Source organism: Triticum aestivum, chromosome 6B (assembly GCF_018294505.1).
Source record: "Triticum aestivum cultivar Chinese Spring chromosome 6B, IWGSC CS RefSeq v2.1, whole genome shotgun sequence".
NCBI lineage: Eukaryota > Viridiplantae > Streptophyta > Magnoliopsida > Poales > Poaceae > Triticum > Triticum aestivum.
The window spans coordinates 730,512,836-730,584,924 of record NC_057810.1 but is presented as its reverse complement, the minus strand read 5'-3'; the positions used below and the strand labels follow the sequence as shown (position 1 = coordinate 730,584,924).

Here is a 72,089-nt window from a genome sequence, read left to right as displayed (position 1 = left end):
GATCCCCGGACTCCGATCCAGCAAAGTGTCAGGGATGAGTTCCGTCAGCACGACGGTGTGGTGACGATGATGATGTTCTACCGGTGCAGGGCTTCGCCTAAGCTTCGCGACGATATGACCGAGGTGGAATATGGTGGAGGGGGCACCGCACACGGCTAAGGAACGATCACGTAGATCAACTTGTGTCTTCTAGGGTGCCCCCCTGCCCCGTATATAAAGGAGGGAGGGGAGGTGCGGCCGGCCCCCAAGGGGTGCGCCTGGAGGAGTCCTACTCCCATCGGGAGTAGGACTCCCCCCTCTTGCCTTGGTGGAGAAGGAAAGGGGGGCGGGGAAAGAGGAAAGGCCCCCCCCCTTGTCCTATTTGGACTAGGGGGAGTGGGGGCGCACGGCCTGCCCTAGCCGGCCCTCCTCTTCTCCCTCATGGCCCATCTAGGCCCAATAATCCGCGGGGGGGTTCCGGTAACCCCCCGGTACTCCGGAAAAATCCCGGTTTCTCCGGGAACGTTTCCGATATCCAAATATAGGCTTCCAATATATCAATCTTTATGTCTCGACCATTTCAAGACTCCTTGTCATGTCCCGGATCACATCCGGGACTCCGAACAACCTTCGGTACATCAAAATATATAAACTCATAATAAAACTGTCATCGTACGTTAAGCGTGCGGACCCTACGGGTTCGAGAACTATGTAGACATGACCTAGAACTATTCTCGGTCAATAACCAATAGCGGAACCTGGATGCTCATATTGGCTCCTACATATTCTACGAAGATCTTTATCGGTCAAACCGCATAACAGCATACGTTGTTCCCTTTGTCATCGGTATGTTACCTGCCCGAGATTCGATCGTCGGTATCTAATACCTAGTTCAATCTCGTTACCGGCAAGTCTCTTTACTCGTTACGTAATGCATCATTCCGTAACTAACACATTAGCTACATTGCTTGCAAGGCTTATAGTGATGTGCATTACCGAGAGGGCCCAGAGATACCTCTCCGACAATCGGAGTGACAAAACCTAATCTCGAAATACGCCAACCCAACATGTACCTTTGGAGACACCTGTAGTACTCCTTTATAATCACCCAGTTACGTTGTAACGTTTGGTAGCACCCAAAGTGTTCCTCCGGTAAACGGGAGTTGCATAATCTCATAGTTACAGGAACATGTATAAGTCAAGTGCTAGGCTAACGGAATGTGTCAAGTCAATCACATCATTCTCCTAATGATGTGATCCCATTAATCAAATGGCAACACATGTCTATGGTTAGGAAACATAACCATCTTTGATTAATGAGCTAGTCAAGTAGAGGCATACTAGTGACTATACGTTTGTCTATGTATTCACACATGTATTATGTTTCCGGTTAATACAATTCTAGCATGAATAATAAACATTTATCATGATATGAGGAAATAGATAATAACTTTATTATTGCCTCTAGGGCATATTTCCTTCAGTCTCCCACTTGCACTAGAGTCAATAATCTAGTTCACATCGCCATGTGATTTAACACCAATATTCACATCTGTATGTGATTAATACCCATAGTTCACATCGTCATGTGATCAACACCCAAAGGGTTTACTAGAGTCAATAATCTAGTTCACATCGCTATGTGATTAACACCCAAAAGAGTACTAAGGTATGATCATGTTTTGCTTGTGAGAGAAGTTTAGTCAATGGGTCTGTCACATTCAGAGCCGTATGTATTTTGCAAATATTCTATGTCTACAATGCTCTGCATGGAGCTACTCTAGCTAATTGCTCCCACTTTCAATATGTATCCAGATTGAGACTTAGAGTCATCTGGATCGGTGTAAAAGTTTGCACCGATGTAACTCTTTACGACGGGCTCTTTTATCACCTCCATAATCGAGAAGTATTTCCTTAGTCCTTGCTAAGGATATTCTTGTCCGCTGTCTAGTGATCTACTATTAGATCAAAATTGTATTCCTTTGCCAAACACAGAGCAAGGTATACAATAGGTCTGGTTCACAGCATAGCATACTTTATAGAACCTATGACTGAGGCATAGGGAATGACTTTTCATTCTCTTTCTATCTTCTGCCATGGTCAGGCTTTGAGTCTTACTCAATTTCACACCTTGCAGCACAGGCAAGAACTCTTTCTTTGACTGTTCCATTTTGAACTACTTCAAATTTTTTTATCAAGGTATGTACTCACTGAAAAACTTATCAAGCGTCTTGATCTATCTATATAGATCTTGATGCTCAATGTGTAAGTAGCTTCACCGCGGTCTTTCTTTGAAAAAATCCTTTCAAACACTCCTTTATGCTTTCCAGAAAATTCTACATCATTTCCAATTAATAATATGTCATTCACATATACTTAACAGAAATGCTGTAGTGCTCCCACTCACTTTCTTGTAAATACAGGTCTTTCCAAAAGTCTGTATAAAACCATATGCTTTGATCAACTCATCAAAGCGTATATTCCAACTCCGATATGCTTGCACCAGTCCATTGATGGATTGCTGGAGCTTGCACACTTTGTTAGCATCTTTAGGATTGACAAAAACTTTCTGGTTGCATCATATACAACTCTTCTTTAATAAATCCATTAAGGAATGCAATTTTGACATCCATTTGCCAGATTTCATAAAATGTGGCAATTGCTAACATGATTCAGACAGACTTAAGCTTCGATATGAGTTAGAAAATCTCATCGTATTCAACACCTTGAACTTGTTGAAAACATTTCGCAACAAGTCGAGCTTAGTAGATAGTAACACTACTATCAGTGTCCGTCTTCCTCTTGAAGATCCATTTATTTAACATGGCTTGCTGATCATCGAGCAAGTCAATCAAAGTCCATACTTTGTTCTCATACATGGATCATATCTCAGATTTTATGGCCTCAAGCCATTTCGTGGAATCTGGGCTCATCATCGCTTCCTCATAGTTCGTATGTTCATCATGGTCTAGTAACATGACTTCCAGAACATGATTACTGTACCACTCTGGTGCGAATCTTACTCTGGAAGACCTACGAGGTTTGGTAGTAACTTGATCTGAAGTTTCATGATCATCATCATTAACTTCCTCACTAATTGGTGTAGGAATCACTGGAACTGATTTTTGTGATGAACTACTTTCCAATAAGGGAGAAGGTACAATTACCTCATCAAGTTCTACTTTCCTCCCACTCACTTCTTTCGAGAGAAACTCCTTCTCTAGAAAGGATCCATTCTTAGCAACGAATGTTTTGCCTTTGGATCTATGATAGAAGGAATATCCAACAGTTTCCTTTGGGTATTCTATGAAGACGCACTTCTCCAATTTAGGTTCGAGCTTATCAGGTTGAAAAGCTTTTTCATATAAGCATCGCAACTCCAAACTTTAAGAAATGACAGCTTAGGTTTACTGCTAAACCATAGTTCATACGGTGCCGTCTCAACGGATTTAGATGGTGCCCTATTAAACGTGAATGCAGCTGTCTCTAATGCATAACCCCAAAACGATAGTGGTAAACTGATAAGAGACATCATAGATCGCACCATATCTAGTAAAGTACGATTACGACATTCGGACACACCATTACATTGTGGTGTTCCAGGTGGCGTGAGTTTGTGAAACTATTCCATATTGTTTTAATTGAAGACCAAACTCGTAACTCAAATATTTGTCTTTGCGATCAAATCGCAGAAACTTCATTTTCTTGTTACGATGATTCTCCACTTCACTCTGAAATTCTTTGAACTTTTCAAATGTTTCAGACTTGTGCTTCATTAAGTAGATATACCCATATCTGCTCAAATCATCTGTGAAGGTCAGAAAATAACGATACTTGCCACGAGCATCAACACTCATTGGATCTCATACATCAGTATGTATTATTTCCAACAAATCTGTTGCTCGCTCCATTGTTCCAGAGAACGGAGTCTTAGTCATCTTGCCCATGAGGCATGGTTCGCAAGCATCAAGTGATTCATAATTGTCACGCCCAATATGCGACCCTATCCAAAAGGAACTTGAAGGTCCCACCAAGGATAGACCCGCATATTGAAACGCTTTTGCAAGGTGGATATCATTACATTAACATTACATAATAGATGGGGATACATACAAGAGGCATACAATGCCACATGAATACAGCATCACAATACATAGGAGCATCATCCGACTACGGATGAAACACAAACAGAAACTCAAACGACATCCACCCTGCTAGCCCAGGCTGCCGACCTGGAACCTATCCCCTGATCGAAGAAGAAGCAGAAGAACTCCAACGCAATCAAGCATCGCTCTCGCGTCATGATCATCGCACAACCTGTACCTGCAACTGGCAACGCTGTAAGAGGGGCTGAGCAAAAGCGGTAACATAGCCAAACAATGGTTTGCATAGGAAAGGTGTCAAAGGTTAGAGGTTCATGGCAATATGGGAAGGCTTGAAAAACAGGTGATAGGTAACGCAGCATAGCGATAGAATGAAGCAACTAGCATAGCAATGATAGTAGTGAGATCCAGGGTAGCGGTCATCTTGCCTGAAATCCCACAAGGAAGAAGAACGAGTCCATGAAGAAGATGAATGGATGAAGCCGAACCAAGCGTAGACGAACGAATCCTCACGATCGCAACGAAATAGGAACTATCGAAAAGAAGCACACAACATAGTAAGCACACCACACATGAACAAGACATGATGCACAACAAGCATGATGCATGACAAGGCTACAAGAAGCTACTCATGGCAAGAGATGATGCAAACAAGAACAACAGATCAAGGCAAGTTTAAATGAGGCCGGGAACAACATATAACAATTCCGGTAAGTCCTCATATGCATACTTCGAAATTGGTCCAGATCTGAACAAACCTTATGTTCAAGTTGTTAAACAGCAAGTTAAGATGCACAAAGATGATCTACACGAGATTCTAGTCAAGTTACATATAAAGTTCATTTAGTTCGGAGCTACGGACTAGAAGATATGAGCAAAACAAGTTAAACATGGCATTGATGCAAAATGCACCCAAACATCAAGCAAACACACCAAAACAAGGATGCAACATAATAATATGAAACTACATGCAATTCTAAGCAAGTTTCACATATGGCACACTCAAAACGGAGCAACGGTTCAACACATGCACACTATACAAGTTATAAGGACAAGCTGTCCAAAACAGCAACTAGGCATATTGCAAGCATCAAAACAATAGGCTACAGCATCTCAACATGAAAACAAAATACATGGGCATGATGTACAGGTAAAGCACAACAAAACATGAACACTGAGCTATCTCTAGAAATCACTAGAACATGCTCAAACACACATGGTAAGATTGCAAGTTATAACAATTCAGACTTTGCAGAAAAAAACATCACGATGCAATGTTTAGAGCTATCAAACAACATGTTACAGGAACTTATAATGGCAAAAAAAGGCATGGCATGAATCTACTAATTGCATAGATCAAAAGTCCCTTAGTGACCATAAGCCAAAAAGGATCAGAAAATATGATGGCACCCACGTAAACATAACAAGTTATATTACAGATTCAAACATGGCAGGAACATAATTACGAAGGCATGTAGATGAGCTTGTGCAACTCACTACAGATCATACATGGCATGGCAAGGCACCCAACAGTAAGAATACATGTTTGTGAAGCTAAGCATGGCAATAGCAAGTTTATAGGGTGCATGGATCACTAGCAAAACACATGGGAACAAGTGAACTTAATGTTAACAGGCTGACAGCAATATTATGAAGCAACTTTGGAGCAAGATATGAACAAGCTACAACAACCTATAAATGCAACCAGGGGCATGAATGGATAGAGGATGACATGTAAATCAAAACACGTTTATAGAACATCTCCAGATTATGCATAGAATGATTAGTAGCAACATGTTTATATAGCATCACGAAATAACAGATTCAGCCTAGCAAAACAGCAACATCATGAACCCTACTTAACAAGCTCGATACACTCACCACAAGTCATTGCATGACAAGATAAGCATAGCATCATCAAGAAGACATGTTTGTGAAACAAACCAAGTCAAGAACAAGTCCATAGCATGCAAGGATCAACTATAGCAACCTTGGCCAAATTGAATAACATGTAAACAATCTGCCAGGAAATATTTTGAAGCAAAAGTAGAGCACGAAAATTACATGCTAGAATACTCCATAATTGCAACAAAGGGCATGAATGGATAGAGCATAACCATATGTTCAAAACACCCTTACTGAAGTATCTCTAAATATGCATGGATCTCTCTGTAGCAACATGTTTACATGGCATCAAAATAACAGCAAAACAGGGACTAAAATCAGCAATATCACGATGCCTAGTTTGCATGCTTGTGCTAGTCATCGCATTGATCACAAAAATACATAGCAAGCACCACTGTAAAGAAGACATGGCATAGTTCAAAACACATGAGACATCAACCTCATAGGATGCACACATCAATCATGGCAAAAATGACAAAAGAGCTCATTCTGTTAACAGACAGCAGAAAACATTATGAAGCACTCTTACAACGATGATTCAGGCATCTAGATGACCTCAAATGAATATGATGCAATGGAATGAAATGATGTACTCATCGAGATGAACAATTTGACATATTACACGCACAAAATGGAGCTACGGATGCAGAGATACGATGGCATGAAATTTACAAAAATCTGGGACTTAGAGAAATTTTACCTCTGGGAAAAGTCAACCCGGGACGGAGGCATTCCGGGACGGAGCGGATCGGGACGTGGGGACGCGTTTGGTTCGGGGGACGGGTGGATCTCATCCACCTTCTCGAACCTCGCCGGAGATCTCGCCGGAATTGCGGGGAACGGCAGCCGGAGCTAAGGAAGATGGCGGCCGGAGCGAGGAGGAGGCCGGCGGGCGTCGGGGCGGCGCGGCGCCGCGGCGGAGAAGCGGCGGCGAGCCGGCGAACGGGCGGCGGTGGCGGACTCAGGTCGGCCACCAGGGACGCGGGCACCGGGAGGCGCGGGGAGGCGCGGGCGGCCGGGCGAGGTCGCCGGCGCCGGGGCGAGGCGCGACGGGCGGAGCCTAGGGCGGCGGGCGGCGGTCGGCAGAGGCGGCGAAGGGCGGCGACGGGCACAACGGCGGCATGGTCGAGCACGGGAGGCGGGCGCGGACGGACGGCCGAGCGGCGGCGGCGGGGCGCTCGGGCCCGCGCGGGCCCCGGATGGGCTCCGCGGGCCGCGGCGGCGGGAAGGAGAGAGAGAGGCGTGGGCCGGGTGAGGTGGCGGCGTGGGAGTGGCTGGCGGCGGCGGCGGGCGATGTGGCGGCCTGTGGTTGGTCCGGGCGACGTGGCCGGCAGACGTGTCCGGCGCGGGCGGACGCGTCCGGCGGCGCGAGGAGGAAAACTGCTAGGGTTTGGAGGGTTTCATCCGCGAATTTCGGGGGAGGAGACTTATTTATAGGTAGAGGGAGCTAGGAGAGTCCAAATGAGGAGCGGTTTTCGGCCACGCGATCGTGATCGAACGACCGAGAGCATGGAGGGGAATTAGGTGGATTTTGGGCCAGTTTGGAGGGGGTGTTGGGCTGCAAAGAGAAAGAGGCTTTTGCGGTTACCCGGTTAACCGTTGGAGTACCAAACGAACTCCAAATGGCACGAAACTTGACAGACGGTCTACCGGTGGTGTACCAAGGCCACTTGGCAAGCCTCGGGCCATTCCGAGAAAGTTTAACACCCGCTCACAACGAGAGACGAAAGGGGAACGCCGGGGGGCATAGGAGCGTCAGATTGCAAAACGGGCAACGGGGAAAAGGCTCGGATGCATGAGACGAACACGTATGCAAAATGAGATGCACATGATGACATGATAAAATGCAACACGCAAGCAAATGACATGGTAATGACGGCAAATAACTGGCAGACACCTGGCGCATCGGATCTGGGGCGTTACAATAATCAAGTGATTCCAAAAGCCCATCAGCATGGAGTTTCTTCATGCGCTTTACACCAATATGACCTAAACGGCAGTGCCACAAATAAGTTGCACTAAAATTATTAACTTTACATCTTTTGGCTTCAATATTATGAATATGTGTATCACACGATCCAGATCCAACAAACCATTTTCATTGGGTGTATGACCATAGAAGGTTTTATTCATGTAAACAGAACAACAATTATTCTCTAACTTACATGAATAACCGTATTGCAATAAATATGATCAAATCACATTCATGCTCAACGCAAACACCAAATAACATTTATTTAGGTTCAACACTAATCCCGAAAGTATAGGGAGTGTGAGATGATTATCATATCAATCTTGGAACTACTTCCAACACACATCGTCACCTCACCCTCAACCAGTTTCTGTTTATTCTGCAACTCCCGTTTCGAGTTACTACTCTAAGCAACTGAACTAGTATCAAATACCAAGGGGTTGCTATAAACACTAGTAAAGTATACATCAATAACATGTATATCAAATATACCTATGTTCACTTTGCCATCCTTCTTATCCGCCAAATACTTGGGGTAGTTCCACTTCCAGTGACCTGTCCCTTTGCAGTAGAATCACTTAGTCTTAGGCTTAGGTCCAGACTTGGGCTTCTTCACTTGAGCAGCAACTTGCTTACTGTTCTTCTTGAAGTTCCCCTTCTTCCCTTTGCCCTTTTCTTGAAACTAGTGATCTTGTCCTTTATCAACACTTTGATGTTTTTCTTTGATTTCTACCTTCACCGATTTTTGCATCGCGAAGAGCTTGGGAATTGTTTTCATCATCCCTTGTATATTATAGTTCATCACGAAGTTCTACTAACTTGGTGATGGTGACTAGAGAACTCTGTCAATCACTATCTTATCTGGAAGATTAACTCCCACTTGATTCAAGCGATTGTAGTACCCAGACAATCTGAGCACATGCTCACTAGTTGAGCGATTCTCCTCCATCTTTTAGCCATAGAACTTGTTGGAGACTTCATATCTCTCAACTCGGGTATTTGCTTGAAATATTAACTTCAACTCCTGGAACATCTCATATGGTCCATGACGTTCAATACGTCTTTGAAGTCCCGATTCTAAGCCGTTAAGCATGGTGCACTAAACTATCAAGTAGTCATCATATTGAGCTAGCCAAACATTCATAATGTCTGCATCTGCTCCTGCAATAGGTCTATCACCTAGCGGTGCATTAAGGACATAATTCTTCTGTGCAGCAATGAGGATAAACCTCAGATCACGGATCCAATCCGCATCATTGCTACTAACATCTTTCAATACAATTTTTCTCTAGGAACATATCAAAATAAACATATGAAAGAACTCCCACTTAGATAGACATCCCTCTAATCCTCTAAGTGATTACGTGATCCATATCAACTATACCATGTCCGATCATCACGTGAGATGGAGTAGTTTCAATGGTGAACATCAATATGTTGATCATATCTACTATATGATTCACGCTCGACCTTTCGGTCTCCGTGTTCCGAGGCCATATCTGTTATATGCTAGGCTCGTCAAGTCTAACCTGAATATTCCGCGTGCGCAACTGTTTTGCACCCGTTGTATTTGAACGTAGAGCCTATCACACCCGATCATCACGTGGTGTCTCAGCACGAAGAACTTTCACAACGGTGCATACTCAGGGAGAACACTTCTTGATAATTTAGTAAGAGATCATCTTAAAATGCTACCGTCAATCAAAGCAAGATAAGATGCATAAAGGATAAACATCAGATGCAATCAATATAAGTGATATGATATGGCCATCATCATCTTGTGCTTGTTATCTCCATCTTTGAAGCACCGTCGTGATCACCATCGTCACCGGCGCGACACCTTGATCTCCATCGTAGCATCGTTGTCGCTACGCCATCTATTGCTTCTACGACTATCGCTACCGCTTAGTGATAAAGTAAAGCAATTACAGGGCGTTTGCATTTCATACAGTAAAGCGACAACCATATGGCTCCTGCCAGTTGCCGATAACTTTGGTTACAAAACATGATCATCTCATACAATAAAATATAGCATCATGTCTTGACCATATCACATCACAACATGCCCTGCAAAAACAAGTTAGACGTATTCTACTTTGTTGTTGCAAATTTTGCATGGCTGCTACGGGCTTAGCAAGAACCGTTCTTACCTACGCATCAAAACCACAACGATAGTTCATCAAGTTAGTGCTATTTTAACCTTCTCAAGGACCGGGCGTAGCCACACTCGGTTCAGCTAAAGTGAGAGAGACAGACACCCGCCAGTCACCTTTAAGCACGAGTGCTCGTAACGGTGAAACCAGTCTCGCGTAAGCGTACGTGTAATGTCGGTCCGGGCCGCTTCATCTCACAATACCGCTGAGCCAAAGTATGACATGCTGGTAAGCAGTATGACTTGTATCACCCACAACTCACTTGTGTTCTACTCGTGCATATGACATCTATGCATAAAACCAGGCTCGGATGCCACTGTTGGGGAACATAGTAATTTCAAAAAAATTCCTATGCACACGCAAGATCATGGTGATGCATAGCAACGAGAGGGGAGAGTAATGTCCATGTACCCTCGTAGACCGTAAGCGGAAGCGTTATGACAACGCGGTTGATGTAGTCGTACGTCTTCACGACCCGACCGATCCAAGTATCGAACGTACGGCACCTCCGAGTTCAGCACATGTTCAGCTCGATGACGATCCCCGGACTCCGATCCAGCAAAGTGTCGGGGATGAGTTCCGTCAGCACGACGGTGTGGTGACGATGATGATGTTCTACCGGCGCAGGGCTTTGCCTAAGCTTCGCGACGATATGACCGAGGTGGAATATGGTGGAGGGGGGCACCGCACACGGCTAAGGAACGATCACGTAGATCAACTTGTGTCTTCTAGGGTGCCCCCCTGCCCCCGTATATAAAGAAGGGAGGGGAGGTGCGGCCGGCCCCCAAGGGGTGCGCCTGGAGGAGTCCTACTCCCACCGGGAGTAGGACTCCCCCCTCTTGCCTTGGTGGAGAAGGAAAGGGGGGAGGGGAAAGAGGAAAGGGGGCGCCCCCCTTGTCCTATTCGGACTAGGGGAAGAGGGGGCGCGCGGCCTGCCCTGGCCGGCCCTCCTCTTCTCCCTCATGGCCCATCTAGGCCCAATAACCCCCCGGGGAGTTCCGGTAACCCCCCGGTACTCCGGAAAAATTTCCGAGAGGGCCCAGAGATACCTCTCCGACAATCGGAGTGACAAAACCTAATCTCGAAATACGCCAACCCAACATGTACCTTTGGAGACACCTGTAGTACTCCTTTATAATCACCCAGTTACATTGTGATGTTTGGTAGCACCCAAAGTGTTCCTTCGGTAAACGGGAGTTGCATAATCTCATAGTTACAGGAACATGTATAAGTCATGAAGAAAGCAATAGCAATATACTAAACGATCAAGTGCTAGGCTAACGGAATGGGTCAAGTCAATCACATCATTCTCCTAATGATGTGATCCCATTAATCAAATGACAACACATGTCTATGGTTAGGAAACATAACCATCTTTGATTAATGAGCTAGTCAAGTAGAGGCATACTAGTGACTATATGTTTGTCTATGTATTCACACATGTATTATGTTTCTGGTTAATACAATTCTAGCATGAATAATAAACATTTATCATGATATGAGGAAATAGATAATAACTTTATTATTGCCTCTAGGGCATATTTCCTTCACTTTGTTGCCAAGAACGGATCCTTTCTGGAAAAAGAGTTTCTCTCGAAAGGAGTAAGTGGGAGGAAAGTAGAACTCGATGAAGTACTACCTCTTGAACCGGAAAGTAGTGCAGCTCAGGAAAATGTTCCTGTGGTGCCTATGCCGATTGGAGAGGAAATTAATGATGATGATCAAGGTACTTCGGATCAAGTTGCTACTGAACTTTGTAGGTCCACAAGGAGACGTTCCACACCAGAGTGGTATGGCAACCCTGTCCTGGAAATCATGTTGTTAGACAACGGTGAACCTTCAAACTATGAAGAAGCGATGGCGGGCCCATATTCCAACAAATGGCTTGAAGCCATGCAATCCGAGATAGAATCCATGTATGAAAACAAAGTATGGACTTTGACTGACTTGCCCGATGATCGGCGAGCGATAGAAAACAAATGGATCTTTAAGAAGAAGACGGACGCGGATGGTAATGTCACCATCTATAAAGCTCGACTTGTTGCTAAGGGTTATCGACAAGTTCAAGGGGTTTACTACGAAGAGACATTCTCTCCCGTAGCGAAGCTTAAGTCCGTCCGAATCATGTTAGCAATTGCCGCATACTATGATTATGAGATATGGCACATGGATGTCAAAACGGCATTCCTTAATGGTTATCTTAAGGAAGAGTTGTATATGATGCAGCCGGAAGGTTTTATCGATCCTAATAATGCTGACAAAGTATGCAAGCTCCAGCGATCCATTTATGGGCTGGTGCAAGCATCTCGGAGTTGGAACATTCGCTTTGATGAAATGATCAAAGCGTTTGGGTTTATGCAGACTTATGGAGAAGCCTGCATTTACAAGAAAGTGAGTGGGAGCTCTGTAGCATTTCTCATATTATATGTAGATGACATACTTTTGATGGGAAATGATATAGAATTCTTGGACAACATTAAGGCCTACTTGAATAAGTGTTTTTCAATGAAGGACCTTGGAGAAGCTGCTTACATATTAGGCATCAAAATCTATAGGGATAGATCGAGACGCCTCATAGGTCTTTCACAAAGCACATACCTTGATAAGATTTTGAAGAAGTTCAAAATGGATCAGTCCAAGAAAGGGTTCTTGCCTATATTGCAAGGTGTGAGATTGAGCTCGGCTCAATGCCCGACCACGGCAAAAGATAAAGAAGAGATGAGTGTCATCCCCTATGCCTCAGCCATAGGATCTATTATGTATGCCATGTTGTGTACCAGACCTGATGTAAACCTTGCCGTAAGTTTGGTAAGTAGGTACCAAAGTAATCCTGGCAAGGAACACTGGACAACGGTCAAGAATATCCTGAAGTACCTGAAAAGGACAAAGGACATGTTTCTCGTTTATGAGGTGACGAAGAGCTCGTCGTAAAGGGTTACGTCGATGCTAGCTTCAACACAGATCTAGATGACTCTAAGTCACAAACCGGATACGTGTATATGTTGAATGGCGGGGCAGTAAGCTGGTGCAGCTGCAAGCAGAGCGTCGTGGCGGGATCTACATGTGAAGCGGAGTACATGGCAGCCTCGGAGGCAGCGCATGAAGCAATTTGGGTGAAGGAGTTCATCACCGACCTAGGAGTCATACCCAATGTGTAGGGGCCGATCAAACTCTTCTGTGACAACACTGGAGCTATTGCCCTTGCCAAGGAGCCCAGGTTTCACAAGAAAACCAGGCACACCAAGCATCATTTCAACTCCATCCGTGAAAATGTTTGTAACACCGACGATGCGGCTATATCTCCCACGTGTCGAAGCACGACTTAGAGGCATAACCGCATGGTGGTTTTGTCGCAAGGAGGGTCATCTTCACACAATCCCATGTAATGAACAAGAATGGGATAAAGAGAGTTGGCTTACAATCGCCACTTCACACAATACATAATTTAAGTCATACATCATTCAAAGTACACTCATAGACCGGCTACGGTCAAGTTCAAATGAAAAGAAGACAACCCCAAATGCTAGATCCCCGATCGCCCCGACTGGGCTCCACTACTGATCATCTGGAAACGATACATAGTAACGACCAAGGGCCTCATCAAATTCCCACTTCAGCTCAGTTGCGCCATCTGCGCCAGTATCCTTGGCACCTGCATCTGTTTTGGTAGAATCTGTGAGCCACGGGGACTCAGCAATCTCACACCCACGAGATCAAGACTATTTAAGCTCATAGGTAGGTAAGGGGTAATATGGTGGAGCTGCAGCGAGCACTAAGCATATATGGTGGATAACCAACGCAAGTGAGAGCGAGAAGAGAAGCAACACAATGGTCGAGAAGCTAGAAGCGATCAAGAAGTGATCCTAAAACTACTTACGCCAAGCATAACTCAAACCGTGTTCACTTCCCGGACTCCGCTGAGAAGAGACCATCACGGCTACACACACAGTTGATGCATTTTAAAGGGGTCAAGTGTCAAGTTATCTACAACCGGACATTAACAAATTCCCATCTGCCTTAGAACCACGGGCACGGCTTTCGAAAGATTATATACCCTGCAGGGGTGTCCCAACTCAGCCCATCACAAGCTCTCACGGTCAACGAAGGATAAACCTTCTCCCGGGAAGACCCGATCAGTCTCGGAATCCCAGTTCGCAAAACATTTCGACAATGGTAAAACAAGACCAGCAAAGCCACCCGATGCACCGACAAATCCCGATAGGAGCTGCGCATATCTCGTTCTCAGGGCACACCGGATCATCCAAACTTCCGGTAGGCCAGCCCAAAGTTGCCCCTGGTGGCCACCGGCGGTTGACAGGTTGGACCAACACTCACGACGAGCACTGGCCCGGGGGGGGGGGGTAATAAAGATGACCCTTGGGCTCGCAAAAACCCAAGGGAAAAGGGCTTAGGTGGCAAATGGTAAAACCAAGGTTGGGCCTTGCTGGAGGAGTTTTATTCAAAGCGAACTGTTAAGGGGGTCCCATAAATCACCCAACCGTGTAAGGAACACAAAATCAAGGAACATAACACCGGTATGACGGAAACTAGGGCGGCAAGAGTGGAACAAGTCACCAGGCATAAGGCTGAGCCTTCCACCCTTTACCAAGTATATAAGATGCATTAATTAAACAGGAGATATTGTGATATCCCAAAATATCTGTGTTCCGACCAGGAACAAACTTCATCTTCACCTGCAACTAACAACGCTATAAGAGGGGCTGAGCTAAAGCGGTGACATAGCCAAACAACGGTTGCTAGGACAGGGTGGTTAGAGGTTTGACATGGCAATAGGGAGGCATGGTAAACAATGGCAGGTAGAGCTAACATAGCGATAGAGCGAGTACTAGCAAGCAGAGATAGAAGTGATATCGAAGGTATGATCATCTTGCCTGCAAGGTTCTCAGAGTTGTCGAAGGCTTGATCCTCGTTAGCGTACTCAACAGGTTCCTCATGCACGTACTTGTCTCCCGGCTCTACCCAAAGCAAGAACACAAGCAAAGGAACCACAATAAATCACGGTGCAATGCACAAGCAACATGATGCGATACATGTCATGATATGCGAGATGTGATATGCAATGCATATGCGTGCTTCGAGAGGAAAAAGGATGAACAAGGCATCAACTTGGCAAACCAAGTATGCCGCTGGAAAGATAAGATGATTTCGGTTAAAATTGATATAAAGATCACCGGATTCGGATGCACGGTTTGCAAATGACAAGCAAAACAAGAATGGCACAAAGCTGCGATTAACAGCACGATGCTACTTAGCATGCAACAAGAAACTATGCTACAGCACCCCAACATGAAAACAAAGCATATGGCAGTGATCTACAATAGATGCTTTACAAAAGAGGAACACTGAGCTACGGCTAAATCACATCATAACAGGTTCAAACAAGCATGGAGAAAGTGCAAAAAATATCAGGGTGGACATGGCATAAACAACATCACGAAGCAATGTTCAGAGCAGGTTATCAACGTGCTACAGGAACTTATAATAGCAAAGCAAGGCATGGCATGAATCCACTCAAAGCATAGATCAAAAGTCCCTTACTGACCATAAGCCAAAAAGGACCAGAAAATATGATGGCACCCTCGTAAACATAGCAAGTTTCGTTAACAGATTCAGCAAACAAAGCATGGCATTGACATAATTACGAAGGAACCTTCGTGAGCTCGAAGCACTCACTACAGAGCATCCCATGATAAACTAAGCATACATCCATCAAGAAGACATGTCATAGAACCTATAAATGGCAAGAAACAACATCATAGCATACCCGGATCAACTACAACAACCTTGGCCAAATTGAAATAACATGTAAACAATCTGCCAGGAAACATTTTGAAGCAAAAGTAGAGCACGAAAATGACATGCTAGACTACTCCATAATTGCAACCAGGACCATGGATGGATATAGCATAACCATGTTTTCAAAACACCCTTACTGAAGTATCTCAAATTATGCATGGATCTCTCTGTAGCAACATGTTTACATGGCATCAAAATTACAGCAGAACAGGAACTAAAATCAGCATTATCACGAAGCCTAGTTTGCATGCTTGTGCTAGTCACCACATTCATCACAAAAATACATGGTAAGCACCTATGTAAAGAATACATAGCCTAGTTCAAAACACATTTAGGAACCAAGTCCATAGGATGCACACATCAATCATGGCAAAAATGACAAAACAGCTCGTTCTGATAAGAATCTGAAACTAACATTATGAAGCCCTCTTCCAACAGCATTTCGGGCATCAAGATGAGCTCAAATGTAAATGATGCAATGGAATGAAATGATCTACTCTTCGAGGCGAACAAATCGGTATGCTACATGCCCACAACGGAGCCACGAGTGCGAAGATGTGATGCGATGAAGATGCAACAAATATTATCACAGAAAATGACTTGGACGAAAATCCGGGGGGGGGGAGAAGTCAACCGAGACCGGATCTGGATCCGGGGCACGCGAACCGAGGCGAGGCGCGGCTCGCCGGAGATGGAGGAAGGGGCGGCCGGCGGAGCTCCTCCGGGCCGGATCCGGCCTTCCCGCGGCCGGATCTGGCCGGGGCGGCGACGAGGGCGCGGGGCGGCGTGGCGGCCGGGCGGAGGCGGCGGAGAGGCGGTCGGACAGCGAGGCGGACGGCGGCGGTCGGCGGGATCCGGCGGCGGGGCGAGCAAACGAGGCGGGCGGAGGCGCGTGGGCCGGGAGGGTCGGTGCTGGGTCTCGCGGGCCTGGCGCGGCCGGCGGCGATGTGGGGCGCGGCCCGCCACGTGGCGCGCTGCGGTTGGACGGGCGGCGGTGGACAGACGCGTCCGATCCGATCCGGACGTGTCCGGCGGTGGAGGAGGGATTTCGTCTAGGGTTTGCCCGTGAATTTCGGGGGAGTGCACATATTTATAGGTAGAGGGAGCTAGGAGTGTCCAAATGAGGTGCGGTTTTCGCCCACACGATCGTGATCCGACGACGGAGAGCATGGAAGGGACTTAGATGGGTTATTGGGCTGTTTTGGAGGGGTGTTGGGCTGCAACTCAAAAGAGGCCTTTGCGGATATGCGGATAACCGTTGGAGTATCAAACGAGCTCCAAATGACCCGAAACTTGATAGGTGGTCTACCGGTGCTATACCAGGGCCACTTGGCAAGGCTCGGTCCATTCCGAAAACGTTTAACACATGCACACGAAAAGAGACAAGAGGGGTGCACCGGTGCACGTGGGAGTGTCGGATAGCGAAACAGACAACGGGGAAAATGCTCGGATGCATGAGACGAACACGTATGCAAAATAAAATGCACATGATGACATGATATGATACGCATGACATGAATAAAAATGCAAAACAAAAGACAAAACCCAACCACGGAGGGAAATAATCATATCGCATGGCCGAAAATGGCAAGAGTTGGAGATACAAAGATGGAAAGTTACATCCGGGGTGTTCCAATGTTCAAGATGGAGACATAGATATTTGCAAAGTACATACGGATCTGAATGTCGCAAATCCGTTGACTAAACATCTTCCGCGAGCAAAACATGATCAACACCAGAACTCTATGGGTGTTCGATTCATCACAATTTAACTAGATTATTGACTCTAGTGCAAGTGGGAGACTGTTGGAAATATGCCCTAGAGGCAATAATAAAAGGATTATTATTATATTTCTTTGTTCATGATAGTTGTCTTTTATTCATGCTATAATTGTATTATCCGAAAATCGTAATACAATACTTAGACCACAACATGTCCCTAGTGAGCCTCTAGTTGACTAGCTCGTTGATCAACAGATAGTCATGGTTTCCTGACTATGGACATTGGATGTCGTTGATAACGGGATCACATCATTGGGAGAATGATGTGATGGACAAGACCCAATCCTAAGCATAGCACAAGATCGTGTAGTTCGTTTTGCTAGAGCTTTTCCAATGTCAAGTATCTCTTCCTTAGACCATGAGATCGTGTAACTCCCGGATACCATAGGAGTGCTTTGGGTGTACCAAACATCACAACGTAACTGGGTGACTATAAAGGTGCACTACAGGTATCTTCGAAAGTGTCTGTTGGGTTGACACGGATCGAGACTGGGATTTGTCACTCCGTATTACGGAGAGGTATCACTGGGCCCACTTGGTAGTGCATCATCATAATGAGCTCAAGGTGACCAAGTGTATGGTCACGTGATCATGCATTACGGTACGAGTAAAGTGACTTGCCGGCAACGAGATTGAACGAGGTATTGGGATACCGACGATCGAATCTCGGTCAAGTAACATACCGTCTGACAAAGGGAATAGTATACGGGGTTGTTTGAATCCTCGACATCGTGGTTCATCCGATGAGATCATCGAGGAGTATGTGGGAGCCAACATGGGTATCTAGATCCCGCTGTTGGTTATTGACCGGAGAGCCGTCTCGGTCATGTCTGCATGTCTCCCGAACCCGTAGGGTCTACACACTTAAGGTTCGGTGATGCTAGGGTTGTATGAATATGAGTATGCAGCAACCGAATGTTTTTCGGAGTCCCGGATGAGATCTCGGACGTCACGAGGAGTTCCGGAATGGTCCGGAGGTAAAGAATTATATATAGGAAGTGCTGTTTCGGCCATCGGGAAAGTTTCGGGGTCACCCGGTATTGTACCGGGACCACCGAAAGGGTCCCGGGGGTCCACCGGGTGGGGCCACCTATCCCGGAGGGCCCCGTGGGCTGAAGTGGGAGGGGAACCAGCCCCTAGTGGGCTGGTGCGCCCCCCCTTGGGCCCTCCTGCGCCTAGGGTTGAAAACCCTAGGGTGGGGGGCGCACCCCACTTGCCTTGGGGGGCACTCCACCCCCCTAGCCACCGCCCCCCTGGGGGCCTATATAAAGGAGGGGGGAGGGAGGGCAGCCGCACCCTGTGTCTTGGCGCCTCCCTCCCCCTGCTACACCTCTTCCTCCTCCCGCAGTAGCTTGGCGAAGCCCTGCTGGAGTCCTGCTGCATCCACCACCACGCCGTTGTGCTGCTGGATCTTCATCAACCTGTCCTTCCCCCTTGCTGGATCAAGACGGAGGAGACATCACGCTGACCGTACGTGTGTCAAACGCGGAGGTGCCGTCCGTTCGGCGCTAGGATCTCCGGTGATAGGATCACGAAGAGAACGACTACCTCAACCCCGTTCTCTTGAACGCTTCCGCACGCGATCTACAAAGTGGTATGTAGATGCATCTCTCTCCTATCACTCATTGATTAGATGAACTCATAGATGGATCTTGGTGAAACCGTAGGAATTTTTTTTATTTTCTGCAACGTTCCCCAACAGAAACATCTCATATGTTCCGCGATATTTCAAAAAATATCTTCGGTGCCTCAACTCTAAACCATTTAACATTACCGAACTATCATGTAGTCATCAAAACGTGTATGTCAGATGTTCGCAACATCCACAGACCACGTTCGAGGTCCAGCACACCGAGCGGTGCATTAAGGACATAAGCCTTCTACTGTCCGCATAATTGCTACTGTCAACTTTCAACTATATTTTCTCTAGGAACATATCTAAAACAGTAGAACTAAAGCGCGAGCTATGACATAATTTGCAAAGGGCTTTTGACTATGTTCAGGATAATTAAGTTCATCTTATGAACTCCCACTCAGATAGACATCCCTCTAGTCATCTAAGTGATTACATGATCCGAGTCAACTAGGCCGTGTCCGATCATCACGTGAGACGGACTAGTCATCATCGGTGAACATCTTTATGTTGATCGTATCTACTATACGACTCATGCTCGACCTTTAGGTCTCTTGTGTTCCGAGGCCATGTCTGTACATGCTAGGCTCGTCAAGTCAACCTAAGTGTTTCGCGTGTGTAAATCTGGCTTACACCCGTTGTATGTGAACGTAAGAATCTATCACACCCGATCATCACGTGGTGCTTCGAAACGACGAACTTTCGCAATGGTACACAGTTAGGGGGAACACTTTCTTGAAATTTTAATGAGGGATCATCTTATTTACTATCGTCGTTCTAAGCAAATAAGATGTATAAACATGATAAACATCACATGCAATCAAATAGTGACATGATATGGCCAATATCATATTGCTCCTTTTGATCTCCATCTTTGGGGCTCCATGATCATCATCGTCACCGGCACGACACCATGATCTCCATCATCATGATCTCCATCATCGTGTCTCCATGAAGTTGTCTCGCCAACTTATTACTTCTACTACTATGGCTACCGGTTAGCAATAAAGTAAAGTAATTACATGGCGTTGTTCAATGACACGCAGGTCATACAATAAATTAAGACAACTCCTATGGCTCCTACCGGTTGTCATACTCATCAACATGCAAGTCGTGATTCCTATTACAAGAACATGATCAATCTCATACATCACATTCTTCTTGGCCATATCATATCACATAGCATACCCTGCAAAAACAAGTTAGACGTCCTCTAATTGTTGTTTGCATGTTTTACGTGGCTGCTATGGGTTTCTAGCAAGAACGTTTTTTACCTACGCAAAAACCACAAAGTGATATGTCAATTGCTATTTACCCTTCATTAGGACCCTTTTCATCGAATCCGATCCAACTAAAGTGAGAGAGACTGGCACCCGCTAGCCACCTTATGCAACAAGTGCATGTCAGTCGGTGGAACCTGTCTCACGTAAGTGTACGTGTAAGGTCGGTCCGGGCCGCTTCATCTCACAATGCCGCCGAATCAAGATTGGACTAGTAACGGTAAGCATATTGAACAAAATCAACGCCCACAACTACTTTGTGTTCTACTCGTGCAAAGAATCTACGCATAGACCTAGCTCATGATGCCACTGTTGGGGAACGTAGCAGAAATTCAAAATTTTCCTATGAGTCACCAAGATCTATCTATGGAGAAACCAGCAACGAGGGGAAGGAGAGTGCATCTACATACCCTTGTAGATCGCTAAGTGGAAGCGTTCAAGAGAACGGGGTTGAAGGAGTCGTACTCGTCGTGATCCAAATCACCGGAGATCCTAGTGCCGAATGGACGGCACCTCCGCGTTCAACACACGTACAGCCCAGTGACGTCTCCCATGCCTTGATCCAGCAAGGAGAGAGGGAGAGGTTGAGGAAGACTCCATCCAGCAGCAGCACAACGGCGTGGTGGTGATGGAGGAGCGTGGCAATCCTGCAGGGCTTCGCCAAGCACCGCGGAAGAGGAGGAGTACTTGGGAGAGGGGGAGGGCTGCGCTAGAACTTGGGTGCGGCTGCCCTCCCACCCCTCACATATATATAGGGGCAAGGGAGAGGGGGGCCGGCCCCCTCAGATCCAATCTGAGGAGGGGGTGGCGGCCAAGGGGGGGAGGAGTGCCTCCCAAGTCAAGTGGAGGCCCTTCCCCTTAGGGTTTCCCCTCTCCCATGCGCATGGGCCTTGGGGGGGCTGGTGCCCCTGGCCCATTAAGGCTAGGGCTCCCCCTACAGCCCATGCTGCTGTATTGGACATGGTGGAACAATTTCCGGACCTCCGGACCCATCCTCCGGAACCTTCTGGAAGCTTCTCGGTACAATACCAAAAAAACCCAAACTTTTTCCGGAATCCGAACAACAACTTTCCATATATAAATCTTTACCTTCGGACCATTCCGGAACTCCTTGTGATGTCCGGGATCTCATCTGGGACTCCGAACAACATTTTGTAACCACATACAAACTTCCTTTATAACCCTAGCGTCATCGAACCTTAAGTGTGTAGACCCTACGGGTTCGGGAGACATGTAGACATGACCGAGACAACTCTCCGGCCAATAACCAATAGCGGGATCTGGATATCCATGTTGGCTCCCACATGTTCCACGATGATCTCATCGGATGAACCACGATGTCAAGGACTCAATCAATCCCGTATTCAATTCCCTTTGTCTAGCGGTATTGTACTTGCCCAAGATTCGATCGTCGGTATGCCGATACCTTGTTCATCTCGTTACCGGCAAGTCTCTTTTTTCGTTCCGTAACACATCATCCCGTGATCAACCCCTTGGTCACATTGTGCACATTATGATGATGTCCTACCGAGTGGGACCAGAGATACCTCTCCGTTAACCGGAGTGACAAATCCGAGTCTCGATTCGTGCCAACCCAACAGACACTTTCGGAGATACTTGTAGTGCACCTTTATAGCCACCCAGTTACGTTGTGACGTTTGATACACCCAAAGCATTCCTACGATATCCGGTAGTTGCACAATCTCATGGTCTAAGAAAATGATACTTGACATTAGAAAAGCTTTAGCATACGAACTACACGATCTTTTGTGCTAGACTTAGGACTGGGTCTTGTCCATCACATCATTCTTCTAATGATGTGATCCCGTTATCAACGACATCCAATGTCCATGGTCAGGAAACCGTAACCATCTGTTGATCAACGAGCTAGTCAACTAGAGGCTTACTAGGGACATGGTGTTGTCTATGAACCCACACATGTATCTGAGTTTCCTATCAATACAATTATAGCATGGATAATAAACGATTATCATGAACAAAGAAATATAATAGTAAATAATTTATTATTGCCTCTAGGGCATATTTCCAACATGGACATGGGTCGTTCACACGAGGTTGCCCATGCCAACATGCCCGTGCCGACGAGCGGCTGCACAACGACATGATGAGATGAAGTGAAGGCATCGACGCATGAGAGGACAGGAGGCGGATGCCAGGCGGCGGTGCGAGAGGAGGGAAGAGGCGAGTGAAAATTATATTGTCTGGCAAAAATCATGAGCTTTAAAATTAGAGAGGTGAAACCTTTTTCTATTAAATTACAAATATTTTATTGTTTGGCAATAAAAAGTTCCGCCAAATGTTATTTAGCATTCCATTAAACAAATAAACTGGAATGGGATATAGCACGAATTCTCGCATCATAAAGCCCATCTAACGTGGTGAGTTATTAGTTATTGATCCTAACTTTTCCTCAAGAAAAAAGTTATTAACCCTAACTCTGTCTCCGGGGAGGACCGGCGGCGGCGCGAGCTCTGCCTCCGGGGAGAAGCGAGAGAACGGCCGCCGGACGTGAACCAGGTTTGCCCAACTCTGAAGCTCATCGATCGATCCCAACTCTGAAGCTGCTTGGAGTGTCAACGATTGACTGATTACATACATACATATATATATACATATATATATATATATATATATATATATATATATATATATATATATATATATATATTTCCGATGAACTCGCAGGTTCGCCATGGCGTCGTTCGCCGGCGTATCCGTCCTGGACGACGGCGGGCTGTGCCCAGTCACCGAGTCGCCCGTCGAAACCAGCACGGACTGCGGGTACCACCTGCTCGTGGTCCAAGACTACTCGGGTGTCAAAGACAAGACGCCCACCGGCGAGAGCGTCGCATCCCGCCCTTTCATGGTAGGAGGCCATCATTGGATCATCAGGTACTACCCCAACGGTGAAAGCCAGAGCTGCGCCGACTTCATTTCCCTCTATGTTGCCCGTCTCCACGACGACGACGACGATGACAGCAACAAGAAGCCCGTGGAAGCCAAGTTCGGTCTCAATTTCGTCGACCAAGTTGAGAGGCAGAATCCGGTCTACTTTCGTCAGGCGGAGACGTACAACTTCACCGGTTCTTCCTGAGGCCAGGACAAGTTTATCAGAAAAGATGCCCTCGAACGATCGCCGTATCTTAGGGGTAACTGTTTCACCATCCGGTGCGACATCATGGTCCTCAACAACACCAAGGATGATGCAGGTGGTGGCCGCAAGGTGCTCCTGCCTGACATTTGCCATGATTTTAACATTCTCTTCCGAACCGAGGTGGGTGCTGATGTGAAGTTCGAGGTCGCGGTGACATAATCAACACACACCGATGTGTCCTTGCAGCCCGATCTAAGGTCTTCATGGCGCAGCTCTTTGGTCCCATGAAGGAGACGTCCAGCGTCATACAGATCAAAGACATGGATGCAAAAGTGTTCGGGGCCTTGCTTCGCTTCATCTACACAGACTCATTCCCTGAGATGTTGTATGACAACGACATGGAGGTCGACGAAATGTCAGGAGTTGTGAAGCAAGAACAAGAAGAGGAAGCAGCAGAGGACAAAACGCCAGCAGTTGTGAAACAAGAGCAAGAAAAGGAAGCAGTAGAGGATGAAATGCGGCTGCAGTGGCTGCAAGACTTGTTGGTAGCGGCAGACAGGTATGACGTCCAACGGCTCAAGTTCATCTGTGAAAAGCAGTTGTCTGAACACATAAGTGTGGCCTCGGTGATGTCCACTCTCGCTCTAGCCGAGCAGCACCACTGCCAGGGATTGAAGGAGGCGTGCTTCAAGTTTATCCAAGTCCAGTCTCCCTCGTGCTTGCAAGCCGTGATGGATACCAATGGCTGGGATTATGTATTTACGACCTATCCGACGGTTTTTAAGGAGCTCGTTGCCAAGCTTGCTTCGAACCAGCGGAAGTAACACTCTGCTGTATATGTCATGTTCCTTTGTTAGATCTACTAAGTGACACTCGTATGCATATGTGGGATCCTCTAGCTAGAGAGATCATAGTCCATGTGTATTGCTTTTGCGATCTATATAATTTGCATGTATGCTGAATCAGAAAAATCTAACACATATGGGCATTTTTTCCCTTCATGGAAATGGATGGCTTGTGAATTCAGATATGAGCGCAAATTGATCTGGCATTGCAGCAGTGTGTAAGTTCCGTAGCTAGTCTTTTTATCCTCGTATATTTATCTTCATTAATTGTGTCATATATTGTTGCTCTGTGCCTTTCCTATCATGAAAACCTTTTCCTAGCAGTTGTCAAGAAGATCAATGTTGATAGGCATTTTTGTGAACTACGATTTAGGGGAAGGAATTTGGAAGATAAGAGTCATAAGACAGGCCGCCAGGAATAGCAATTACGGTGACAGTACCTAGGAACCTTCTCCTGGGTGCTTAGTGTTCACCTCGGGCGGCCATTCCCATTAATTTGAGTGGAAGGTCGGCGCTCGGAATTTTGCAAAGTCCAATGTTGTAGCTGTGCCCTGTACCCAAAAGGATGACCCCATTCTGGTGTATTTTGAAACACTAGAGATGATTGCTGTCAATTTCGGCGATGAAAAGATGGGGTAAGCTTTCAGTGCACAGACAGGGGCTATGTTTTTTCTTTATATGCTAGTACAAAAATATTTTTGTTCAAATTACATGGAGCTAGCTTTGCTCGTGTGAACACATGTATGAAATGCCAAGGTAATGCATATATCCTTATGGGTATATGTCTTTGTGTATTAGTGTCAGTTTATAACACAGTTACTCTCAGTTTATGTTCGTCGGTTGATTTTGCTCTCTAGTCTTGGACCACGAGCAGTATAATTGAATCGTCCTTGAATGTTTATATATCTGAATGTTGGATTGGAATGCAGGAGTAGCACGGCAACATTGGGGTGGGGAGCCATAGCAGTGCTGTCGTGATGCGGGTTGCGTTATCATCGTCGATCTCCATGAATGGAGTCAATTGCAAGAAACCACCAACTCTTCTTACAAGTGGGGCCAGATTGTAAGGAATTGACTTAGAAAAAAATAACACACACACACCCCTAGATCTAAAAAAAGCAATCATATCCCCCCCCGGAACACCGATGCCCTGTCCACTCCGCGCTGCTGCCATCCTTCCGGCATGGTGGCGCCCAGGCCGAGATGCATGGGGTCGCCCTCGTCGGCGACGGAGAGGGTTACACCGTCGGGGAGGACGAGGAGGCGGCCGGCGCCCATGGCTGCACTGCGAACCACCTCCATAGCACGCGGGTCGTGATGGCGACACCCTCCAGCAGCCCGTCGTAGCCGGGGCAGAGCTGGGATGGCGGGGGCGGGCTCGGTCTGGCACTCTACACCATGAGCTCCGTCTTCGTGTTCGCCATGTGGGCGCTCATCGTCGCCGTTCCGTGCCAGGACCGGGCCTCTACGGACACCCCGTCGTGCCGGCCAAGCAGGCGCATTGGGCGGCGCCGATGACGGCCATCCAGGAGCAGATCGTCGAGGAATCGAGGGGGAGGGGCAAGAAGGGGCCATCCTTGCCGGCGTCCACGGGGATCCTCGCCGAGATGCAAGGCCGTGGAGCGCGTCGCGCGGGAGCTCAACAGCCTACTCGAGGAGATCGCCGAGGAGGAGGATGAGGCCGCGGAGGTGGAGGCCCCGGCGTCGATCAGCGAGGAACATGCCGGTGACGTTCTCGAGCGCGCCGAGGCGCTGGACGACGCATGCGTGTGGGGGCAGGGTGGGGGTCTGATTGCTTTTGTTTTTTAGATCTAGGGGTGTGCGTGTTATTTTTTTTGCTAAGTCAACTCCTTACAATCTGGCCCCACTTGTAAGAAAGTGATTAAACGGGTCAAATCATCCGATCAGTGCTTTTTGCAACGACTTAACAGTTTTTTTTGGTGTTTTCTGCAACAGATTAACGAGTTGGTGATTTCATGCAAAGCTAGCCGCAAATGTGGTGGTTTCTTGCAATTGACTTCCACGGATGTTTCCGTGTCTTGGTCGTCGATCTCCATGGATGTATCCTACAGGAAGACGTGTAATGTCATTGGACCTGGCCATCGTACTACGGTAGTGTATGGTCTGAGTTCGAAAACTTGTGAAGATAGATAGATAATATAGATGCTCTCCAGCGCCCTCGTCCGATTCGGATTTTATTTCCTTTGTGTCCTCGTTCGTTGTAGATTCATACGAGTTGTAATAGTACTAGTTTTGGCGTCTCCGTCCGTGTAGGAGTAGGACGTACTACATCATCTTGTCTTGGAATCGGCCATGTAAAATCTTTATAATATATACACGCACATACATATAGCCAGACGTACAATAAGCTTCATCATCTACAAACGTGAGACTTGCAAAATTAAACTAAAACCTCTCTGTCTCCGGCGAGTCGGCCATGTCGTCGTTTGCCGGCGTATCCGTCTTGGACGGCGGCAAGCTGTGCCCCTCCACCAAGACCTTTGTCAAGACCAGCTCGGCCTGCGGATACCACCTGCTTGTTGTCCAAGGTTACGCTCAAACCAAGAAGGAGACACCCGCTGGTCGGTGCATCGCCTCTCGTGATTTCGGGGTAGGAGGCCATCGCTGGTCCATCGCGTACTATCCTAACGGCGAAAACGTGAATTGTGCCGAGTTTGTTTCTCTCTATGTTTGCCGTCTCAACTGCGACGAAAAGCATGTGGAAGCCAAGTTTGAATTTAGTTTCATCGATGAGGTTGAGTGGCAGAATCAAGTGTGCATTCGTGGGACGAAAACATACAGCTTCCCCTCCGATGCCCCTTCTTGGGGCCACTCCAGGTTTATGAAAATAGATGCCCTTGAACGATCAATGAATCTAGAGGAGGATGATTGCTTCACCGTCCGGTGTGACATCATGGTCTGCGACAACACCGAGGATGATGCTAGTGGCACCGAGCTGGTGCTCGTGCCTGATATACACCACAACCTTAACAATCTCCTTGGCAGTAAGGTGGGTGCCGATGTGACGTTCGAGGTCAACGGTGCGACGTTTGCTGTGCACCGATGCGTGCTTGCTGCCCAATCTAAAGTCTTCATGGCGCAACTCTTTGGCCCAATGAAGGAGGGCACTTCCACATCCGGTGTCATACATATCCAAGACATGGAGGCAACAGTGTTCAAGGCTTTGCTTAACTTTATCTACACAGACTCATTCCCTAACATGGACGACGATATCATGGAGGATGGTGAAATGTCAGAAGCTATGGAAGAAGGACAAGAAGAGGAGCCGGCCGTAGAGGGTGAAAAGTGGCTGCAATGGCTCCAAGACTTGTTGGTAGCGGCAGACAGATATGACGTCCAACGGCTCAAGTTCATCTGTGAAAAGCAGTTGTCTGAACACATAAGTGTGGGCTCGGTGATGTCCACTCTTTCTCTAGCCGAGCAGCACCACTGCCAAGGATTGAAGCAGGCATGCTTCAAGTTTATCCAAGTCCAGTCCCCCTCGTGTTTGCAAACAGTAATGGCATCTAATGGTTGGGATCACGTCTGTACGACCTATCCCTCAGTTTTGAAGGAGCTCTTTGCCATGCTTGCTTCAAAGCACCACAAGTAACACTTTGTATGTGGTACACATGCATGTTCCTTTGTTACACCTAGCGAGACCCTTATGCACATGTAGGATCCTCTGGAGAGATTGTAGTCCGCGTGTGTTGCTTTCGTATTGTCATGATTATAGTAATTTGCATATTTCTTGAATCGGAAAAATTCAGCGGCCGAATGTGTGAAAGTGCAAATTGATCTGATACAATGAAGACATGTTGTTACTTGGTTGTTCTCTGGAGAGATTGTAGCTAGCAGTGTGCAGATTCCCTAGCTACCCCTTCTATCCTCTAATATTTCTCTATTCATTAGTTGTAGCCTGGCCGGCATCTTGTACATGCCGGCCGCGCAAACTAAACCCTATCCGTTTCCGGTGACAAGGCACAGCGAGTCGGCCATGTATTCATTTGTCGGTGTATCCATTCCATCCTGGCCGACGGCGAGCTGTCCCCCGCCACCGCGTCGTGCGTGCGTCGACACCGGCACGGACTGCGGGTACCACCTGCTCGTGGTCCACGACTAATCGCGCACCAAAGAGGTGACACCCACCGGTGACGGCATCAGCTCTCGTGTCTTCATGGTAGGAGGCCATGGCTGGGGCTGGTACGTCGAGTACTTCCCTAACGGCGAAAACTCTGGCTGCGCCGACTTCATTTCCCTCTCTCTTTCCTGTTTCCGTGCTAAGTGCTAACGACAAGAAGCCCGTGGAAGCCAAGTTCGTTTTCAGCTTCGTCGACCAAGTTGAGAAGCAGAATCCAGTCTACCTTCGTCAAGAGGAAACGTGCATCTTCGATGGCTCTTCTTGGGGCAGCAACAGGTTCACCACAAGAGATGCCCTTGAACAATCGGCGGATCTGAAGGATGATTGTTTCACCATCCGGTGCGAGCGACATCCTGGTCTCCTGCAACAACACCGAGGATGATGTCGCTGGCGCCAAGGTGGTGCTCCCGCCTAACATCATGTGCCAACACTTTGACCATCTCCTTCAAACTGGGGTGGGCGCTGATGTGGAATTTGAGGTCGGCGGCGAGATGCTGGCTGCACACCGGTGTGTGCTCGCGGCCCGAACCAAGGTCTTCATGTCGCAGCTCTTTGGCCCCATGAAGGAGAAGGAGGGCACTGATAAGACCGGTGTCATACGGATCGAAGACATGGAAGCAACAACGTTTAGGGATTTGCTTAGCTTCGTCTACACGGACTCGTTCCCTGACATGGAGGATGATGATGCCATGGAAGAGGACAAAATGTCACAAGTTGTGGAGCAAGGACAAGAAAAGGATTAGAGGATGAAATGCGGCTGCAATGGCTGCAAAACTTGTTTGCAGCGGCAGACAGATATCATGTCCAACGACTCAAGTTCATCTGTGAAAGGGAGTTGTCTCAACACAAAGGTGTGAGCCCGGTCATGCCGGCGTATCTGTCCTGGCCGACGGCGAGCTGTGCCCTGCGACCGAGTCGTCCGTCGACATCACCGCGGACTATGGGTACCACCTTCTCGTGGTCCACGACTACTCGCGGACCAAGGAAGAGGCATGCACCGGTGAGGGCATCAGATCTCGTCCTTTCATGGTGGGAGGCCACCGCTGGCTCATCCACTACTGCCCCAACGGTGAAACCACCAACTGTGCCGACTTCATTTCTCTCTCGCTTTCCTGTCTCCAAGACGATGCCAAGAAGCATGTGGAAGCTAAGTTCATTTTTAGCTTCATCGACCAGGTTGAGATGCAGAATCCAGTGCACGTTGCTGAAATGAAAACATGCAGCTTCACTGGTTGTGCTTGGGGCTGCGACAAGTTTATCCGAAAAGATGCTCTTGAACAATCGGCGAGCTTAAAGGATGATTGTTTCACCATCCGGTGCGACATCATGGTCTACAACACCGAGGACGATGCTGCTAGCTCCAAGGCGCGACTGCCTGACATTTGCCATGATTTTAACATTCTCTTCGAAACCGAGGCAGGTGTTGATGTGACATTCGAGGTCGGCCGCGAGAAGTTCGCTGCACACCGATCTAAGGTCTTCATGCATGGCACAACTCTTTGGCCCCATGAAGGAGGGCACACGGACATCCAGTGTCATACACATCCAAGACATAGAACCAAAATTGTTCAAGGCTTTGCTTAGCTTCATCTACACTGACACATTCCCTTATATGAAGAAGGACAACAACATGGAGGAGGACAAAGCAAAAATTGTGGAACAAGGACAAGAAGAGGAAGCAGCAGAAGGTAAAATGTCGGGAGTTGTGGAACATGAGCAAGAAAAGGAGGCAGCAGAGGATGAAACGTGGTTGCAGTGGCTTCAAGACTTGCTGGTAGCGGCTGATAGATATGATGTCCAACGCCTCAAGTGCATCTGCGAGAAGCACTTGTCTGAGCACATATGTCTCAGCATGGTGATGTCCACTCTCGCTCTAGCCGAGCAGCACCACTGCCAGGGATTGAAGGAGGCGTGCTTCAAGTTTATCCAAGTCCAGTTCCCCTCCTGTCTGAAAACATTAATGACATCTAATGGCTTTGAGACCTATCCCTCGGTTTTAAAGGAGCTCATTGCCAAGCTTGCTTCGAACCACCGGAACTAACACTCTGTATATGAGTACCAAGAAATTATTTATTTGTGCTAGCTACATTAGTGGTTGCTGGTGCTATGAAACTTGAAATCAGGCCACATTAATTAATTAAATTAATTCTTTAGGTGTTCTGAAACTTTAACACATTGCTTGGTTAAATTCGACTATTAATTGATTAGTTTGATGCATGTTCCACTCAAATGTATGCAAGTTTTGGTAAATACAGAGGTGGGCATTTTTGCTTGAATACACAAAATTACAGTTGAGGGCTATGTGAAATAATCAAAACATTGCATGATTTTTTTTTGCATCCTGCAAAATTCGGCTCGATGTGTTTCTACCCACAGTGTTTGTAACTGGTTCAAAGTCATCTCTAACTCCCAGATAAGCATTCAGACACTCACTCAGAAACTATAACCCAAATCAATAATGCCACACATACATCTTGAGCAGTTGCAGCCAACATAGACAAGAAGACAAGAGAGATGGATCATCTAGGCGCTGGCTGTTAATGAAGCTATCTCTAGTCAGTCAGGACTAACTTTTTTTTTCGATAAAGGGCGATTTTATTATCTCAGAATGTAGCATCAAGGGGATACAAAACATTATGAGTAACACCCGGCCTCTGCATAACTGAGATGCACACAGCCAAATCCAAAAGTCTGACAAAAACATGAAATATAAACCGACATATCGGCAACAGTAAAGTCCTATAGACCGACACTATGCCTATGTCGAAGGTGGTGGTGGATCGATCCGGAGGTTATGCTGCCACCCATGTTGGGAAAAAACCTTCGTAGCCACCTGCTCCAACCGCGTACACACCACCTTGAACATCGATTGGTGCTCCGGTCGTTGTAGCATAGACCACATATGAAGCGAGTGCGTACAACAGAAAATAACCTGCAGAGGAGAAGCATTTTTCCATTAAAAACCAAATCGTTTTTACATAGCCAGAGCGACCAAATTAAGGCGTACGCTCCCACCCTTATAAGCGCTTTAAACCTATTTGGAATACCGTCCAATCAGTGACCAAATATATTGGCAACACTTGTGGGCGGATATAAATTTGACGCTATTTGGATGATTGACCACGTAGAACGTGCAAACTTGCATTGGAAAAAAAGGTGTTTGATTGTCTCATCGTGAGTACAAAAACAACACTTCTTACTCCCTGGCCAGTTGCGTCGTGCGGGGTTGTCTTTGGTCAACACAACTCCCTTACGAAGATACCACATGAAAATTTTCACTTTTAGTGGAATCTTGGACTTCCAAATTTTCTTGTTATTACTCACTGGTATCTCAGAATGTGTGAGCGCACGGTACATAGAGTCTACTGTAAAAGACCCTGATGTAGTAAGGTTCCAGCGAAACACATCCCGACCTTGTGTCAGGTTAATCGAATCCAACCGGGACAAAAGATTATGCCATGACAAAAGCCTGGGGCCAATCAAATCCCGCCTAAACGAAATGTTCGGCAGGGATGAATTGAGCACATGCGCAATAGTGTTGTTCTTATCGTGAGCAATGTTATATAAGGCTGGATATTGTTCTCTGAGACTGGCATTGCCTAGCCAGATGTCTTCCCAGAATCGAATCTCCGACCCGTCTTTTATTGCGAAAGACCCAAAGCGAAAGAGATGTTTCTTTGCCGCCATTAGGCCAACCCAGAAGTGCGAGTCACCAGGTTTCCAATATGCCTGGGACACTGCCTTTTGGCCTAGATACTTGTTGTGCAACATGGTTTGCCAAACACCATCCTCAGTAAGAAGTTTGAACAACCATTTACTGAGCAAGGCCTCATTCTTGACCTGTAGGTCATGAATTCCAAGGCCGCCTTGGTCTTTTGGCCTACAAACCATGCTCCATTTGGCCAACCGATATTTTTTATTTTCTCCATCTCCTTGCCAAAAAAATCTGGATCTAAAATAATCCAATCTTTGCAGGACCCCTTTCGGGAGTTGGAAGAAAGAAAGCATATAGAGAACCATATTTGTGAGAACGGAGTTAATCAAAACCAGCCGTCCTCCAACTGAGAGCAGCTTGCCTTTCCAACTGCTCAATCATTTTTCTAGACGCTCCTCTACATGCTTCCACTCTGTAATGGTGAGATGCCGATAGTGGATCGGTATTCCCAAATATTTAATCGGGAATTGGCCATGTGCGCAACCAAAGAGGTCAGCATAATCGGCAGCCGCCTCAACGGCTTCTCCAAAGCAGAAAAGTTCACTTTTGTGGAAGTTAATTTTGAGACCCGACATTTGCTCAAACGCTGAGAGCAAGAGTTTTAGGTTTCGAGCCTTGTCTAGGCCATGTTCCATAAAAAGAATTGTGTCATCGGCGTATTGTAGAATAGAGAGGCCACCATCCACAAGATGTGGCACTACTCCTTCTATCTGGCCGTCCTGCTTAGCACGCTCAATCAGAATAGCCAACATGTCAGCAACAATGTTAAATAACATTGGAGACATGGAGTCACCCTGTCGTAGTCCTTTTTTTGTCTGAAAGTAATGGCCTACATCATCATTGACTTTGATGGCCACACTACCTCCATTTACAAAATTTTGGATCCACTGACGCCATTTATCGGAGAAACCTTTCATTCTTAGGGCTTGTTGGAGTAAAGACCATTTGACCTTGTCATAGGCTTTTTCCATGTTGAAAATATGCTCTAGAGGCAATAATAAATTAGTTATTATTATTATATTTCCTTGTTCATGATAATCGTTTATTATCCATGCTATAATTGTATTGATAGGAAACTCAGATACATGTGTGAGTACATAGACAACACCATGTCCCTAGTAGGCCTCTAGTTGACTAGCTCGTTGATCAATAGATGGTTACGGTTTCCTGACCATGGACATTGGATGTCGTTGATAACGGGATCATATCATTAGGAGAATGATGTGATGGACAAGACCCAATCCTAAGCCTAGCACAAAGATCGTGTAGTTCGTATGCTAAAGCTTTTCTAATGTCAAGTATCATTTCCTTAGACCATGAGATTGTGCAACTCCCGGATACCGTAGGAATGCTTTGGGTGTACCAAACGTCACAACGTAACTGGGTGGCTATAAAGGTACACTACGGGTATCTCCGAAAGTGTCTGTTGGGTTGGCACGAATTGAGACTGGAATTTGTCACTCCGTGTGACGGAAAGGTATCTCTGGGCCCACTCGGTAGGACATCATCATAATGTGCACAATGTGACCAAGGGGTTGATCACGGGATGATGTGTTACGGAACGAGTAAAGAGACTTGCCGGTAACGGGATTGAACAAGGTATCGGGATACCGACGATCGAATCTCGGGCAAGTACTATACCGCTAGACAAAGGGAATTGAATACAGGATTGATTGAATCCTCGACATCGTGGTTCATCCGATGAGATCATCGTGGAACATGTGGGAGACAACATGGGTATCCAGATCCCGCTGTTGGTTATTGGCCGGAGAGTTGTCTCGGTCATGTCTACGTGTCTCCCGAATCCGTAGGGTCTACACACTTAAGGTTCGATGACGCTAGGGTTATAGGGAATAGATGTACGTGGTTACCGAATGTTGTTCGGAATCCCGGATGAGATCCCGGATGTCACGAGGAGTTCCTAAATGATCCGGAGGTAAAGATTTATATATGGGAAGTCCTGTTTTGGTCATCGGAAAAGTTTCGGGTGCTATCGATAATGTACCGGGACCACCGGGAGGGTCCCGGGGGTCCACCAGGTGGGGCCACCGGCCCCAGAGGGCTGCATGGGCCAAGTGTGGGAGGGGACCAGCCCCAGGTGGGCTGGTGCGCCCCCCCCCACCAGGGCCCAAGGCGCCTAGGGTTTGGGGAGGGGGCGCCTCCACCTTGCTTGGGGGGCAAGTTTCCCCCTCTCCCCCCCTTGGCCGCACCCTAGATGGATTTTGGGGCTGCCGCCACCCCTTGGGAGGGAACCCTAGATGGGGGCGCAGCCCCTCCCCTTCCCCTATATATACTTGAGGTATTGGGGGCTGCAAACACATGAGTTTTCCTCTCCCTGGCGCAGCCCTACCTCTCTTCCTCCTCGTCTCTCATAGTGCTTGGCGAAGCCCTGCTGGAGTGCCACGCTCCTCCACCACCACCACATCGTCGTGCTGCTGGTGGACGGAGTCTTCCCCAACCTCTCCCTCTCTCCTTGCTGGATCAAGGCATGGGAGACGTCACCGGGCTGCATGTGTGTTGAACGCGGAGGTGCCGTCCGTTCGGCACTAGGATCATCGGTGATTTGGATCACGACGAGTATGACTCCATCAACCCCGTTCACTTGAACGCTTCCGCTTAGCGATCTACAAGGGTATGTAGATGCACTCCCCTTTCCCTCGTTGCTAGATTACTCCATAGATTGATCTTGGTGATGCGTCAAAAATTTTGAATTTATGCTATGTTCCCCAACAGTGGTATCAGAGCTAGGTCTATGCGTAGTTTCTATGCATGAGTAGAACACAAGTTATTGTGGGCGTTGATCTTGTTCAATATGCTTACCGTTACTAGTCCAATCTTGTTTCGACGGTATTGTGGGATGAAGCGGCCCGGACCGACCTTACACGTACACTTACGTGAGATAGGTTCCACCGACTGACATGCACTTGTTGCATAAGGTGGCTAGCGGGTGCCAGTCTCTCCCACTTTAGTCGGATCGGATTCGATGAAAAGGGTCCTTATGAAGGGTAAATAGCAATTGGCATATCACGTTGTGGTTTTGCGTAAGTAAGAAACGTTCTTGCTAGAAACCCATAGTAGCCACGTAAAACATGGAAACAACAATTAGAGGACGTCTAACTTGTTTTTGCAGGGTATGCTATGTGAGGTGATATGGCCAAAAGAATGTGATGAATGATATGTGATGTATGAGATTGATCATGTTCTTGTAATAGGAATCACGACTTGCATGTCGATGAGTATGACAACCGGCAGGAGCCATAGGAGTTGTCTTAATTTATTGTATGACCTGCGTGTCATTGAACAACGCCATGTAATTACTTTTATTGCTAAACCGTTAGCCATAGTAGTAGAAGTAATAGTTGGCGAGACAACTTCATGGAGACACGATGATGGAGATCATGATGATGGAGATCATGGTGTCATGCTGGTGATGATGATGATCATGGAGCCCCGAAGATGGAGATCAAAAGGAGCAAAATGATATTGGCCATATCATGTCACTTTTTGATTGCATGTGATGTTTATCATGTTTATGCATCTTATTTGCTTAGAACAACGGTAGTAAATAACATGATCCCTCATTAAAATTTCAAGAAAGTGTTCCTCCTAACTGTGCACCATTGCGAAAGTTCGTTGTTTCGAAGCACCACGTGATGATCGGGTGTGATAGATTCCAACATTCACATACAACGGGTGTAAGCCAGATTTACACACGCGAAACACTTAGGTTGACTTGACGAGCCTAGCATGTACAGACATGGCCTCGGAACACAAGAGACCGAAAGGTCGAGCATGAGTCGTATGGTAGATACGATCAACATGAAGATGTTCACCGATGATGACTAGTCCGTCTCACGTGATGATCGGACACGGCCTAGTTGACTCGGATCATGTAATCACTTAGATGACTAGCGGGATGTCTATCTGAGTGGGAGTTCATTAGATGAACTTAATTATCCTGAACATAGTCAAAAGGTTTTTGCAAATTATGTCGTAGCTCGCGCTTTAGTTCTACTGATTAGATATGTTCCTAGAGAAAATATAGTTGAAAGTTGATAGTAGCAATTATGCGGACTGGGTCCGTAAACTGAGGATTGTCCTCATTGCTGCGCAAAAGGCTTATGTCCTTAATGCACCGCTCGGTGTGCTGAACCTCGAACGTCGTCTGTGGATGTTGCGAACATTTGACATACATGTTTTGATAACTACGTGATAGTTCAGTAATATTAAACGGTTTAGAAAATTGAGGCACCGAAGATGATTTCAAAACGTCGCGGAACATATGAGATGTTTCGAGGGCTGAAATTGGGATTTCAGGCTCGTGCCCACGTCAAGAGGTATGAGACCTCCGGCGAGTTTCTTAGCCTACAAACTAAGGGAGAAAAGCTCAATCGTTGAGCTTGTACTCAGATTGTCTGGGTACAACAATCACTTGAATCGAGTGGGAGTTAATCTTCCAGATGAGATAGTGATGTTTCTCCAAAGTCATTGCCACCAAGCTACTAGAGCTTCGTGATGAACTATAACATATCAGGGATAGATATGATGATCCTTGAAATATACGCAATGTTTGACGTCGTGAAAGTAGAAATCAAGAAGAGGCATCAACTATTGATGGTTAGTGAAACCACTAGTTTCAAGAAGGGCAAGGGCAAGAAGGGATACTTCATGAAACGGCAAATCAGCTGCTGCTCTAGTGAAGAAACCCAAGGTTGAACCCAAACCCGAGACTAAGTGCTTCTGTAATAAGGGGAACAGTCATTGGAGCAGAATTACCCTAGATACTTAGTAGATAAGAAGGCAGGCAAGGTCAATAGCAGTATATTGGATATACATTATATTAATGTGTACTCTAGCAGTACTCCTAGTAGCACCATGGTAATAGATACCGGTTCGGTTGCTAAGTGTTAGTAACTCGAAATAAAAGGCTACGGAATAAACGGAGACTAGCTAAAGGTGAGCTGACGATATGTGTTGGAAGTGTTTCCAAGGTTGATGTGATCAAGCATCGCACGCTCCCTCTACCGTCGAGATTGGTGTTAAACCTAAATAATTGTTATTTGGTGTTTGCGTTGAGCATAGACATGATTGGATTATATTTATCGCAACACGGTTATTCATTTAAGGAGAATAATGGTTACTCTGTTTATTTGAATAATACCTTCAATGGTCTTGCACCTAAAGTGAATGGTTTATTGAATCCCGATCATAGTGATACACATGTTCATGCCAAAAGATATAAGATAGTAATGATAGTACCACCTACTTGTGGCACTGCCATGTAAGTCATATTGGTATAAAACACATGAAGAAGCTCCATGTTGGTGGATCTTTGGACTCACTCGTTTTTGAAAAGTTTGAGACATGCGAACCATGTCTATTGGTGTATATGCGTGAAGAAACTCCATGTAAATGGACCGTTTGGACTCACTTGATTTTGAATCACTTGAGACATGCAAATCATACCTCATGGGCAAGATGACTGAAAGCCTCGTTTTCAGTAAAATGGAACAAGAAAGCAACTTGTTGGAAGTAATACATTTTTGATGTGTGCAGTCCAATGAGTGCTGAGGCACGCAGTGGATATCGTTATGTTCTTACTTCACGGATGATTTGAGTAGATACTGAGTATATTTACTTGATGAAACACAAGTCTGAATTATTGAATGGTTCAAGTAATTTCAGAGTGAAGTTGAATATCATCATGACAAGAGGATAAAATGTCTATGATATGATCATAGAGATGAGTATCTGAGTTACGAGCTTTGGCACGCAATTAAGACATTGTGGAAATTGTTTCACAATTAATACTGCCTGGAACACCATAGTGTGATGGTGTGTCCGAACATCATAGTTGCACCCTATTGGATATGGTGCGTACCATGATGTCTCTTATCGAATTACCACTATCGTTCGTGGGTTAGGAATTAGAGACAACCGCACTCACTTTAATAGGGCACCACGTAATTCTGTTGAGACAACACCGTTTGAACTATGGTTTGGAGAAACCTAAGTTGTCGTTTCTTAAAAGTTTGGGGCTGCGACGCTTATGTGAAAAAGTTTCAGGTTGATAAGCTCGAACACAAAGTGGATAAAATGCATCTTCATAGGACACCCAAAACAGTTGGGTATACCTCCTAATTCAGATCCGAAAGCAATAGGGATTGTTTCTTGAATCAGGTCCTTTCTCGAGGAAAACTTTGTCTCGAAAATTGAGTGGGAGGATGGTGGAGACTTGATGAGGTTATTGAACCATCACTTCAACTAGTGTGTAGCAGGGCACGGGAAGTTGTTCCTGTGGCGCCTACACCAATTGAAGTAGAAGCTTATGATAGTGATCATGAAGTTTTGGATCAAGTCACTATCGTACCTCGTAGGGTGACAAGGATGCGTACTACTTCAGAGTGGTACAGTAATCCTGTCTTGAAGGTCATGTTGATAGACAACAATGAACCTACGAGCTATGGAGAAGCGATGGTGGGCCCATATTCCGACAAATGGTTAGAAGCCATGAAATCCTAGATAGGATCTGTCGGTGTACTAGAATAGGGGTACCCTAGTATCCTGAACTTGTGCACGGACAGTTGCAGCACCCCGCGGCAAGGCTTGCCGGGCGACCGCCAAGATCCTCCGTGGCTCCTTTGGAGCCATTCAAGAACAAAGTATTCAAGCCAAGGAGACAAGGCCCCGGCAAGAGGAGCTTGCCGGGAAGGCCAACCAAGGCATCTCAAGGAACTTGCCGCGACGCGCCACGCGTCCCGGCAAGGCCCGGTGAGCGACAAGCTTCCGGGCGCGACAAGGCAACGACCGCGGCAAGGCGCTTGCCGCGACAAGCTACCACCTTGTACCTGCGCTCCAGCACATCCACCAACGTGTCGCCCTGGGGCCTTTCCAGGCGCGCGTGGCGAGAGGCTGTGCAGCCAACGGTGTGCGGTGGCAAGCGACGCTGACAAGATTACCATCGTGGCGAACGGTGGCGTCTCTGACGGTCCTTTTCTGCACTGTTTGGGCGACACAGACGGGCATTTAATGCCTTTGTCCCCTGCCGTCAGGGTTAGGTAGGATACACTGTACAGGTAGTTGTACCAACCGCAACTCCTTTTCCATTTTTACCCTTGTCTACATTGCCACCTGTCGGTGACCCCTTTAGCATATAAAAGGAGGCCTACGTGCAACGTAGAGGGGGTTCGGCTCAGTTCGAAGGCAGAAAAACACTAACGCTCGATCTCGTAGCACTCGGTGCTCCCGAGCAAGAACTCAATACACTAAAACATGCAGCAGTAGGAGTGTTATCTCTCCAGAGAGCTCCGAAGCTGGGTAAACTGCTCGTGTGCTTCGCCTCGATCCGCTCTTCGTGCGATCTCCGCCCCCCGCTGAACCGAAAGGGGCTCGGTCCGCCGGTCCCATAGGTGTTCGTGGATCAGTTTCCCCGACATCTTTGGCGCGCCAGGTAGGGGGCGTCGAGATTGTGTGAATCCGATCTGGCGTTCACACGGGCTAGATCTTCGTCTTCTTCATCGACATGCCACCGAAGAAGAAGACTTCGGCGACAGCTACTCCGTCCACGTCGATCCCGCCACCACCGGAGCAAACGGGTGGTGGGGAAGGCGCCGGCGGAAGAACGGACATCGACGAGGGAGCTCACGGTGCTTCCAGGTCCAAGGACAAGGCTGCGCAGACCTCGGCGTCCGTACATGCACCGCGCCCATCTCAAGGGGCGCAGGACCGACAACGTCATGGTATTCGCAGTACCATACGTTTGTTGGACCAAGATTGAGCTGGTGCATCTCGGGGTGCTCAAGACCAGCATGCACGCCAACATGCTAGCACGAGCGAGACACGGTCGCCTGGACGGGATACTGCTCCTTCTAACATAGTTAGAAGTCCGAGCATATCCCGCTCCTCGCACTGTTCGCCACTGCCGCCCACCACTCGAGCAGAAGCTTTGGCGCGGGCTCAACTGCTCCTAGATTACCCTCCAACGACAGACAAGATCGACGAATGGAGGGCCACCATTCAGAGTCTCATCAGCTTCGCCAACGGCGACACTCCACGGGAGCCGAGTACGTCGCTGCCGCGGCAGGACTGCCAGGCACGAACCGATGGCGCCAAAACCGGTGGGGGTGCAACCACCATACACTCTCCACCACGAAGGCCAAGATCGCCGACTCACCGGATCCACCTCGACAGCGACTCCACTGCATCGTCGGATCCACGAGCTCGTCGCGATCAGCGCCAAGTTCTTCACGAACGACAACAAGAAGACGCTCGTACTCGCATCGAGCGCCGAAGAGAAGCGCGGCGTCAATAAAGACCAGCGTGCTGGGCCCTCTGTCGACATGCATGCGCCAAGGGAACCAGGCGACTTGCCGTACGTGGTAGGTTGCCCTGCGTTCACTCGTGAGCTGCGGCAAGTCCAGTGGCCCAGCACGAAGAATTTCAAGCCAGACGTACCGGAGAAGTACGACGGCAAGACGCATCCGTTGGAGTTCCTTAGCATCTACACCATCGCGGTGCAAGCTGCTGGGGGACGGGACGACAAGATCCTTGCCAACTACTTCCCGCTGGTGCTCAAGCCCAATGTCAGATCCTGGCTCATGCACTTGCCGGACAACTCCATATCCTCCTGGGCTGACCTGTGCCATCAGTTTGTCGGCGCCTTTACAGGCGGCCACAAGCCTCATGGCCAAGAAAGCGACCTTCATCTGCTCGCCCAGAAGAAAGGAGAGCCCCTGCGCAAGTACATTCTGAGATTCAGTCGCGTACAGCACAACATCCCAGATGTCCACCCTGCCGCGGTAATTAGCGCGTTCCATCAGAACGTGCGAAACCGCAGGATGCGGGAGGAAATGGCGATGTGCAAGATCAGAGACGTCAGTGAGCTATATGCCCTGGCCGACAAGTGTGCGCGTGCTGAGGAAGGGAGGAAACTCCCCGGAGAGAATACAGGAGCATGAGGATCTGATAGTGAGGATGCCGCCCCGGCAAAGAAAAACCAGCGGTGGAATAACAGGAAGAAGAAAGGCAAAGAGGTGCTAGTCGTTGAGCAATCCGGCAAGGAACCCAAAGCTGGTAGCTCCGGCAAGGAGATTGCCGCAGGCACCAACCACCAGGCTGTGGCGGTCGCCGACAAGCAGGACGGCCCCAACAGGCAGTACTGCAAGATCCACCGCACCAAGGGCCATGACCTCCAGAGCTGCAAGAAAGTCGAGCAGCTTGTCGAGCAGCAGAAGGCTGAATATGAGCGGCGCGACAAGGAGAAGGGCCAGGAAGGTGCTGGAGGAGCCGGCAAGAAATGCCCCGGCCGAGGAGGACGCCGTGGCAAGGCCAAGCAGTGGCAAGGAGACAGACCTCCTCGCGGCCGCGACGGATGAAGACGACAACGACGATGAAGATATGGATGATGATGAGACCGATGAGCAGGAGTTCCAGAAAGCCACAGAGGTCCTGTGCATTGACGGCGGTGCTTCTCTGCATACTTCGCACCGCCAGCTCAAGCAGTGGATGCGGGAAGTCAATGCAGCAGAACCACCCGTCGAATCATGCAGGCCTCTGAAATGGTCCAGCACGCCTATCATCTTTGATATTAAGGACAACCCTGACCGCATAACTGCGGTCGGGTGTTTGCCGATGTTGGTTTCACCAACTATCCGCAACCTCAAGGTCACTAAGATGCTAGTTGACGGCGGGGCCGGCTTGAACCTGATCTCCTCCGCGGTACTCCAGAAACTCCAGATCCCTGATAGCGAGCTCGAAGAGACCGGTACATTCCAAGGAATCAATCCGGGAAGGAGCAAGCCAAAGGGAAAGATCTCGTTGCTGGTGACATTTGGCAGCGAGTTGAACTTCAGGACTGAGAGGGTCACTTTTGACGTTGCTGACTTTCCATTGCCTTATAATGGGATACTCGGCCGTCCAGCGCTCGCCAAATTCATGGCAGCCTCTCACTATGCATACAACATGCTGAAGATGCCAGGCCCGATAAGTGTCATCTCTGTCCCTGGCGACAAGAAGGATGCTCTTATCTGCGCCAACAAAATCTACCGGGAAGCAGCAGCCGCAACAGATCACAGATCACTTGCCGTTGAAGCTCCCGGGGGAAAGAAGAGGACCAAGTCCGGCAAGAGTTCTGATGCCCACTCCGGCAAGCGCACCTCTTCGGAGTGCTGCGCTACCGTCGAGGACGCACCTTCGAGCTCCACCGGCAAGTGTAAGAAGACAATGGTAGCTTCACCTGAGACCAAGAAGGTGCCCACCAAGGAGGACGGCACTGGTGGTACCTTCACCATCAGTGCCACTCTCGACCCTAAATAGGAAAACGTGCTCGTTGCTTTCCTGTGGGCGAACGTCGATGTGTTTGCATGGCAACCGTCTGACATCCCCGGTGTTCCCAGGAAAGTAATCGAGCACCATCTTGCTGTCTGTCCTCACGCGCGGCCCGTCAAGCAGAAAGTCAGAAAGCAGACAGTGGAGCACCAAGAATTCATCGCTGAAGAAATCAAGAAGTTGGAAGCAGCAGGCCTTGTCAGAGGAGTGCTCCATCCTACGTGGTTGGCCAATCCTGTAGTCATGCGCAAGGCAAACGGGAAATGGAGGCTTTGTATCGACTTTACCGATGTTAATAAAGCTTGTCCCAAGGACCCATTTCCCTTGCCACGCATTGACCAGATTGTTGACTCCACGGCCGGATGTGACTTGCTTTCGTTTCTTGATGCATACTCAGGATACCATCAGATCTTCATGGCAGAAGAGGATGAGGAGAAAACCGCATTCATCACCCAACGTGGCACATACTGTTTCGTACGGATGCCTTTTGGTTTAAAGAATGCTGGTACAACATTTGCAAGGGTAGTCCATGACGCTTTTGAGCCACAAATACACAGAAATGTGGAAGCCTACATGGATGACATAGTGGTCAAGAGCAAGGACAAGGCAACTCTGATCCAAGATTTAGACGAAACCTTCGCAAATCTGCGCAAGATCAACCTCAAGCTTAACCCCGAGAAGTGTGTGTTTGGAGTTCCCTCCGGCAAGCTTCTCGGGTTCTTCGTGTCTCAGCGGGGAATTGAAGCCAATCCCGACAAGATCAAGGCCATTGAGCAGATTGAAGCACCGAAGCGCGTCAAGGATGTACAAAGGCTTGCCGGTTGCGTGGCTACTCTCAGCAGGTTTATCTCTAGGTCTGCTGAGCGCGCCCTGCCATTTTTCAAAATATTGAAAAAGGCAGGTCCAATGAAATGGACTCCGGAAGCGGAGGCTGCGCTGCAGGACTTGAAGAGATACCTATCCTCCACTCCAACACTTGTCGCACCTAAGCCACAAGAGAAGTTGCTGCTGTTTATAGAGGCAACCAATCAAGTGGTTAGTGCTGCGTTAGTAGCGGAGAGGGAGGCGGATGATGAGCCAGCAACCACGGCAAGTGCATCCAGCGACAAGCAAGGGACTTCGCCGGCAAGCTCTGGTCCCGACAAAGATGGATCTGCGCAGACACGTGAGGAGATGCAGAAGAGAATGGTGCAGCGCCCAGTTTACTTTGTCAGTTCCCTTCTGCAGGGGGCTAGATCAAGGTACTCTGGTGTGCAGAAATTGCTTTTCGGCCTTCTCATGGCCTCGAGAAAGCTGCGCCATTACTTCCAAGCACATGAGATCACAGTCATCACTCATTTTCCGCTGAAGAGGATACTGCAAAATCCGGAAGCAACAGGCAGGATTGTCGAGTGGGCACTGGAACTGTCAAGCTTTGGCCTCAAGTTTGAGAGAACTTCAACTATCCAAAGCAGGGCATTAGCAGAGTTCATAGCAGAGTGGACGCCAACACCAGATGAAGAAATTCCAGAAACGAGCATCCCTGTCAAGGAAGCAAGCAAAGAGTGGCTGATGTACTTTGATGGTGCCTTCTCGCTGCAAGGCGCCGGTGCAGGCGTGCTACTTGTCGCACCCACCGAAGAGCACCTCAAGTACGTAGTCCAGATGCACTTTCCCAAGGAGAAAGCAACAAACAGTACTGCAGAGTATGAAGGTTTGCTTGCCGGTCTCAGGATCGCAGCAGACCTTGGGATCAAGAAGCTCATTGTCAGGGGTGACTCACAGCTTGTCGTCCGCCAAGTGAACAAGAATTATCAGAGTCCATTGATGGAAGCTTACGTTGATGAAGTGAGAAAGCTAGAAGAGCACTTTGACGGCCTACAAATGGAACACGTTCCAAGAGCTCAGAACGACATTGCTGATGGCCTGTCGAAGTGCGCCGCACTTAAGTTACCTGTGGAACCAGGGATCTTTGTGCTCAAGCTGACTCAACCATCCGTAACACCATCAACTGGACAGAACAAGAAGAGGAAGTTGATTTCTAGTGACTACTTTCCGGCAGAGCTCCCCGAAGCCGCCGCCAAGAAGGTCCCCAAGATCAACACCAAGGGGGCTGAGGGGCAGTCTGCTCCGACAAGCCCTAGGGTTTGTTCCGTTGAAGCAGACGCTCCCGACAAGTTTTGCTCCGGCAAGCTTGCCGGGGAACGTCAAGCTCCGGCTGAGCCGCAGGTTCTCGCCGTAGAAGCGGATGTTCCCGCAGCAGCAGATGTGCCTTTAGTCCTTGTTGTCGAGCCGCAAGCTCCGGCATGGGCACAACAGATTGTCCGTTTCCTTCAGATAGGAGAACTTCCCGAAGAGCAAGAAGAAGCGGAAAGAGTAGCCCGGCAGTCAAGTATGTACCAGTTTGTCGACAACACACTGTACAGAAGAAGACTCAACGGCGTGAAATTGAAGTGTATTCACCGGGAAGACGGACAAAAGCTGTTGGTAGAGATACATGGAGGCATATGTGGTCACCACATTGGCACAAGAGCACTTGCCGGCAAAGCGTTCCGGCAAGGTTTCTTTTGGCCGACAGCCCTCCAGGATGCAACTGCACAAGTAACCAAGTGTGAAGCGTGCTAGTTCCATTCCAAGCAGATACACCAGCCAGCTCAAGCTCTCCAGACGATCCCTCTATCCTGGCCATTTTCGGTCTGGGGGCTCGACATCCTCGGCCCCTTTCCCCGAGCTGTCGGGGGCTTTGAGTACTTGTACGTTGCAATCGACAAGTTCACAAAGTGGTCGGAAGTGGAACCAGTGAGGAAGGTGACAGCACAGTCAGCAGTCAAGTTCTTCAGGTCAATTGTTTGCTGTTTCGGGATCCCTAACAGGATCATCACCGACAATGGCACGCAATTCACGAGCCGCACCTTCATGCAGTACGTCCAAGATCTTGGCGCCAAGGTATGCTTCGCTTCTGTTGCTCATCCGAGAAGCAACGGTCAAGCGGAGAGGGCGAATGCTGAAGTGCTGCGTGGGCTCAAGACCAGGACTTTTGATAGGCTGCACAAGTGCGGAAGGAACTGGATTGAGGAGCTGCCGGTGGTTCTTTGGTCGATCAGAACGATGCCAAATCGAGCCACTGGCCAGACACCTTTCGCTCTAGTCTATGGAGCGGAGGCAGTTCTCCCCACGGAACTCGTATACGGGTCACCTCGAGTGCTCGCTTATGATGAGCTTGAGCAAGAGCAGCTGCGACAAGATGACGCGCTGCTCCTTGAGGAGGACCGTCTTCAGGCTGCTGTACGAGCTGCTCGATACCAGCAAGCTTTGCGCCGCTACCATAGCCGCAAAGTTAATGCCAGAAGTTTCGAGGAAGGCGACCTTGTTCTTCGGCGCGTTCAGTCCGCCAAGAATTCCAACAAGTTGACGCTGAAGTGGGAAGGCCCTTACCGGGTGAAACGAGTCACTAGGCCTGGCGCTGTCCGCCTTGAGACCGAAGATGGCATTCCGGTGAGCAACTCCTGGAACATTGAGCATCTTCGTAAGTTTTACCCATAGAGCGCAGTTGCCGGAACCTGTTCCGGCAACCACCTTTTGTACAAGTCTTGCCGATGTTGCATGTAATCCTTTGTACAAAGCCGGGCGCAGACCCCGTGCATAAGTAAAGCTCATGTGCTCAGCACATCTTGTCAATTTCATGCTTTCTACTATTTTTTTGCATGCGTTATCTGACACTTTGTGCAGCACCTACCCCGGTAAGCGATAACGAGCCGTAAGGCTCCATATCTTTATTTTCTCTTCTTTCTCTTTCTTAAAGAAAGGCAGGTTCCCTCGCCCACATGTTTGCCGGGGGGAAAGGAGAAGATAATGGTGTGGACGACGCGTCGTTCGAAGAAGTTTCGCCTTGCCGGGAAGCAAACGACAGAAAAGCTAAGTTGCTAAAGTTTGAGCAATCAGTTTAAAATTTTTAAGTTATCTTCCTCGAACGACCGTGCTTTGTATGGAAAACCTGTGCGCGGAGGAACCAACTCGCAGCTAGTTGCGCCCTTACTTTGTTTCGAGTCCGCTCAACAATTTAAGTGAGCCGCGACTAGTTGCGACAAGGTTTCTTTTCGGTAGCGGCACCGCCAGCAGGCTGCTGACGTCCCACACTTAGCGCTCGCAGTTCAAGGTGCCTGCGCCGACAAGTTCCCTAAAAGCGTAGGGCAAAAACATACAAAGGAAGGGATCAAGTAAAGGAAATAACATAGCAATCTCTACCCAAAATAGAGTTATATTACAAGATAACTTGTCGCAGCTCTAACAGATTGTTCTCATGACATGACCAGCAGCGACAAAGAAAAAGAAAAGAAGGGCGGCCTAATCTACGTGATCGCCCTCAACCCTCTTGATCCCGCTCACCTTGTCCACAATGGGTGCGACAAGGGCCTTAAGCGCTTCCAGATCAGCATCCGGCGGCAAGGACCTGAGGACGTTGGTGAGGTTGAGGCCTGGGTTGCGGAAGGCCACCTTCACCAGCACCTTCTGAAGAGCCCCCGCGCAGATCCTGCGCGACTCGTCGGCCAACTGCTTTGGGATCTTCTCCCGGAGTCGCTGGAGGGCCGTCGCCACGCCTTTGAAGAACAGGCTGAGCTTGGCGCTGGGTTGGAGGTGCTCGTCGGAGGAGTACCCGAGATCCTCTATCCCTAGCTGCGCCAGCTCCCCGTCGATGGCTGCGGCAAGATCCACGAGACCCCCGGTCCAGTGCACCACAGTCTCCCAGAAAGCGTCATGGGCGGCAGCAGCATTCGCCAGCAGCGCCTCGTCGGTCTTGATCTTTTCCTTCAAGGCCACCTCCTGCTCCCTGGTGCCGTCCAGCGTCGTGGTCAAAGTGGCCAGCTTCAACTCGAGATCCGCGTTGGAGTCCTAGGTGGCGCTGAGCTCCTTACTCCTCTCGGCAAGACGACCTTGCAGCTCGCCATGGGCGTGGGCGTCCTTCTCGCGCTCACGATTGAGCACAGCAAGCTCCTCGCCGCTCGCTTTGAGATCAGCCCCCAGCTGCGCCATCTTCGTCTCCAGCTCCTTCTTGGCGGCCTCGGCAGCTGCGGCAGCATCCTTTGCTTCCTTGAGAGCCCCGCCAATCGCCTGCTCGCACGCGGCAAGCTCCTCCTCGTGGCTGTCAAGGTTGACCTTGCGCTGCGCCAATTCACCTTCCTGAGCAGCTAGCTTCTCGGCAGCAAGCCGCTGCTGCTCTTCAACCTCAGCCTTCCTGAGGAGGAAGGCTTTCCGCTCCTCGGCGAGTTGCTCCCGCTCCTCTGCTAGGGATCGGAGAGCTTCCTGCCTCAGACCCCGGAGTTCCTCCACGCGCTTTTCAATATCCACTCCCGCCTTCATGACAAGCGCCTCTCGGGATGCCAGCTTGGCTTGGCGGGTGCGGTAAAAAGACAGCAGCTTCCGTAGCAGCTGCTCCTCCTCAGGCTCGTCGCTGCTGCTGCTTGGTGCGTCGACTAACGTCAGCCCAGCGGAGGCGAGCACCTCTCCATCCAAAATCTCCCCTTCGACCGGCGCCCTGGAGCTTGACGCCCAGGGGAGCTTGATGAAGATGCCATCGCCGGCCTTCAAGTAGGCGCTGGGCTGGGGCTCTTCGGAGCCTGGCGCTGCAGTAGCGGCAGAGGGATTGGCGGTCGGTGCAGCGCCTGGCGCTCCTGCGGCCTCGGGGCCGTTAGTGCGATCGCCGGATTCCTCGCCAGCTTCTGCGGCGGCAGCCTCGGCGGCCTCTTCGCCGGCGGGATCATCAGCGCCGGCCTCCTCTTCGGTGGCAGCGGCGTCGTCGTTGTTGCCGCGCGCGTTCTCCTCGCCGGCGGCCTCGGTTTCCATCGGCTCCGCGGTAGGTGGATCTGACGACCGAAGAAGGGAGAGAAGTCAAGCGAATATTCAAGCAGAAAATCAGAAGAAGAAGAACCCAAGGGAAGTTCTCAAGCGAGGGGATTACCTAGATCTGCAGCCGCGGTCTCCGCCACCTGGGGGTCGCTGGTGCTATCCCTTGCCGGAGAACTGTCCCTTGCCGGAGAACACTCCCTTGCCGGGGAATCCTCCCTTGGCGGTGTAGTCGAAGCAGATGGCACTTCAGGAGCGGCTTCCGGGCATTCCTGGCGAAGCTGCTCTGCTCCTACACAAATCAACAGTCAGATATCAGCAAAGAACGGGTACCCATGCGTGCCTGACAGCAAGAAGTAAACTATATGCTTACGCTAGGGGCTGCGGGGGCTGTTTTGGGGAATAGTTGCCGGGTCCGGCAAGGTGGTCTCAGGTGTGTCCCCTGTTGCCGCGGTGGGTTCATCCTCGATGACAATCACCGGGACCTTGGCTCTCTTCGCCGCTCTCTGGGCCAGAGTCCTGAAAAGGAATGAGTTCGGAGTAAAGCAAATCAGAGACAAGACTAAGCATCAAGAATCGAAGAATTACAAGTACAGCGAAGGATCTTACTCTTCTTCTTCCTCATCGGAGCTGAGCGCAGAGAGATCGAAGTCCGGCTCGCCTCCGGTGCGACGAGGCGGAGGAGTAGGCTCCCTTGTCCGCTTGGCAGGAGCAGTGGCGGTAGACCGGGAAGACCCCGCTCCAGTTGCCGCAGCGGCGTGAGGCGCTCCCGCGGCAACAGTGCTTGCCGCGGTCGAGCGCGTCACGCGGTGCGGCGGCTGTTGACCCGTCTGCCGCCCTGCTATGTCCCCGGCCTTGCGGAGACGCCTTCTTGCTGGAGCTGGGGGCTCCGCTTGCGGCGAGCTGGCTGAAGGTGGGGAGGAGGAGGAGCCAATCTGCAACGGGTCATTCGCGCCCTCGGCGGGCTCGCTCGACTCGGATTCAGGCCCGACAAGTTTTTCCTCGCCGACAAGCTCCTCTCGCTCGGCAAGGCTTGCCGCCTCTGCTGCCTCTGCCTCCTCCACGGTGAATCCAAACTCGCCCGCGGCAGCTGCTGCCGCCGCCTCTTCCAGCCTAGTGGCGATGCGCTGCATCTCCGCATCGGTGATGTCGCGGGTGAGGCTCTTCTGCTTATCGGGGCGGACCGGCACTTCTACCAAGCTGTCGAAGAACTCCTGCACGACGTCGTCTGCAGGCTCTTGCCAAGTTGGAACAATTCCATGCGAATCGCACAGCGGCATCATTGCACGGATGCGGTCGAGCGAGGAATTGTTGCACAACGGAACGACACCCCTCGGCAACATAAATGGATGCTGAGGATCGCGCTTGAACAGCTCCAGGAGCATCGCATCCAGCTCCAAGACAGTGATGTTGAAGTTGAGGCCCGGGCGCAGCTCATGATATCCGCCGAGTTCTGGAACTCCCAAGCGGGTCTCCTCCTCTCCTGAACGGGGGCGATGCGACGGCGAAGGAAATCTGCACCAACGGCGCCTACGGTGAGCCCGGCAAGCCTAAGGCGCAAGATTCGGGTGACGGCAATCTTCAGCCTGTCATCTTCCGGGGCCACGTTGCTCCAATCGTTGCCGCGTACTATTGGGGTTTGGCGCCGGGCGGTGAATGGCTGCGGGTTCTCCTCGACGATCCAGCACCAATCTGCTCTCCACTCCTCCCACTTGCTGCGGAGCTCTCCCTCCAGATAAGCTTCCTTCTTGCCGACCCTCGAGATCTAGGCGATTCCGCCGGCAAGGGGCTCTCCTCTCTCGACTCGGGGCATAAAGAAGTGGCGGAAAAGAGCTACGTTTGGGTGGACTCTGACAAAGTTTTCGCAGAGATGTGCGAAAACTGCCATGGTCAGAACGGCGTTGGGGGTGAAGTCAAGGAGGTGGAACCCGTAGGTGTTCATGATATCACAGAAGAATTCAGAGAAGGGCGGGCAGAGCCTGCAGTAGAAGAATAGCGCGAAGAATGGGTACCCGTTCGGAGCCAGTCTCGAAGCGGCGGCTGAGAGTACCCTCGTGCGCGGATGCGCTCGCGTCTCCGTCGACCAGAAGAGGTAGTAGTACTCCCTCATCTCCTTCGCGTCGAGCTAAGGGAGGAAGATGGCCCGCTCCTTTCGCAGCGCCGCGAGCCGCTGCGCCTCGGCTGACTTCACGCCCTTCCCCTTGTCGGCTTTCGGAGCCATGGCGGAGGTGGCGGGGGAGATCGGCGGCGTCGGTGGTGCCGGTGGCAATGGGGGGCGGAACGCTACTCTCTTTCGACTTTGGGAAGAAGGGGGGAGCGGCGGAGATTTCTGAGATTAGAGTAGCAACCGGCGAGGGGGGCAAACTGCCCCTGTTTCCCCTGCTTATAAAGAGGGAGGGGGCGGACGTTACGTCCTTCCGAATAAAGAAACCACCCACGATCTCTCCCACGATGCTGCATTCGACGCGTGCCGTTGGGGGAGGGCACGGTGGATACGGAGTAAGATACAGCGTAACCCGGGCCGCGCGTGCCCGTGCCCTGTTTTGGGCCTGGCCCAACAGCGCTTGGCACCGTGTGTGGCCCAGGCCCGGGGGCTCCTGTCGGTGTACTAGAATAGGGGTACCCTAGTATCCCGAACTTGTGCACGGACAGTTGCAGCACCCCGCGGCAAGGCTTGCCGGGCGACCGCCAAGATCCTCCGTGGCTCCTTTGGAGCCATTCAAGAACAAAGTATTCAAGCCAAGGAGACAAGGCCCCGGCAAGAGGAGCTTGCCGGGAAGGCCAACCAAGGCATCTCAAGGAACTTGCCGCGACGCACCACGCGTCCCGGCAAGGCCCGGTGAGCGACAATCTTCCGGGCGCGACAAGGCAACGACCGCGGCAAGGCGCTTGCCACGACAAGCTACCAGCTTGTACCTGCGCTCCAGCACATCCACCAACGTGTCGCCCTGGGGCCTTTCCAGGCGCGCGTGGCGAGAGGCTGTGCAGCCAACGGTGTGCGGTGGCAAGCGACGCTGACAAGATTACCATCATGGCGAACGATGGCGTCCCTGACGGTCCTTTTCTGCACTGTTTGGGCGACACAGACGGGCATTTAATGCCTTTGTCCCCTGCCGTCAGGGTTAGGTAGGATACACTGTACAGGTAGTTGTACCAACCGCAACTCCTTTTCCATTTTTACCCTTGTCTACGTTGCCACCTGTCGGTGACCCCTTTAGCATATAAAAGGAGGCCTACGTGCAACGTAGAGGGGGTTCGGCTCAGTTCAAAGGCAGAAAAACACTAACGCTCGATCTCGTAGCACTCGGTGCTCCCGAGCAAGAACTCAATACACTAAAACATGCAGCAGTAGGAGTGTTATCTCTCCGGAGAGCTCTGAAGCTGGTTAAACTGCTCGTGTGCTTCGCCTCGATCCACTCTTCATGCGATCTCCGCCCCCCGCTGAACCAAAAGGGGCTCGGTCCGCCGGTCCCATAGGTGTTCGTGGATCAGTTTCCCCGACAGGATCCATGTATCAGAACAAAGCATGGACTTTGGTGGACTTGCCCGATGATCGGTAAGCCATTGAGATAAATGGATATTTAAGAAGAAGACGGACGTGGACGATAATGTCACCGTCTATGAAGCTCGACTTGTGGCGAAGAGTTTTTCACAAGTTCAAGGAGTTGACTACGATGAGATTTTCTCATCTGTAGCAATGCTTAAGTCCGTCGGAATCATGTTAGCATTAGCTGCATTTATGAAATCTAGCAGATGGATGTCAAAACGAGTTTCCTTACTAGTTTTCGTAAGGAAAGGTTGTATGTGATACAATTATAAAGGTTTTGTCGATCCTAAGGATGCTAAAAGGTATGCTAGCTCCAGCGATCCTTCCATGGACTGGAGTAAGCATCTCGGAGTTGGAATATACACTTTTGATAAGATGATCAAAGATTTTGGGTTTATAAAAAGTTTATGAGAAACTTGTATTTCCAAAGAAGTGAGTGGGAGCACTATAGAATTTCTGATGAGTATATGTTGTTGACATATTTTTGATCAGAGATGATGTAGAGTTTCTGGAAAGCATATAGGGTTATTTGAAAAGTGTTTTTCAAGGGAAAACCTGGATTAAGCTACTTGAACATTGAGCATCAAGATCTATAAGGATAGATCAAAACCGCTTAATGGTACTTTCAAATGAGCATATACCTTGACATGATCTTGAAGGTGTTCAAGATGGATCAGTCAAAGAAGGAGTTCTTGCCTGAGATAAAGGTATGAAGTTAAGACTTAAAGCTCGACCACGGCAGAAGAAAAGAGAGAAAGGACGAAGGTCGTCCCCTATGCTTTAGACGTAGGCTCTATAGTATGCTATGCTGTGTACTGCACCTGATGTGTGCCTTGCTACATACCTGGCAAGAGGGTACAAAGGTGATCAAGGAGGGGATCACCAGATAGCGGTCAAAATTATCCTTAGAGGAATAAGGATATGTTTCTCGGATACGTATAGAGTTGCGTCGATGCAAGCTTTAACACCTATCCGAATGACTCTGAGTAGCAAACCGGATACGTATAGTGCAGCGACCATTTGGAATAGCTCCAAGTGGAGCGTGGAAGCAGCATTTACAATATGACCTAGAGATTTGCGAAGTACATACGGATCTGAATGTTGCAAACATGTTGACTAAAACCTCTCTCACAAGCAAAACATGATCAAACCCCAGAACTCATTGAGTCTTAATAACATGATGATGTGAACTAGTTTAGTGACACTAGTAAACTCTTTGGATGTTGGTCACATGGCGATGTGACCTGTGAGTGTTAATCACATGACGATGTGGACTAGATTATTGACTCTAGTGCAACTGGGAGACTGTTGGAAATATGCTCTAGAGGCAATAATAAATTAGTTATTATTATTATATTTCCTTGTTCATGATAATCGTTTATTATCCATGCTATAATTGTATTGATAGGAAACTCAGATACATGTGTGGGTACATAGACAACACCATGTCCCTAGTAAGCCTCTAGTTGACTAGCTCGTTGATCAATAGATGGTTACGGTTTCCTGACCATGGACATTGGATGTCGTTGATAACGGGATCATATCATTAGGAGAATGATGTGATGGACAAGACCCAATCCTAAGCCTAGCACAAAGATCGTGTAGTTCGTATGCTAAAGCTTTTCTAATGTCAAGTATCATTTCCTTAGACCATGAGATTGTTCAACTCCCGGGTACTGTAGGAATGCTTTGGTGTACCAAACGTCACAACATAACTGGGTGGCTATAAAGGTACACTACGGGTATCTCCGAAAGTGTCTGTTGGGTTGGCACAAATGGAGACTGGGATTTGTCACTCCGTGTGACGGAGAGGTATCTCTGGGCCCATTCGGTAGGACATCATCAAAATGTGCACAATATGACCAAGGGGTTGATCACGGGATGATGTGTTACGGAACGAGTAAAGAGACTTGCCGGTAACGAGATTGAACAAGGTATCGGGATACCAACAATCGAATCTCGGACAAGTACTATACCGCTAGACAAAGGGAATTGAATACGGGATTGATTGAATCCTCGACATCGTGGTTCATACGATGAGATCATCGTGGAACATGTGGGAGCCAACATGGGTATCCAGATCCCGCTGTTGGTTATTGGCCGGAGAGTTGTCTCAGTCATGTCTACGTGTCTCCCGAACCCGTAGGGTCTACACACTTAAGGTTCGATGACGCTAGGGTTATAGGGAATAGATGTACGTGGTTACCGAATGTTGTCTGGAGTCCCGGATGAGATCTCAGACGTCACGAGGAGTTCCGGAATGATCCAGAGGTAAAGATTTATATATGGGAAGTCCTGTTTTGGTCACCAGAAAAGTTTCGGGTGCTATCGGTAATGTACCGGGACCACCGGGAGGGTCCCGGGGGTCCACCAGGTGGGGCCACCAGCCCCAGAGGGCTGCATGGTCCAAGTGTGGGAGGGGACCAGCCCCAGGTGGGCTGGTGCGCCCCCCACCAGGGCCCAAGGCGCCTAGGGTTTGGGGGGGGGGGCGCCTCCACCTTGCTTGGGGGGCAAGTTTCCTCCTCTCCCCCCCTTGGCCGCACCCTAGATGGGTTTTGGGGCTGCCGCCACCTCTTGGGAGGGAACCCTAGATGGGGGCGCAGCCCCCCCTTCCCCTATATATACTTGAGGTATTGGGGGCTGCAAACACATGAGTTTTCCTCTCCCTGGCGCAGACCTACCTCTCTTCCTCCTCGTCTCTCGTAGTGCTTGGTGAAGCCCTGCTAGAGTGCCACGCTCCTCCACCACCACCACGCCGTCGTGCTGCTGCTGGACGGAGTCTTCCCCAACCTCTCCCTCTCTCCTTGCTGGATCAAGGCATGGGAGACGTCACTGGGCTGCATGTGTGTTAAACGTGGAGGTGCCGTCCGTTCGGCACTAGGATCATCGGTGATTTGGATCACGACGAGTACGACTCCATCAACCCCGTTCACTTGAACGCTTCCACTTAGAGATCTACAAGGGTATGTAGATGCACTCCCCTTTCCCTCGTTGCTAGATTACTCCATAGATTGATCTTGGTGATGCGTAGAAAATTTTGAATTTATGCTACGTTCCCCAACATTCCAGTCAGGACTAACTAAACAAAGAGAAAAGAAGTTGATCCCAAGTGTTGCACAGATGACCCAAGTACTAGTCCCTCTCGCGTCCCTCTCATGTCGCTCCCCCCGCGAGCGATCGAGGGGGCAACCCTAACCGCCGGCGCCTCAGGTTCCCCCGTCCCACTTCTCCCCTCGCCGTCGGGCAAAGCCCGGTAGGTGCTGGCGGCGGCGGGGCCCCATCTCCTCCTCGCGCGAGGGCTCGGCGTGGGTGGGCGTCCTCGGGCGGCGGCGTCACGTTCATCCGGGGCGCGGCGGCACGTGGGCAGGTCCGGCGGAGGTGCTGCGGTGCCTCGTCCTCCGCATGGAGGGCCGGACATGGCGGGGGCTGCGGGATCACCCAGAGGCGACAGGGGCGACTTTGGTGTTGGATCCACGAGCAGTAGGTAGGGCAGCGTCCCTTGCCTATGCGGCGGCGGCCAGATCCATGGCCGGCTTGATGCTCTTCCCCTCGGTGGAGTCTATGCCTGGAGATGGGTGATGGAAGTCATGGATCTGGCGTCCCATCCAGATCCGCCCCGGCGTGGAAACCGGTGGCGCGTTGAGGACCGGTGAGGGGCGGCTGGAGGCTCCATGCTCGCGTACCGATGATGGCTTTGCTCTTCACGGTGAAGCTCCGTTCGGTTTCAGTCAGCTGCGAGATCAGGGGACCGTGATTTCTGGTGAAAATCACGCCGACTACGGTCATGGTGGACGCTGGCGGCGTCGTTCCCTTCTTGAGGCATCGTTGTTGTAGGTCATGGCGCCCCACTCATGATGCTCTGGGGGAAACCTTAGATCTGGGTCTATCGGATCGGACGATGATGGCACCTTCGATGCCGTTGTCCCTCATGGGGGCATCATTTTGGACCACGTGCTGGCTAGAGGGGACAAGAGGAGGAGCGGTGTCACATCTACCGCAAGGCCGACGGCGGATCCCTGCCGCATGGCGCCGCAGAGGTTCGGTGATGGGCTCGTATTGGAGATGGACTCGCGCAGTAGGAGGAAGTTGTCTGCGTCATGGTGGCGTTGATGACAGAGAGGCCTGGTAGGGTTGGTGCATCAGTTCTTCTATGAGGATGGATCGAGGGAAGATGGAGGTGACGGCCCTTGCAGCGTGCAGTGCTCATTGGGAGTGTGCCAGACCGGTGTGGGACCCAATCCAGATAGTGGCTTGGATGGGACACCCGGCTTTAGATGTTAGTATTTGGTGCGATGTCTGTTTGGTATTAGGCCCAGACATTTGGCACGCCTTCATCAAGGGGATAGGAGTGGCAACAACGTTGTCAAGATGGTGGCTTCAGGCTTATTGATGTATCACCTTATATGGTCTTGTGAATAATTAATAATATGTCTGCATGCATCGTCCAGATGCAGAGACAGGGGGCACATCCTCCTTTTCTAAAAAAAGGTACTTCACATCATTCTCCCTCAAGATGGTTGAATGACAAATCTAGTTGCTCAAGATATTTCATGTTGCCGAGAGAGGCTGGTATCGACCCAGTCAAGTTATTGTTAGAAACATTGATAACACTCAGGCTGTGGATGTTCCCTATTGAAGTGGGGATGCTACCGCTAAATATATTTGAATCCAAATTGATTCCTTCCAAGCTTTCACAATTACCCAGAGTTTTTGGAATATCTCCATCCCCCTCAAGATGGTTGAATGACAAATCTAGTTGCTCAAGATATTTCAGGTTGCCGAGAGAGGCTGGTATCGACCCAGTCAAGTTATTGTTAGAAACGTTGATAACACTCAGGCTGTGGATGTTCCCTATTGAAGTGGGGATGCTACTGCTAAATATATTTGAATCCAAATTGATTCCTTCCAAGCTTTCACAATTACCCATGTTAGAATATAAAGTGTATAGGGATAGGAAAGTGGTTTAACTTGTATCCCTGTCTATCTCTTCTCTCCCGTATCTCCTGTAACCTCTCAAGAGGATCATGATCGATCTCTCTCTCTCAAACTTGTACATCAAGGCTTTGGCCATATATATACATTGCAGCCCAAGACAAAGGGTTCTACGCTTCCTCACATGGTCATCAGAGCCCTTCCTCTCGTACGTCTAGCCCTCGAGAAGGAATCCATCTAGTTGATCGGAAAAAGAGAGGAATCGAGATCGAGAAGAGAGGAAACCATGTCAGGCACCACGCCGTCCACCGCTGCTGCCACCATGCCCGCATCCACCATGAGCGCTCTGTCCACTTTATCCACACCTTCCACTTTTGCCTCATCTTCCACCTCCAGCAGCTCGCCCTCTCTCGGTCCGCCTCCATCAGAGAAGCTTACGAGGACGAACTTTCTCCTCTGGAAGGCTGTCGTGCTACCTCAGATCAAAGGAGCACAGATGGAGCACTTCCTCGACGCCACAAGTCCGGCACCCCCTGCCACCATCACCATCAACAACAATGGGACGGAAGAGCAGGTCTTCAACTACGCCAGATCGATCTGGTTTGCGCAGCAGCAATAGGTACAAGGGTACCTCATGGGATCTCTATCTCGAGAGGTCCTTGCCCAAGTTGCGATGCTCCAGACGCCAGCCGAGGTATGGAACTCCATCCATGCCATGTTTGCTGCGCAAACACAAGCCCAGAAGATCAACACGAGGATGGCGCTCACCAATCTGCAGAAAGTTAATCTAACCATGGCAGAATATCTTGGGAAAATTAACACCCTTACAGATGAAGTTGTCTGCGCCGGTGCACCGCTCGGAGACGCCGAGATCATCTCCCACGTCATAGCCAGCCTCGACATCGACTACAACCCTGTGATCTCGGCCTTGGCGGCGCGGGTCGAACCTGTTATGGTTCAGGAGCTGTATAGTCAGCTCCTGAGCTTTGACACCCGCCTCAGCATGCTTCAAGGAGGAAATCTGCGCTAGTCCTCTGTCAACGTTGCTTCCCGCGGACGTGGTCGTGGGCGTGGACAGCAGTGGCGCGGGCGCGAAAACAGCAGCGGCGGCGGACGCAGTGGTAACCAGGGCCAGGCTCGCCCTGGTGACCGCGGCAACAATGGTGGTGACCGTGGCAACAACAGCTACAACAGCGGCTACAACGGCGGCTACAACAACAACAACCGTCGTCCTAGATGTCAGTTGTGCAAGAAACCGGGCCATGAAGTCATTGACTACTGGCACTAGTATGATGAGGACTTCGTGCCTGATACAAAGCATGTCGCTGCAGCCATGCAGGAGCACGGCGACGCTGATGGTGACACGGTCTGGTACGCTGATTCTGGAGCTACGGACCATGTCACGAACGAGCTAGAGAAGCTTTCCCTCCGAGAGAGGTATCACGGCAATGATCAAATTCACACCGCAAGCGGTGGAGGTATGGACATCGCTCACATTGGTCAATCTTCTATTAATTCCCCTAGCCTTAAACGTGATCTTATCCTTAAAGATGTCCTTCATGTTCCTCAAGCCGATAAAAATCTAGCTTCCATGTCTCGTTTTGAAGGAAATATGCCCTAGAGGCAATAATAAAGTTATTATTTATTTCCTCATATCATGATAAATGTTTATTATTCATGCTAGAATTGTATTAACTGGAAACATGATACATGTGTGAATACATAGACAAACATATAGTCACTAGTATGCCTCTACTTGACTAGCTCATTAATCAAAGATGGTTATGTTTCCTAACCATAGACATGTGTTGTCATTTGATTAATGGGATCACATCATTAGGAGAATGATGTGATTGACATGACCCATTCCGTTAGCCTAACACTTGATCGTTTAGTATGTTGCTATTTCTTTCTTCATGACTTATACATGTTCCTGTAACTATGAGATTATGCAACTCCCATTTACTGGAGGAACACTTTGGGTGCTACCAAACGTCACAACGTAACTGGGTGATTATAAAGGAGTACTACAGGTGTCTCCAAAGGTACATGTTGGGTTGGCGTATTTTGAGATTAGGTTTTGTCACTCCAATTGTCGGAGAGGTATCTCTGGGCCCTCTCGGTAATGCACATCACTATAAGCCTTGCAAGCAATGTAGCTAATGAGTTAGTTACAGAATGATGCATTACGTAACGAGTAAAGAGACTTGCCAGTAACGAGATTGAACTAGGTATTGGATATCGACGATCGAATCTCGGGCAAGTAACATACCCATGACAAAGGGAACAACGTATGTTGTTATGCGGTTTGACCGATAAAGATCTTCGCAGAATATGTAGGAGCCAATATGAGCATCCAGGTTCCGCTATTGGTTATTGACTGAGAATAGTTCTAGGTCATGTCTACATAGTTCTCGAACCCGTAAGGTCCGCACGCTTAACGTTATGATGACAATTTTATTATGAGTTTATAAGTTTTGATGTACCGAAGGTTGTTCGGAGTCCCGGATGTGATCACGGACATGACGAGGAGTCTCGAAATGGTCGAGACATAAAGATTAATATATTGGAAGCCTATATTTGGATATCGGAATGGTTCCGGGTGAAATCGGGATTTTACCGGAACACCGGGGGGGGGGGTTACGGGAACCCTCCCGGGGGTTAATGGGCCTTAGTGGGCCATGAGGGAGAAGAGGAGGGCCGGCCAGGGCAGGCCGCGCGCCCCCCTCCCCCCCTAGTCCGAATAGGACAAGGAAGGGGGGGGCGCCCCCCTTTCCTCTTTCCCCTCCCCCCTTTCCTTCTCCACCAAGGCAAGAGGGGGGAGTCCTACTCCTGGTGGGAGTAGGACTCCTCCAGGCGCACCCCTAGGGGGCCGGCCGTACCTCCCCCCTCCCTCCTTTATATACGGGGGCAGGGGGGCACCCTAGAACACACAAGTTGATTTTCAAGATCGTTCCTTAGCCGTGTGCGGTGCCCCCTCCACCATATTCCACCTCGGTCATATCATCGCGGAGTTTAGGCGAAGCCCTGCGCCGGTAGAACATCATCATCATCACCACGTCGTCGTGATGACGGAACTCATCCCTGACACTTCGCTGGATCGGAGTCCTGGGATCGTCATCGAGCTGAACGTGTGCTGAACTCGGAGGTGTCGTACGTTCGGTACTTGGATCGGTCGAATCGTGAAGACGTACGACTACATCAACTGCGAGGGTATGTGGACAACACTCTCCCCTCTCATTGCTATGCATCACCATGATCTTGCGTGTGCGTAGGAATTTTTTTGAAATTACTATGTTCCCTAACAGTGGCATCTGAGCCAGGTTTTATGCGTAGATGTCATATGCACGAGTAGAACACAAGGGAGTTGTGGGTGATACAAGTCATACTGCTTACCAGCATGTCATACTTTGGCTCAGCGGTATTGTGAGATGAAGCGGCCCGGACCGACATTACGCGTACGCTTACGCGAGACTGGTTTCACCGTTACGAGCACTCGTGCTTAAAGGTGGCTGGCGGGTGTCTGTCTCTCTCACTTTAGCTGAATCGAGTGTGGCTACGCCCGGTCCTTGAGAAGGTTAAAACAGCATTAACTTGACGAACTATCGTTGTGGTTTTGATGCATAGGTAAGAAAGGTTCTTGCTCAACCCGTAGCAGCCACGTAAAATTTGCAACAACAAAGTAGAGGACGTCTAACTTGTTTTTGCAGGGCATGTTGTGATGTGATATGGTCAAGGCGTGATGCTATATTTTATTGTATGAGATGATCATGTTTTGTAACCGAAGTTATCGGCAACTGGCAGGAGCCATATGGTTGTCGCTTTATTGTATGAAATGCAAACGTCCTGTAATTGCTTTACTTTATCACTAAGCGGTAGCGATAGTCGTAGAAGCAATAGATGGCGTAACGACAACGATGCTACGATGGAGATCAAGGTGTCGCGCCGGTGAAAATGGTGATCATGACGGTGCTTCGAAGATGGAGATCACAAGCACAAGATGATGATGGCCATATCATATCAGTTATATTGATTGCATGTGATGTTTATCCTTTATGCATCTTATCTTGCTTTGATTGACGGTAGCATTTTAAGATGATCTCTCACTAAAATTATCAAGAAGTGTTCTCCCTGAGTATGCACCGTTGCGAAAGTTCTTCGTGCTGAGACACCACATGATGATCGGGTGTGATAGGCTCTACGTTCAAATACAATGGGTGCAAAACAGTTGCACACGCGGAATACTCAGGTTAAACTTGACGAGCCTAGCATATAACAGATATGGTCTCGGAACACGGAGACCGAAAGGTCGAGCATGAATCATATAGTAGATATGATCAAAATATTGATGTTCACCGTTGAAACTACTCCATCTCACATGATGATCGGACATGGTGTAGTTGATATGGATCACGTAATCACTTAGAAGATTAGAGGGATGTCTATCTAAGTGGGAGTTCTTAAGTAATATGATTAATTGAACTTAAATTTATCATGAACTTAGTACCTGATAGTATTTTGCTTGTCTATGTTTGCTCGTGCTGTTGTTCCGTTGAATTTTAATGCGTTCCTTGAGAAAGCAAAGTTGAAAGATGATGGTAGCAATTAAACGGACTGGGTCCGTAACCTGAGGATTATCCTCATTGCTGCACAGAAGAATTACGTCCTGGAAGCACCACTGGTGCCAGGCCTGCTGCTGATGCAACTGACGATGTTAAGAATGTCTGGCAGAGCAAAGCTGATGACTACTCGATAGTTCAGTGTGCCATGCTTTACGGCTTAGAACCGGGTCTTCAACGATGTTTTGAACGTCATGGAGCATATGAGATGTTCCAGGAGTTGAAGTTAATATTTCAAGCAAATGCCCGGATTGAGAGATATGAAGTCTCCAATAAGTTCTATAGCTGCAAGATGGAGGAGAATAGTTCTGTCAGTGAACACATACTCAAAATGTCTGGGTATAATAATCACTTGATTCAACTGGAAGTTAATCTTCCTGATGATAGTGTCATTGACAGAATTCTTCAATCACTGCCACCAAGCTACAAGAGCTTCGTGATGAACTATAATATGCAAGGGATGGACAAGACTATTCCCGAGCTCTTCGCAATGCTAAAAGCCGCGGAGGTAGAAATCAAGAAGGAGCATCAAGTGTTGATGGTCAACAAGACCACCAGTTTCAAGAAAAAGGGCAAAGGGAAGAAGAAGGGGAACTTCAAGAAGAACAGCAAACAAGTTGCTGCTCAAGAGAAGAAACCCAAGTCTGGACCTAAGCCTGAGACTGAGTGCTTCTACTGCAAGCAGACTGGACACTGGAAGCGGAACTGCCCCAAATATTTGTCGGATAAGAAGGATGGCAAAGTAAACAAAGGTATATGTGATATACATGTTACTGATGTCTACCTTACTAATGCTCGTAGTAGTACCTGGGTATTTGATACTGGTTCTGTTGCTAATATTTGCAACTCGAAACAGGAACTACGGATTAAGCGAAGATTGGCTAAGGACGAGGTGACGATGCGCGTGGGAAATGGTTCCAAAGTCGATGTGATCGCGGTCGGCACGCTACCTCTACATCTACCATCGGGATTAGATTTAGACCTAAATAATTGTTATTTGGTGCCAGCGTTAAGCGTGAACATTATATCTGGATCTTGTTTGATGCGAGACGGTTATTCATTTAAGTCAGAGAATAATGGTTGTTCTATTTATATGAGTAATATCTTTTATGGTCATGCATCCTTGAAGAGTGGTCTATTTTTATTGAATCTCGATAGTAGTGATACACATATTCATAGTGTTGAAACCAAAAGATGCAGAGTTGATAATGATAGTGCAACTTATTTGTGGCACTGTCGTTTAGGTCATATCGGTGTAAAGCGCATGAAGAAACTCCATACTGATGGGCTTTTGGAATCACTGATTATGAATCACTTGGTACTTGTGAACCGTGCCTCATGGGCAAGATCACTAAAATGCCGTTCTCCGGAACTATGGAGCGAGCAACTGATTTGTTGGAAATCATACATACTGATGTTTGTGGTCCAATGAATGTTGAGGGTCGCGGCGAGTATCGTTATTTTCTCACCTTCACAGATGATTTGAGCAGATATGGGTATATCTACTTAATGAAACACAAGTCTGAAACATTTGAAAAGTTCAAAGAATTTCAGAGTGAAGTGGAAAATCATCATAACAAGAAAATAAAATTTCTACGATCTGATCATGGAGGAGAATATTTGAGTTACGAGTTTGGTTTACATTTGAAACAATGCGGAATAGTTTCGCAACTCACGCCACCCAGAACACCACAACGAAATGGTGTGTCCGGACGTCGTAATCATACTTTACTAGATATGGTACGATCTATGATGTCTCTTACTGATTTACCGCTATCGTTTTGGGGTTATGCTTTAGAGACGGCCGCATTCACGTTAAATAGGGCACCATCAAAATCCGTTGAGACGACGCCTCATGAACTATGGTTTGGCAAGAAACCAAAGTTGTTGTTTCTTAAAGTTTGGGGCTGCGATGCTTATGTGAAGAAACTTCAACCAGATAAGCTCGAACCCAAATCGGAGAAATGTGTCTTAATAGGATACCCAAAAGAAACTGTTGGGTACACCTTCTATCACAGATCTGAGGGCAAGATTTTCGTTGCTAAATTCGGATCCTTTCTAGAGAAGGAATTTCTCTCGAAAGAAGTGAGTGGGAGGAAAGTAGAACTTGATGAGGTAACTATACCTGCTCCCTTATTGGAAAGTAGTTCATCACAAGAACCGGTTCGTGTGACAACTACACCAATTAGTGAGGAAGCTAATGATATTGATCATGAAACTTCAGATCAAGTTTCTACTGAACCTCGTAGGTCTACCAGAATAAGATCCGCACCAGAGTGGTACGGTAATCCTATTCTGGAAGTCATGTTACTTGACCATGATGAACCTACGAACTATGAGGAAGCGATGATGAGCCCAGATTCCGCAAAATGGCTATCGGCCATGAAATCTGAGATGGGATCCATGTATGAGAACAAAGTATGGACTTTGGTTGACTTGCCCGGTGATCGGCAAGCCATTGAGAATAAATGGATTTTTAAGAAGAAGACTGAGGCTGATGGTAATGTAACTGTCTATAAAGCTCGACTTGTTGCGAAAGGTTTTCGACAAGTTCAAGGGGTTGACTACGATGAGACTTTCTCACCCGTAGCGATGCTTAAGTCTGTTCGAATCATGTTAGCAATTGTTGTATTTTATGATTATGAAATTTGGCAAATGGATGTCAAAACTGCATTCTTGAATGGATTTCTAGAAGAAGAGTTGTATATGATGGAGCCAGAAGGTTTTGTTGATCCAAAAGGTGCTAACAAAGTGTGCAAGCTCCAGCGATCCATTTATGGACTAGTGCAAGCATCTCGGAGTTGGAATAAACGCTTTGATAGTGTCATCAAAGCATATGGTTTTATATAGACTTTTGGAGAAGCCTGTATTTACAAGAAAGTGAGTGGGAGCTCTGTAGCAATTCTGATATTATATGTAGATGACATATTATTAATTGGAAATGATATAGAATTTCTGGATAGCATAAAGGGATACTTGAATAAAAGTTTTTCTATGAAAGACCTCGGTGAAGCTGCTTATATATTGGGCATCAAGATTTATAGAGATAGATCAAGACTCTTAATAGGACTTTCACAAAGCACATACCTTGATAAAGTTTTGAAAAAATTCAAAATGGATCAGGCAAAGAAAGGGTTCTTGCCCGTACTACAAGGTGTGAAGTTGAGTCAGACTCAATGCCCGACCACAGCAGAAGATAGAGAGAAAATGAAAGATGTTCCCTATGCTTCAGCCATAGGCTCTATCATGTATGCAATGCTGTGTACCAGACCTGACGTGTGCTTAGCAATAAGCTTGGCAGGAAGGTACCAAAGTAATCCAGGAGTGGATCACTGGACAGCGGTCAAGAACATCCTGAAATACCTGAAAAGGACTAAGGATATGTTTCTCGTATATGGAGGTGACAAAGAGTTAGTCGTAAATGGTTACGTCGATGCAAGCTTTGACACTGATCCGGACGATTCTAAATCGCAAACCGGATACGTGTTTTTATTAAACGGTGCAGCTGTTAGTTGGTGCAGTTCTAAACAAAGCGTCGTGGCGGGATCTACATGTGAAGCGGAGTACATAGCTGCTTCGGAAGCAGCAAATGAAGGAGTCTGGATGAAGGAGTTCATTTCCGATCTAGGTGTCATACCTAGTGCATTAGGACCAATGAAGATCTTCTGTGACAATACTGGTGCAATTGCCTTGGCAAAGGAATCCAGGTTTCACAAGAGGACCAAGCACATCAAGAGACGCTTCAATTCCATCCGGGACCAAGTCCAGGTGGGAGACATAGAGATTTGCAAGATACATACGGATCTGAATGTTGCAGACCCATTGACTAAGCCTCTTCCACGAGCAAAACATGATCAACACCAAGACTCCATGGGTGTTAGAATCATTACTGTGTAATCTAGATTATTGACTCTAGTGCAAGTGGGAGACTGAAGGAAATATGCCCTAGAGGCAATAATAAAGTTATTATTTATTTCCTTATATCATGATAAATGTTTATTATTCATGCTAGAATTGTATTAACCGGAAACATGATACATGTGTGAATACATAGACAAACATATAGTCACTAGTATGCCTCTACTTGACTAGCTCATTAATCAAAGATGGTTATGTTTCCTAACCATAGACATGTGTTGTCATTTGATTAATGGGATCACATCATTAGGAGAATGATGTGATTGACATGACCCATTCCGTTAGCCTAGCACTTGATCGTTTAGTATGTTGCTATTGCTTTCTTCATGACTTATACATGTTCCTATAACTATGAGATTATGCAACTCCCATTTACCGGAGGAACACTTTGGGTGCTACCAAACGTCACAACGTAACTGGGTGATTATAAAGGAGTACTACAGGTGTCTCCAAAGGTACATGGTGGGTTGGCGTATTTCGAGATTAGGTTTTGTCACTCCAATTGTCGGAGAGGTATCTCTGGGCCCTCTCGGTAATGCACATCACTATAAGCTTTGCAAGCAATGTAGCTAATGAGTTAGTTACGGAATGATGCATTATGTAACGAGTAAAGAGACTTGCCAGTATCGAGATTGAACTAGGTATTGGATACCGACGATCGAATCTCGGGCAAGTAACATACCGATGACAAAGGGAACAACGTATGTTGTTATGCGGTTTGACCGATAAAGATCTTCGCAGAATATGTAGGAGCCAATATGAGCATCCAGGTTCCGCTATTGGTTATTGACCGAGAATAGTTCTAGGTCATGTCTACATAGTTCTCGAACCCGTAAGGTCCGCACGCTTAACGTTACGATGACAATTTTATTATGAGTTTATAAGTTTTGATGTACCGAAGGTTGTTCGGAGTGCCGGATGTGATCACGGACATGACGAGGAGTCTCGAAATGGTCGAGACATAAAGATTAATATATTGGAAGCCTATATTTGGATATCGGAATGGTTCCGGGTGAAATCGGGATTTTACCGGAACACCAGGGGGTACACTAGTGCAGAACCGGGCAATAGCACCGGTTCGTAAGGCCCTTTAGTGCCGGTTCCATAACCGGCACTAAAGTGTGGGCACTAAAGGCCCCCCCCCCCTTAGTACCGGTTCAACACGAACCGGTGCTAAAGGGAAACCACGTGGAACGAGCCAGCTCCAGGGGCCTGGAGCCCTTTAGTACCGGTTGGTAAGACCAACCGGTACTATAAGGTTTTTTTTTAGTTTTATGATTTCTTTTTCATTTAATTTTGTGTTTCCATTTTAATTCTTTTTCGTTTGCTGGTATTTTACGATACTACACATTGTACACGTTTTGCATATATATATATATATATATATATATATATATATATATATATATATATATATATATATATATATAATTTCTAGTAGAACCAATCATGCATATATATATCATCAATGTCTCACAAACCATCGTATGAATTAATTCACACATACACACATGTACAGCTATATACAATTTCTCCTACATATGCATGTTGCCTTCGGAGCCAGTGGCATTAGCCTAATTGGTGCCTTCGGAGCACGATGACAATTGGAAGTGGTTTTCATGGGGGCGGTAGCGGGTAATAGTATTCTCCCTTCGGATTTATGACCTGGTCGAGCAAAAATCCTGCTATTTCCTCTTGAAGTGCTTCTACGCGCTCCGTTTCTAGGAGCTTTGCCCGCACCTCTCTAAACTGTTAAGAAGGAGATCAATATGCATGTGTATTAGTTGTGTGACTAGATATCGATAATGGTGTAAAAATTGTGAATAGTGTTTTGACAAGCGTACCCATTCCTATCTTTGAGATCTGCTCCTTTCGGACGCCATCATGCGAATGTTCTCGCAAACGCAGAATGCACACAGATCAGTCCCCTGCGCCTGCTTCAGGGCCTTTACGAGAATGGAATTTGATCAGATAATAATTAATCAAGCATGATAATTAAAGAGATGGCAGCTAGCTAGCTAGCTAGTACTACTTAATTACTTACCTTGGGTCTTCCCCATTTAAGCTTTTCTTTCCATTCGCCTTCCGTGACGCTGATGAACCTTGCCCAAGCCCTGCCCGCCGACAAAGAAAATGAATAAAGGGGTTATTAAATAGTTCATATCATGAAATGACGAACTAAATAGGCCGAGATATATAGTTAATAATGATTGAAATTACCTGTTGACTATCCCAAACAAGATGTTATAGTCAGTTTTTTCTTTGAGTAGTGAGTCCAGTATTTCAACTGTTCCGGCGTCAACTTTAATGATACACAAGACCCAGTGAAATCTGCATGCACACACGTTTGCATGTCTTAATTAAGCGGGCATATGTAAGCAAAAACATGTAGCTAGCTAGTAGGCAAAAACAGAGAATTTGTAGTACAAGACAGTGTGACTCACTGGAAGTTGTAAGGAAGTAGTATATCTTCATTGTATTTGAGGCGCTTCAAGAACTCTAGCATGCTGTCCTCTACGGCCTTTTGATGACGTGCATCTATTTTCCATGTGTATTCATTAACGGTGTTTGGGTCAATGAACCCAATGCCATAGCGTCCACCTTTTCTCATTTCATACATCTTCATCCTGCATATAATACCACAGAAAAGAATATAGTGAGGATAATTACAGGTAATGATTGATCAAAAGGATCACTACAGCTAGCTTGAGACTTAAATTACAGAAAGAAATCACTTACAGACAATAGCAACTGACGATAGATTTGTCGAGTGCGTCTTGATTGTATAACTGAAACAGTTCAGAATACTCAACGGACACAGCTTTCTCATGGTAGTAATGCCCCTCCTTGACATTCACCATGAGGGACAATCGATCGGAAATCTTGGTAATGTTCATGTACCATTGATGCAATTCATACATTCTCGTTGGGAGGTTCTTGACCTTGTCTGGCTCGACCAAAGGTTGGCCCCGGACATATTTCCGTTTTATTTCATCCTCTCTAAGCACAGGCATGGGCTCGATCTCGAGGAGTTGTCCAACAGTGATTTTGAGAACTTCAGCCTGCATTATATGGTCCTCCGTTATTACCACATTGCCCACCTCAGGAACGTAAACTGTTTGCCCACAATAATATTGGGCGCGCGTACTGTCACGTGTTGTTGGCACAACAAGCGAGGGGATCGATTGCGCCGCCTGTTCTCCCAGCTGGGGAATGGTTTTCCCGCATTTTTTGACAGCTGCTTCTTGTTTGCTCGATCCCGAGCTCGCCTCCTTACGTAGACGTGCTCGATTTAACTTCCTGATGTGGCGCTCATAGTCTGTGTCAACAGGCTTGGGAGCTGGTGGTTGAGCCATACGAATGAAGTGGTCAATCGTTTCCTCAGGCACTTTCTCCCTTGGCGGCGTTGGCGGTTTCGGTGCAAAATGGGCTTCCACCTCGGACTTCGATATGGCTGCGATTTCCTCCTCGGACCTGTCATAAGCCCTCTGCGGAAGAGGCGTGAGGCTTGGACCATATTTATATCGCTTGCCTCCGCCTGTACTTCCTGTACTACCTCGACTCGTACCGCTACGCACCATAGCTGCGGGGTGTCTCTTCTGCGATTGCTGAGGCGGCGGAGACGGCTGACGGGGCTGAGTTGGACGAGGAGGAGTGGCCGCCTGAAGCTGTGCCGGACTTGGAGGAGGAGTGGCCTGAGGTTGTGCCGGACTTGGAGGAGGAGTGGACGTCTGACGCTGTGGCGGACTTGGAGGAGGAGGAGTGGCCTGACACTTTGCCGGACTTGGAGGAGGAGTGGCCTGACACTTTGCCGGACTTGGTGGACTTGCAGGAGCGGGAGACTGCTGACTCGGTGGCGGACTTCGACGAGGAGTCGGCTGACGCGGTGTCGGTGGCCTTCGAAAGATGATGCAATCCTTTTTCCATAGGATGATACGATGGTTGGCGTCTCCGAGAAAGCGCTCGTCGTCACCTCCAGGAATGTCAAGCTCTAGCTCCGAATATGGGTCCACCACCTCATCAACCAAGACACGAGCATAGCCCGCTGGAATCGGGTTGCAATGGAAGGTTGCCTCGGGGGGATTTGTAAAAGCAACGGCGTCCGCCACCTTCATGGATATGTTCTTCATTTTGACGTGTAGCTCGCAGCTAGTGTTCTCCGTGATGTCATCCACGGGGTATCTACCCAGCATTGCGTCGTCCGGGGCGGAACCCACGCTGCTTCTCGGCATGGATGGGGCGGTGCTATCCAATGCTGGATCATTCGCTAGCTGCTGCAGCTGCTGAGACCCCCTTTGCTGGGTAAGTGAGTCGATCTGCTCCTGCTGCCGCTGGAATTTGACTACCAATTCCGCTTGACTTGCTTCTAGGCCTTGAAGGCGTTCATAGTCCCGCTTCCTCTGCTCCTCCTCCATCTTCCTCTTCTTCTCCTCCGCAATCTTCTTTCTCGCACGGGTTCTGTAGTCGGTGTTCCAGTCTGAAAACCCCTCATACCACGGAATAGCGCCCTTGCCTCGTGTTCTTCCCGGGTGTTCAGGATTTCCCAGGGCACGCGTAAGCTCGTCGTTCTCTCTGTTGGGCTGGAACACCCCCGATCGTGCCTCTTCTATTGCAACAAGTATCGCATCGTCGGCTCCCTTCAGACTTGCCCTCGTCGAAACATTGCCTGTCTTCGGGTCCAACTCCCCCCCATGCGCATAGAACCAAGTCCTGACCCTGGGGGGCCAGCTCTTAGTAACCGGAGTGGCACCTGCATCCTCCATCTCTTTCTCAGACTTATCCCACTTAGGCATTGCCACCGCATAGCCACCTGGCCCCAGCTTATGGAACTTATCCTTTTTTCGGCATTCTTCTTGTTTATTCTCGACCGTTCCTTAGCTAATTCCGAATCCTTGAATTTCACGAAATCGTCCCAATGAGCACGTTGGTTCTCTAGTGTTCCCTCGAATACTGGAGTCTTCCTTCCTCCCTTGACGTACTTGTCCCATTCACGATTCTTGTGGTTCTTGAATGCAACCGCCATCTTCCTAAGAGCAGCGTCCTTGACTTTCTGCACATCTGCTTCTGTGAAATGATCTGGTAGGGTGAAATGTTCCATGAGAGTATCCCAAAGCAGATCTTTTTGATTCTTGTCGACAAAAGTAACATCTGGACGTGGAGCAGCGTCCTCTTTGCCTTTTTGTCTTTTGTCTTTTGCTGGCTCTCTCCATTCTTGAAGGGAGATCGGGAGTTGGTCCTTCACAAGAACTCCGCACTGACGAACGAACTTGTCCGCAATCTTCTTAGGCGCTAATGGTTCGCCATTAGGTCTGACTGCCTCGATATTGTACTTTACGCCCTCCTTCAACTTTTTGTTCGGGCCTCGTTTCGTCCTTTTGCCTGAAGATTTGCTCGATCCGGATGGCTGAAAGAACAAAGATCGATTCGTTAATATATCTTCAAGTCATTTAAAACATGTGATGATCACCAGATACCTGCTTATATAAATATATATACCTCGCCGGTCTTTGTTGTTTCAGGATCAACATGTTCTTCGTCATCGTCATAATCGTAGTTCATGACTTCATCAATTCGGTCGTCGCGATCGAATATCATATCACCCTCTCCGGTGTTGTTTAGAAATTCGGAGCCGTCATAATCTTCTTCATTCTGATCATCATCTGGCCCGCGTATCATATCGAACATGGTCTGTTCTCCCTCTCTGTCGGTATTGTCTGCCATAGCTTTTATTTAACTAATTCAAAAGAAATATAAAACAATTTAGTATTCAAATTACATCGTCTCGAATAATAGATATAATCTCGAATACTTCGTCTAGAATAATAGATATAATCTCGAATACATCGTCTCGAATAATATATAATATTGAATAGTACATCACTGGCTAGCTAATTAAAGATCGAATACTACAGAAGAATCTAGGACACTCGCGGTTCCTGCGGCGCGGGCGGTGGACACCCAAAGAGAAGGAACCCTCACAGGATCATAGCTGAAGTGAGATCCCCGAAGATACTGCCAGGTATTGGAGAACCTGCCGCCCTCTAACGCAACCATGTAGCGATGGACGTGCTCGTCCTCCTCCCTGACACGGCGACGTACCACCTCCGGCGGGGCCGGGTCCCTCCGCACCGAAACTGGCCCACGCGAACGCCACCAAACGAGATCAGGGTCGACGACGGGACCCGGGGCCGGGTTCCTCATCAAGCGGCGCGCCCCTCCAGGCAGCACCTCCCAGTGCCAGCCCGGCGGAGCCCAGTCCCGGACATGGGTCGGCTGGACGTCGTCGCGGACGGGTCGACGGCGAGGATGCGGGCCGGGCATCGTCGAGAACAAATACTAGCTATATGCCCGCAAAAAGTAATATTTTTTTAATGATTGGATTTTGATAACTAAAATTTCTAACATTTCTACTATTTCAAAAATCTATATACTATTTCATACTAATTAAGCATCTAACACTAAAAACAGAAAACACAACTTCTATACA

The 72,089-nt window shown here is 48.3% G+C and overlaps 1 protein-coding gene and 4 pseudogenes across 1 annotated transcript; all 5 read left to right on the top strand.

Annotated features, from left to right (window-relative positions):
• Positions 1-23,030: 23,030 nt before the first annotated feature.
• Positions 23,031-24,934, top strand: LOC123135289 (BTB/POZ and MATH domain-containing protein 2-like; annotated as a pseudogene).
• Positions 24,935-26,987: 2,053 nt separating this feature from the next.
• On the top strand, positions 26,988-28,348 carry LOC123135288 (BTB/POZ and MATH domain-containing protein 2-like). Its single transcript, XM_044554341.1, has one exon. It carries the CDS (start codon positions 27,022-27,024, stop codon positions 28,195-28,197), a length of 1,176 nt encoding a protein of 391 aa, XP_044410276.1. The 5' UTR covers positions 26,988-27,021; the 3' UTR covers positions 28,198-28,348.
• Positions 28,349-28,391: 43 nt separating this feature from the next.
• On the top strand, positions 28,392-29,596 carry LOC123139840 (BTB/POZ and MATH domain-containing protein 2-like; annotated as a pseudogene).
• A 2-nt stretch (positions 29,597-29,598) lies between these two features.
• On the top strand, positions 29,599-30,766 carry LOC123139839 (BTB/POZ and MATH domain-containing protein 2-like; annotated as a pseudogene).
• Positions 30,767-57,918: 27,152 nt separating this feature from the next.
• On the top strand, positions 57,919-58,057 carry LOC123140397 (uncharacterized; annotated as a pseudogene).
• Positions 58,058-72,089: the final 14,032 nt, after the last annotated feature.

What these genes read in the sequence shown, in the direction of transcription:
- LOC123135288 (XM_044554341.1), top strand. Translation starts at nt 27,022, where the DNA reads ATGTCGTCGTTTGCCGGCGTATCCGTCTTGGACGGCGGCAAGCTGTGC.